This window comes from Mustela lutreola, chromosome 9 (genome assembly GCF_030435805.1).
Source record: "Mustela lutreola isolate mMusLut2 chromosome 9, mMusLut2.pri, whole genome shotgun sequence".
Lineage (NCBI taxonomy): Eukaryota > Metazoa > Chordata > Mammalia > Carnivora > Mustelidae > Mustela > Mustela lutreola.
In genome coordinates this window covers 21,513,205-21,582,612 of record NC_081298.1, presented here as the reverse complement: position 1 = coordinate 21,582,612, position 69,408 = coordinate 21,513,205, and the positions used below count along the sequence as shown (strand labels likewise).

The 69,408-nt window shown below is 54.2% G+C and overlaps 1 protein-coding gene across 5 annotated transcripts; it reads left to right on the top strand.

Moving 5' to 3' along the window:
* Positions 1 to 17,338: 17,338 nt before the first annotated feature.
* SRC (SRC proto-oncogene, non-receptor tyrosine kinase) lies at positions 17,339 to 67,933 on the top strand. 5 transcript variants are annotated; one of them, XM_059133266.1, is made up of 16 exons: positions 17,340 to 17,545; positions 34,717 to 34,785; positions 47,100 to 47,267; positions 48,126 to 48,383; positions 49,943 to 50,042; positions 51,021 to 51,038; positions 56,502 to 56,534; positions 57,387 to 57,485; positions 57,659 to 57,762; positions 59,597 to 59,746; positions 61,179 to 61,334; positions 63,127 to 63,306; positions 64,191 to 64,267; positions 64,987 to 65,140; positions 65,283 to 65,414; positions 65,705 to 67,933. In XM_059133266.1, the coding sequence occupies exons 4-16, from the start codon at positions 48,134 to 48,136 to the stop codon at positions 65,911 to 65,913; spliced, it is 1,662 nt and encodes a 553-aa protein (XP_058989249.1). In that variant the 5' UTR covers positions 17,340 to 17,545; positions 34,717 to 34,785; positions 47,100 to 47,267; positions 48,126 to 48,133; the 3' UTR covers positions 65,914 to 67,933. The 5 variants fall into 5 exon arrangements, with proteins under 5 accessions (XP_058989251.1, XP_058989249.1, XP_058989253.1 ...); XM_059133268.1 differs by lacking the exon at positions 47,100 to 47,267 and having other exon boundaries at positions 17,339 to 17,545; XM_059133270.1 differs by lacking the exon at positions 56,502 to 56,534.
* Positions 67,934 to 69,408: the final 1,475 nt, after the last annotated feature.

Below are 69,408 nucleotides of genomic sequence, written 5' to 3'. Positions count from 1 at the left end.
ATCAGAGAGTGTCTTTAAGAAGTTAGTGTCTTTAAGAAGTTCAACATACATCTACTCTATGACCCAGCACTCCATTCCTTGGTGTTTACCCAAGAGAAAAGAAAATATTTGTCCATGAAAGTCTTGCACTAAATCCTGGCAAAAATATTCATAGCTGCGTTATTCCTAAAAGGCAAACACTGGAAATAGCCCAGATGCTCATCTTCTGTAGAATGTATAAACCGTAGCATATTATACAGCAAAATACTACACCATAAATAAATGATCTACTATACAGGCAATAATATGAATGACTCTCAGAATTACATTGAATGAAAGAAGCCAAATATACCCAAAACCAAATACAATAAACACTGTCTAACTCTATTCATGTGGAATTCTAAAATAAACTAAATTGTGGTGATAGAAATCAGATCAGTGGTTGTTCCCAGGAGGACTGACTAGGAAGGGGCACAAGAAAAATGTTCTGGGGTGATGGAAATGTTCTGTATCTTGATACACGGTTGCCAAAATTGAATGCTTAAGATCAGAGCATTATCAATTAAACCTTAATAAAACACCTTCTTGGGGGCCAGGCACTAAGCTATGTGCTTTGTAAACATTACATAGTTTAACTTCTCAGCAAATCCCATGAGGTAGATATTATTATCTCTGCTTTACAAATGAGAAAAGCAAGGCTCAGAAAGGTTAAGCAACTTCCCTCAGGACACACAGCTAGAAAAATTAGAACTCAGGCAGTACGACTCCAAAACCCATGCCTCAAAGTTCCCTCTTCTTCCTCAACCCATTTTCTTCTCTAAGATTTTACAGATGGGGGAAACGTATCTCAAATAGCACCAGAGACATGACCAATGCCACCTACGCTCTTTGGAGTCAGAACTGAACACAACTTCACATGGGCAAAGAGGTCAAGCTCGCTCCTACTTCTACCCAGCTCAGGACTGGGAGCTAAAAGTACAATTTTTAAAGAGTTGAGTATGACATTCATATTATAGGAGACCCAAACCTAGAGCATAGATAATGAGACTTCAAAAAGAGACTGAATTTTCCATCTGTCTTTGTACTGCTACAGTAGTTCCAGAGGTTTTCTGTGAGTCGTGGAGGTTTGCCATTCACTCTGCTGGCAATTAAGTCATGCTACCCCCCAGCATCTTCCTCCCCTACCAGTCCCCCACCAGACTCACCTGTTACTTCCCTCCATGGCTTCCTGTTTGCAAGATGTCCAAAGCCTCCAACACATTCAGCAAGCTTCCCTCTACTTTTTTTTTTTTAATACTTTATTTATTTTAAGACTTTATTTATTTATTTGACAGAAAGAAATCACAAGTAGGCGGAGAGGCAGGCAGAGAGAGAGGGAGAAGCAGGCTCCCCGCTGAGCAGAGAGCCTGATTCGAGGCTTGATCCCAGGACCCTGAGATCATGACCTGGGCCGAAGGCAGAGGCTTAACCACTGAGCCACGCGGGTGCCCCAAGCTTCCCTCTACTTAAGAGGAACACACATGAATTTCTCACCCTCTCCTTGACAGAGTTCGAGAGGGATTAACATCAAGAACAACTAAAACAGCCCATCTAATCTGGTTTTAACTCACATCCAATCAGTTAACCTTAGGAGTGGTTGTCAGGTTGAGCCCATCAAGTTGTTCTCCCTTTTTTTTTTTTTTTTTTTTAAGAATTTACTTATTTATTTGTCAGAGAGAACAGCTCTCTGTTCTCAGAGAGAACGCACCGAGTGCACGTGCAGGGGGAAGGGCAGGCAGAGCGAGAAGCAGACTCCTGCTAGGCGAGGACGCAGGGCTCGATCCCAGGCTCCTGGGATCATGACTTGAGCTGAAGGCAGACGTGTAACAACTGAGCCACCCAGGCGTCTGTCGTCAAGTTGTTCTAAAAGCAGTGCAGTCTTTTCTTAGAGGCCACTACCTTGTGTTTTGGGGGGGAATTTGGCTGAAACCATGACAGCTTCTTTCCCCCAGAGCTCGGCTCTCTGAGAGAAAAACCATGTAATAGAAATATATAAATATTTATAATACATAAATATGTAAAATATATATGTTCCCCCAGCCTGTGTCCGCTAAAGAGAAACTTCGTCTGGAGATTTCTTTGTCTCCTCTTCAAAAGTTGCGGAATGTATTTCTGGTCTGCCTTTTCTCTGGAACTGGCAAAGGGTCCTGTGAATGAATCACCCTCTTTCTTGGGACTGTTTTGCTTCAAGAGCGCAGGGGGGTACAACACGATGATAAACAGCCTCTTGAATGATGTCTCCTCCCCTCACTGCAGGGCCTGAGGCCTATGAGCTCACAGGACCCAAGGAAGCTGAGCTTTTGGAGGCAAGGATCCCTGGGCTTCCGCATTGACGGAAGGGGAGCCTCGGAGCAGGGCCCCGGCCGTCTGTGTGATTCATCCCTGCTGATCGCGGGGCTGTGGACTTCATAGCTTTGAGTTTCAACTTCCTCCTCTGGAAAATGAGGCCAGGAAGCTGACAGCCCTTTTAGTTTTCTGTCATCCAGGGGCCCTCCGCGTCTGCACGGCCGCTTGACGGAAGCACTGAACCTGAAATATGGTGCCCGTCTCCTAAGCCAGAGAAAGATCAAGGCCTGTGGCCCCTCACAAGGCACAAAGGGGTTCAGTTCAGCGGAGCTTGGTTCAACAAACACACGCCAGCCCCAGGTCTCTCCAGACCCTGAGCTGGGCACCAGGGACACCAAAGTGGATCAGTCCTGCTCAGTGGCCCCTGCCTTCCATTTGTGAGGCCAGGTGACACACAGACAATTACAAGAGACTGTGACAAGCCTGCTGATGTTGTTCCTGAGGGGCTCTGGGAATGCAGAAGAAGGCCCTGACTCAGCCTGGAGGAGAGTCCGGGAAAGTTTCCAGGGGGAGGTGACAGTTGGAGGATTAAAGCATCGGGTGACACAGATGAAAGGAGGGGATGGAATGAGACCTTCGACAAGCCCCTTCCCCACTTGGGGCCTAAGTCTCCCTAGAATACACTCGTGGAAGATGGCCCCAGTGGCCAGTGGATGGCCGGTGTCTCCCCTCTCTGGATGGCTCGGGTGGGGAAAGTGTCGTTGTTCACTGTTGAGCTTGGAGGGCTCCTGGTCCAGCAGCCAGCAGATGCTGGCCTTATTCTGGCATTCAAGGCCTGGCCCTCCTCAGTTCCTAGGCCCACAGTCCTCAGAGAGCACAGGGACGCCTTCCACCCTCTCAGCTCTGACCAAGTCCCAGTTTGTGTGGGAATAGCCTGAGCTGAGAGAGGTAGGAATGAGTCACCCTTCCCTCCCCTGACCCGGCACCCTGCCCCTCAGGCCACTGGAGAATTGGCACAGGGCAGGAGGGGGAGAGATCTCAAGGCTGACGAAGGGATTAGGTGCACAGAGACCAGGATGATATCAAAAGGGAAATCATTACTCAGAAGTGTCTGTCCCTCTGGCAAACTGCTGAAGTCACTGGCCTTAGGTGGGCCGGGCAGCGTCCTGCGGTCCAGAGTCCCACCAGCGGCTCCATCTCACCCCTGCCAGGCTGAGCTTCCGGGAAGTGTGAGGCCCTCTTGCTCAACACCCCTCCTCCCTTTCCCCCTGGTCTCCCCACTCCCCTGTCCCTGCACACCGGGGGCTACAGCTGCCCTGTGCCTCGGTCCCCGGGGCACCCTGTGCTCCTGTCTTCATTCGTTTGGCCTCCCGGCAATGTCTGACCCAGGAGAAGCCCCTTCCGGGAAGCCAGAGCCCTTTCGGAGGCCTTCTAGATATGGGGGCTCCCTGGGATGCTGCCTGCCTTCTTCTCCTCCTCTGCACAGCAACCTACTCTGAGCCTCAGTTTCCCTGTCCAAGAAATGGGCAGAACAAAAGCACCCTTTCCAAGGGCTTGGTGAAGGGATTCGATGAGTTAACACGAAGAAGGCAGTTAGAGCCTGATGCAGTGTGTTTGGTAAGTGTTGGCTGAAGAATTACTGATTTTTCACCATCTCCATGGATACCTAGAGAGGGTTTCTCCAACATAATTCGGCCAAAACTGAACTCTTGACATTTTCCCCTCAGCGGGCTCCTACCCAGGCTTCCCCATCTCAGTAAAAGGCAACTCCATTCACCAAAAGCCTGAGGATCAGTCTCGATCTTGGCCTCTCTGTGGGCCCACACTCCCCATCCAAGTGAGGACCCTGACCGCTTCCCCCATGCCCTCGGGCCGGGCGCTTCTGGCTGCCTCCCTGCCAGGGCTGAGCCACCTCGCCCCTCCCAGAGAGCTGCCCGCCTCTCTCTGCCCCCCTCAACCTCCCTCCATACAGCTGCCAGCAGGATCTTTCAGAAACATACGCTGTTGTGATTCCCCTCCTGGGCCCTCGCAGGGCTCATGAGGCTCTGGGCTCCAGCTTCATCTCCCATTGCCCCCCTCCTGCCCCCCATGGCTCCACACAGACCGATTTGCCTCAATTCTCACCGCAGGACCTTTGCCTGAACACTCGCCGCCCCCCCCCCCCCCGCCCGCCAAATCTTTATATCGCCATTCCTTTCATCCTTCAAGCTTTAGTAAAATTCACCTCTTCTGAGAAGCCCTCCATGTCCCCCGTCCTCCTGCTCCCCGCCTGCTCCCCATCCTGCCCCCTGCCCCCCATTGACTCCCACTCTAGCACAGCCTGGATTTCTGTGTCAATAGGTTTGTTCTCTGGCTTTTGACCACCTCTCATTTCTCTCGAGATCTCGCCCTGGGATCTTGAAGGCTGGGGCTGTATGTGTTTCATCAACCAACGTGCAAACACCAGACAGGAAATGTTTCCTCAACTCTGTAGGCCTCTGCCAGATCTCCAGGCTTGGCCTCTGTGACCTTGGGCAAGTTACTCACCCCCTCTGGGCCCTGAGTTTCCAATGCCAGGCAGATAGAGAGGCTTGGCTGGTGATGGCGCAAGGTGCCGCAGGGAGGGGATGCCGCCCAGGTTGGCCCTTAGACCCGCTGTATATTTCCCGGGGCACGTTTCCTCCTGTTGACACAGAAAGCACTTCGTGTTTGCGGAGCTGAATCAGATTAAGTAGCCCCATCCCAAGGTCTTGGAAACACCTATACTGGCATCTCTAGGAATAGGAAGGCTTTAGGGGAGCTAGTTCAAGGCCCAGGAAGCTAATTTAACTATTAGATGATTAAATATATTTAATTATTGGGAGGTAGCTGCGGTGGGAAGTTGAGCACAGACCACAAGTGGCAAGAGGCCTGGCTCAAGTTCGTGTTGTGGGGAGAGACCTCCCTGCCAACTCTGGGCCTCCCCTATCCAACCATCAGCCAGGGACAGTGGCCCCAGTTTGCTAAGACCTGAGCCAAGGTGGGGGCTGGGATCCTTCCTGGCTCCTTGTGAGATCCCCACCCCCCGAGTTGGCACGGGCATGAGGAGAAGGTAAGGCCAGACTCAGGGTGTGACTTGGGGCAGGGCACCTGGCTCGGTTCCTGGTCTAGAAGCCTGAGCTAACTTGCTAGCCTCAGGCAGGGGCTGGACTAGGCCTGGCACTGCTCCAGTGGACCTGGGCAGCCCAGGCCTGAGGTTCCTGTGCCAACAAGCATGGGGCCTATTCAGGGTCAAGCGCTGGTCTGGGCATAACCCAGGTCCAACCTCTAACCCCTGGAGCTCTTTGGTCTGTGGGTGGGAGTAGAGGGTGGGGACTGGAAGGGTTCAAATGAGCCTTCCTTGTGGGAAGTACAGATGGGGTCTGTGAAGCTTTGGCCTAGGCTGGAGGGTCAGAAAAGGGACCAAAGAAGGAGCAGGATTAACCAGGGAGGAGAGGCAGGGAGAAGGACATCCCCGTCGGGAAAACAAGAGCAAAAGCCTGGAGGTGAGACAGTGTCGTGGGGGGGGGGGGTTGACCAAGATGAAGGTGGGGCTGGAAAGGCTGGCAGGGCCCCGTGTGACCTCCTAAGTGTGGGCTCTGGCTGGAGACCACAGGGAGTCAGTGAAGGACCAGAGCTCTGGTTTGGAATGAGGAACTCGAGGGCTGTTACAGAATGAGTCGGGGATGGGGGATCAGACGACAAGATGGTGTCTGGGTGAGCTAGGCCCCACCTAGGTCTTGGGGGTGGGTCGTGGGAGGCTGGAATGCCTGGTTTTTGGCTGAAGGGCCTGAGAGGAGGGGGCAACTATCCCTAAGTGGGGGACCCAGGAGGAGGCCAGTTTCAGGGAACGGAGAGGATGTGTTCTGCTTAGGAGAAGAGGGATATCCTGGAGCCGAGAGTGGGCACTGGGGGACTGTCCTGGGGAAGGGTCTGTGAGATGATGGATGGAGGTATGCAGAGCTCTGTGGGGAGCCGGGCAGGTGGAGATGCTAGGGCTGGGGAGGGGGAGGGGGTAAAGCTGGCTGGTAGTCCCTTCCTTCTCAGATCTTCTCCCTCTGGCTCCTTGGAGGCAGGGAGCAGGCTTGGTTAGGAAGAGTGGGGGGAAACGTTTCTTGGAGGACTGTGGGGACTGGGACTCCTGTTGCCTATGGCAGTGACCTGGATAACATTTCTTCTGTTGGCTTTGCTCCTTCCTCCTTCCCTGCCTCTGCAGCTTCTCGGATCCCTTCCCAAGTGAGCTCTTGTGTCAGGGTCAGCTTTGGAAGGGCCAAAGAGAAAGTCTGGTTGAAGCCATGAGACCATGGGCTCCTCTTAGGGGAGCACCGGCTGCGTGCGTCCTTGACCTTGAACCCAGGCCCAGGGCCCAAGAGCGCCCCCCACCCCATTTTCGCCTCTGCAGAGGGTTTGTGGAAGTAAACAGGGTGAGCCAAGGCTGAAGGGAAGGGAAGCAGGGTCCTGGGACGTCAGGAGAGAACTGGGCACTTCCCTCTGGGAGTTTCTGTCTTCCTCATCAGATGGGGCCAGAAGCAAAATGAGCACCAGGATCCCAGGCAGATGCACCTCCAGGGGTCAGCCCAGATCAGGTAGAGAGAGGTCAAGTGCATGACCAGCTCACCCTTAAAGACTTTGGCTCCCAGGAGCCCTGAGCTGTGGAGCTCTGGGACCAGGCCTTGTATTGGGTGTTCAGATCAGTTGGGGAGCAAAGACTGTGATCAGTCACCAGCAACCTATATTACCTCCTATTGCTCCAGTAACATGAGCTTATGATAGAAAACTACAAAAGAAAAGACAAGCACAGAGGAAAAAAAATAATTCAGCTCATCTCTGCTCCTCCATCCCTGGGACAGCTGCTAGAAACATGCTAGTGTTTATTTCTTTTTCTCATGCCCATTTTTTTTTTTTTAACAGAGATGAGATTATAGTATTTCTTCTTATTATTTTTAAAGGTTTTGGGGCGCCTGGGTGGCTCAGTGGGTTAAGCCGCTGCCTTCGGCTCAGGTCATGATCTCAGGGTCCTGGGATCGAGTCCCGCATCGGGCTCTCTGCTCAGCAGGGAGCCTGCTTCCCTCTCTCTCTCTCTGCCTGCCTCTCCATCTACTTGTGATTTCTCTCTGTCAAATAAAAAAAATAAGAAAAAAAATAATTTAAAGGTTTTATTTATTTATTTGAGAGAGAGTGTGACTGGGTGGGGGCAGAGGGAGAGGGAGAGAGAATCCCAAGTAGACTTCCCATGGGGCATGGAGACCAACCTGGGGCTTGATCTCATGACCCTGAGATCACAACCTGGCTGGGATCAAGAGTTGGACCCTTAACTGACTGAGCCACCCAGGTGCCCCAGAATTATATTAGTAATACTGTAACATTTTAATTTACTAATTAAGCGTGAATTCTATAGCAAAATATATAGATCTACATTGTTAATTTTTTAAACGATTTTATTTATTTATTTGACAGACAGGGATCACAAGTAGGCAGAGAGGCAGGCAGAGAGAGAGGAGGGAGCAGGCTCCCTGCTGAGCAGAGAGCCCGATGTGGGGCTCGATCCCAGGACCCTGAGATCATGACCTGAGCCGAAGGCAGAGGCTCAACCCACTGAGCCACACAGGTGCCCCACTGTGAATTTTTTAAGGCTGCCCTCATTGTCCACTCTATTCATGGAATCTTAGGGCAACTGCACCAGCAATAACAGTAACAACAGCAGTATATCCGCATGTGTCTTGCCAATCACTTAAGAGCCATGTGAAGTACATACTGTTATCTCCAGTTTCCAGATGAGAGAAGTGAGGGCGAGAGGGATCAAGTGACTGGTCCAAGGTCACAGGGTTATTGAGGCAGGATTGAAAGCGAGGTCTCTGTAGCTGCTCTTTTTTTTTCTTCAAGATTAACTTTTATTTATTTTAGAGAGAGAGAGAGTGGAGGGGAGGGGAAGAAGGAGAGACCTTCAAGCAGACTCCCCACTGAGCAAGGAGCCCCATGCGGAACTTGATCCCACAACCCATGAGATCATGACCTGAGCCAAACCCAAGAGCTGGAGGTTCAATGGACTGAGTTACCCAGGCGCCCTTCCATAGCTGCTCGTAGCAAGGACGTCTGGCTGGCTGATGGGTCCCCCTCCTTGGGTCCCCATATTTGTTTCCACCTAGAAATTTGGATGAATTGGAGTCCTGCTGTATGCATTTTACCAGTTCCCCTTGGAGGGAATCTCTACATTGGGTTTGGTAGGGTGGGGTCCAGCAGTCCTCACCGTCCCGTTCTCTTAAGGCCCCCAGAACATGTCACTGAATCTCTTCCTTCAGCAGCTATGGAAACAACGCTGACTGAGAGTGGAAGGGGCTTTCCTAAGACCACACCGTGCAGAGACTTCACTGGACTGGGGTGCTGGTTTCCAACACTCTCCCTGAGAGTGGATAAGGCATGTGGGGTGCACAGGGACATAGGAGTTAGAGACCCAAGCTGCAGGGGACCATCCCTGTGGCATCGGTCCCCAACCCTGGCACAAGACCTGCAATATAGGAGACCTGTGAACAGTTAACGAGGCCAGGACTGGGAGGGGTGTCTGCAGAAGGCTTCCAGGAGGGGTCTGGGGGCGAGCAGAGTTCGGACAAGCTGGGAGAGGGGAGACGGTGGACCACACTACACGGACAGATGTGTAGAGGCAGGGACGGGACATGAAGACTGACCTGATGAGGGGTCTGGGAGTCTTTCAGGGGCCAGAGAAGACCCAGAGGCCCCCAGCCCAGCCTTTGGGGCAATCCCCTCACCACCGCAGAGCCTGCCCCGGGTAATTCCTGAACGGGAACAGAAGGAGGAAGTTGTATAAGCGACACTCAGCTGGTGAGTGGGAGGTACGGCTTGGTTTCATTTCCAGACAGAGGCCTGGAGTCGTGTGGCTCTGGTGCCCACCCCCACCCTGGCCCAGCCCCTGCTGCCTCTGCCCTTGACTCAGGCGGTGGTGAACCCATGGCCCAGGGAGGCCAGGAAGGAGGCAGCAAGGCCAGGAAACGGGGAAGTCCTGTCACATGGAAGTGCCCCGAGAGAGTAGCCTGATGCCTTGTTCTCTGCCAGACCAGACAGTGAACTCTGGAGCCTTACACTTCCTCCTTGCCTGGCAAACCCTTTCCTGTCCTTCCAGACCCAACCTAAATGTTCCTCACTGGGGCAGCTCCTGGAGAAACTGAGGCAAACTGAGAAGTGGCTACCTCTTCTGGCTCTTCCAGCCCTCAGATTGCCCTAAGAAATCGATGGAAAGAATCACTGTTCATGGAACGTGTGCAGAGTGCCCAGGGCCCCACGCTAGCTCCCTCTTGGCCTTGACACCTGATTGGATCCTCTCTCAGCATCACTGGTACTTTGTACAATCACCAAGTGCTTGATGTCACTGGCAGAGTGAGGCTCGGTGAGGTCACACGGGCTGCACGTGCGGGGTGGGATTTTTTTTAAAGATTTTATTTATTTATTTGACAGAGATCACAAGTAGGCAGAGAGGCAGGCAGGCGGGGGTGGGGGCGGGGAAGCAGGCTCCCCGCTGAGCAGAGACCCCCCCCGACGAGGGTTTCGATTCCAGGACCCTGAGATCATGACCTGAGCAGAGGCTTAACCCACTGAGCCACCTAGGCGCTCCGGGGCGGTACCTTTTGGTCGGGGGAGTTCATGGCTCCTGGCCCTCCAACTTGGGATGCGTCAGCATCTGTTTCCCCTTCTGGCTTGAGAGCCCCCAAGGGTCAGGTTCTGTGTCCTGGGATACCTGGCCCAAAGGAGGTGCTGAGCCATGGACAAATCTTTGAACTTCTTAACCTGACTTCAACATGACGAGGACATAGGCTGTTGCCTTGTATACGACAGGCATTTAACACATTCTTGTGACATTAAGAAGCTTTGATTCTAGTCTAGGCTGTCCTCAACTGGTGGTATGACCTTGGGTAATCACTTCAATTCCTCTGTCCTCAGTTTCTCCAGGGTTAGAAGGAAATGTTTAGAGACAGCTCTCTTGGCTTCCTGCCAGTCCTAAAATCCTTCCCTTTGCTCTAGAACCTAATGTGGCATATATATTTCCTCTGTTAGTAACATCTTGCTTTAGCATGATACATTCATGACAACTAATGAGACAATATTGATATATATTATTAGCTAATGTCCACGCTTTACTCAGAGATCCTTGGTTTTCCCCTAATGTCCCTTTTTTGGTCCAGGATGCCATCCAGGATGCCACATTACATTTCATCATCATCGTGTCTCCTTAGGCTCTTCTTGGCTGTGACAATTTCTCAGACTTCCCTTGGTTTTGATGACCTTGACATTTTTTTTTTTTTTAGATTTTATTTATTTATTTGGCAGAGAGAGCGAGCACAAGAGGTGGGGAGGGGCAAAGGGAGAGGGAGAAGCAGACTCCCCACTGAGCAGGGATACCAACATGGGGCTGGATCCCAGGACCCAGAGATCATGGCCCAAGCCAAAGGCAGACGCTTAACCGACTGAGCCACGCAGCTGCCTTGACCTTTAAGGAGAACTGGTCAACTAATATTTGTAGCATATCTCTTTATTGGAACTTGTCTGACGTTTTCCTCATGATTACATGGGGATTACGGGTTCTGGAGAGGAAGACCACAGAGGTGAGTCTTGCTCTCATCACATCGTATCAAGTACACATATCATTACCATGACTTATCCCTGTTGATGTTGACCTTGACTACCTGGCTGAGGCAGAGTTTGTCAGGTTTCTCCATTTCAACAGACCTTCCTGCCCCTGCTTCTGCGCTATTCTCCTTGGAAGGAAGGAGGTCACTAAGGAATGCAGAGTTATGCTCCTTCCGCGAAGGCAGAGTCGAGTACTAGCATTTTTTCTTCTTGAGTATCTGCTTTTAGAGGCACTCCCACAAAACATTGCTACAGTCCATCTTTCCAACAAGCCTGGGAACCGGTGGAGATGGCAACATTCCATAAGGGGGAAGTGGAGGCTCCGGGAGGGGCTGGGGTGGGGTCAACTGTTGGGTCAGGCTCTGTGGGCCCCGCCTCTCCTCCTTGGACGTGAAATAGGTGAAGGCCCTGGAGGCCGAGGCTCACAGAAGTTCTGGGCTGGGTAGAAACACTTGGAGCATCATTCTCAGGGGGACTTGAATTCTGCCTGGGTTTGGATTCGAGGTCCTGCACTCCGCCGCTGTGGCATGTGGCCTCCCTGAGCCTCAGTCTCCTCCTCTGTCCCATGGGGATAACGGTAGCTCCTACCTCACAGAGCTGGAAGGAACACACGAGATGCTACACACAGAGCCCCAGGACAGGGCACTGGCCAGGAAGCAGTGTGCACAGCGACGGGGAGCTGGTGCTCTGATGATTATTTTTACAAGTATTCTTTGAAGCCCTCCTGTTGCAGGCTGTCTCCTGTCTGCGCAGCAGGGGTTTCTACCCCCTCTGATCTTGGGGTCACCACTCTGGCTGCAGATTTCCGCCCTGCCCTCTGCCCTCCCGCCAGGCCAGGCGGATCAAGGGCCCTGGCTCCTTTCATCTTTCCTCACAAACATTCAGAGACATGGTGGAAGGAGGCCGGGCCTGGAGGGGGGCTGGTTCTGCCTTCCAGAGGACTCCCCCCTTCCCCATGACCTTGGGATATTGTCTGTCCTTCTCTGGGCCTCTACTGTGGCCTGAGGGGAGTGGGGGGATGATGAATGCCCGAGTTTCTTGGCTCCTGCCCTTCACAGGAACCTGGGTGGGGGGCAGTGTCTCCCTTCTCTTCACACGGGGAGGTCTTTTCTGCCTATGACATTCCCCGTTTTGTCACCAGACTCTGGGCTGGACAGAGAAGCATTTGAACCTCAGGCTTCCCATCTGCGAATTGGCCATGCATACCCTGAAGGTGGGGCTGTGAGGATTTTGATGGTTAATGTCATGATTTGCTCAAGGTGTCCGCTGTCTCTGTCCCTTCCCTGGAAGGCGGGTGGCTACTGGAAGAACCTGCTGGAGGCTGGCCACCCTGCTGGCAGCTGGCCTCTGAGGGAGAACATGCCGCTCACCTGACCCAAGTGCCTTCTGACTCTCATGGGGCTTGGGATGATCTCTACTGTCCTCGGGCTGGTTTGGACTCACTCCCTGGAACTCCTGTGTTCATACACACTAGGTAGGCCCAGGGCTTAGCTTCAGCTGGTCCTCAGCTGTGGCCGCCATCAGAGGCCTCCAGACTGTTCTTTCTTCCCTGCCCCCCAGCTTGTCTTCCATTCAGCGAAAACACGTCTCCCCAGGCCCTCTTCTGCTCACAACTCTCCATGGCTCCCCAAGGCTTCCGGGACAGAAGCCAAGCAGCCTGGCATTCAGGGATCCTCAGAGCTCACCCCAGCTGCCCATCTCCCCTCCCCTCCCCCACTCCAGCCTGCCCATCATGCTGTGCTCCATCCGACCTGCCCTGATCATGGTTGAAACACAGCAGTGGTTTGGGCCTCTGTGTCTTTGCTCATGCTGTTCCCCTTGCCTGGAACATTATCTCCATCTGATTTTCTTTTCTTTTTTTTTCTTAAGATTTTATTTATTTATTTGACAGAGAGAGATCACAGGTAGGTAGAGAGGCTGGCAGAGAGAGAGAGAGAGAGAGAGAGAGAGAAGCAGGCTCCCCGCTGAGCAGAGAGCCCGATGTGGGACTCGATCCCAGGACCCTGAGATCATGACATGAGCCGAAGGCAGCGGCTTAATCCACTGAGCCACCCATCTGATTTTCATCAGCAGTGCTCTCCTTAGGCTTCTACACTCTCCGTAGTGGACCTTCATTCTTCACCAGCCTCCTACTCCACTACACACTCTGGACGGGGGTTGGGGAGGTTCCTCTGAGCACTGCTACCCATGCCCCCCCACCCCCCCATCTCCCAATGCTTGCCCCATCACCGTGCCTGGTGCACTGGTCGAACTTCTCTTTCCTTGAGGATATGAGCAACTCTAAGGCAGAGGTCCAACTTTGTTTCTTTTCTTTTCTTTCCTTTCTTTTTTCTTTCTTTCTTTTTTTTTTTTTTAAGATTTTATTTATTTATTTGAGAGAGAGGGACAGTGAGAGAGAGCATGAGAGAGGAGAAGGTCAGAGGGAGAAGCAGACTCCCCGTGGAGCTGGTGCCTGATGTGGAACTCGATCCCGGAACTCCGGGATCCTGACCTGAGCCGAAGGCAGTGACTTAACCAACGGAGCCACCCAGGTGCCCCCGACTTGGTTTCTTCACTGCTGCATTCCTAGCCCCTAGCACGGACCCTAGCACCTAGTAGATGCTCAGTAAATATGGACTGACCAGAGGAGGAAAGAGTAGAGCTTAGCCTTGCCGGCAGAGGGACCAGCAGCTGCAAATCCTCCAGGTGGAATGATCTGCTGTGATGGGTAACTGCAGGGAGGCCGGCTGGACAAGGAGGGAAGGTGAGCAGGGCTCGTGTGGGAGGCCTAAGCAGTTTGAAAGGGACAGATCCAGCTGAGGCGCTGAAGAACTGGGCATCTCTGTGTCACCTGTCAAGTGCAGTGCCACGGAAGGGGCCACGCCCCTTCCACAGCCTCAAGCCAGAGCCTGCCCTCGCTTTCACCCTGTTCTTTCACCGCGAGCCCTGTGGCTTTGAACAGACAACTTGCCCTCCACCTTCTGGAGAATGACAGGGCTGGTCTGGAATTTCCCGCTGAGAGTCTGTGATGGGTTGGCTTCCAAGTTGCTGCTTCAAGGGTGACCTGGGCCTGGGGTGGGTGTGGCCACTAGGCAACCATTGAACCAGAGCCACCAGGGCCTTGGGTAAAGTACAGAGGGGGCCTCATATCCCATGTCACAGGAAAGCTGTCACCCAGGGAACTGCTGCCAGTTGTATGTGTCCAGGCCTCCCTGACCCCTTCTACCTTGTCCTCCAGGTAGCTTTGACCCAGGCTGGATATTAGAGGGAAGAGGAGGTTTCCGGAGATATAATGTGTTGACATCACTAATATCTCTCATTTGCTGGGTGCTTTGGTTTGGGAGATTGTCCTGTGGCATTCCAGGCCAGGCCCAAGGCTTTGTTTACCATTGGTGGTCCATAACTGTTTGCTGCCCATTAATGATGATGAATAGCTTGCAGATATTAAGCAATGAGTCGCTGTTTTACTAACAAGGGTTTAAACAGAATAATGCATGAAGAGTTACTTATCCACAAAACCAGAGACTCTTGTATCTGTATAATCAGAGAAGCTGGTACAGTTGTTGCCCCCACTATACTGATGAGTAAATTGAGGCTCAAGAGAGGACAGGACCATACAGTCAAGAATAGAAGAGTTGGAATTTGAACTTTTGTATGTGGACGTCCCTAGTCTGATCTCTCCAGACAGCTGGGCGGTATCTGCTCTGTGCTGGGCATGGGTCAGACCATAGTCCCTGCCCTCAGGGTGGGGACAGATCTGCAGTGTGCCTCCATCAGGGCTCTGTCAGGAAGCACGTCATGGAAGAGGTGACATTTATTCAGGACCTTAATGAGCAGGGGGCGTTGGGAAGCTAGAATGGGGTAAGCATTCCTGGTTGGCTTACAGCCTGAGCAAAGGCCCAGGGGTAGGGGGTATGAAAATTACAAACAATTCCACCCCTCAATACTGAAACCATCGTATTGACCATATCCTCCTGAAGGGCCTCCTAAGAACCTCTGCCTCTGAGCCCACCCTCAAAGCCAGTGGTGGCTCCAGGCAAAAGGCCGCCCCTGTGCTTACAGACCCAAAACGTGTCCCAGTAGCCCCTGCCTCCTTCAAGAGAGTGTGTAGGGGTATGAATCCTGAGGGCTCACACATACTAAGTGTAGATCATGTTTCATCTTCAGGAGAGCCTTCTGAGAGAAGCATGATCTTTAGCCCACATTGCAGATTGGCACACTGAGGCTTAGAAAAACAGTACGCTAACCATTCCGCATACAAGAAGTGGCAGAGTTGGGACTCAAACCCAAGTCTGTGGATCCAAAGTCTGTGCTTTTAAAGCTCTCTGTCCTCCCAGGTCCAGAAGAAGCCCAGAACTTTCGGTTGAACCCCTTGGGATGAGTGTTCTGTGATTGTAAATATTTAACATTTAGCTCACTGGAAGGAAAAAAAGCCTCCCCCCTCCCCTTGTTTCCAAGGCGGAACTATTCCCATCAATGGTGGGTAATACCGAGCTACCCATGAGACGTCATGGACCTTGGAATTGGAGAGATGAGCACAATTAGCTGATTCAAGTGCTAAGAGTCAGTTGCAACACCCACCTGGTGACTATCCATCCCCATCTGGCCTGTGTGGCCAGTGAAGCCCTTCAGGAGTGAATAAGAGGAACCAAGAAACTGGCTCCTCCAGCCCTGGGGCCCGCGGTTTATCTTTAAGTCAGCCTTGCAAACAGGAATACCTGTTCTCCCAGGCCAGGCTGGCTTCAGGTGCTGGCTCTGACTGGCTGTGGGACTTCCAGCAGCTGCTTCCACCTCTGGCCTCAGTTTACCAACCATAAGAACTATCATAGCTGATACCATTAGCTGAGTGCAAGCTTGGCCACCCTCACCCCTGTCCATTCTGACCTTCAGAGGAGTCCTCTGTGGCCACGTTTACTTCTGTTTTGCAGGCAAGGGGATGGGGCTGGGGAAGTCAGTGGGCTTGTACAACATGCCCCAGGTGGGCAACTAGTCTAGATTTGAACCCAGATCAGGCTGGCTCTAGGCCTTGCTCGTTCCTGGTCTCTTGGAGGCCCTATTGTGCTCTGAGGCCTTTGCCTCTTATATTCTAGGGTTCACCTCCCAGCCTTTCTCAGGAGGAGAAGCCTAGGCCTGGTGCTGTTGGACCTGGCTGGGCCTTAGTTTCCTATCTGTGAAATGGGAGGACTTTCAGGGAACGAGAGAGGAAGCAGGTGGAGGTGCTTAAAGCTGGATTCAGACCCACCCTCCCTGTGCCATGATTCCCAGGGGACAAGTGAAGAGCCAAATGTGGGGTGCCGTTCTGGAGCACGGGCTGGGAGGTGGTGGGGGAAACGTTGTTGGCATAGCATTTGGGGGAGTCTTTGTGGCATAAAGCAGCACTTCCTTATGTCCCCTTTCTCTGCTGAACTCTTGGCCCCCTGCATCCAGATGTAATGTGCCTCCTTATTTCCTTGGAAGTGCGATTGTCACTACGTACTGGCTTCAGCCCCCTCATAAGCAGGAATATCTAGAACTCAATGACTTCTGATGAGCCGCCTTAGTTACTGTTTCGTTTTATAAATACACATTAAAACGAACACATGTCGGGGCACCTGGGTGGTTCAGCTGGCTAAGCATCTGACTCCAGTCATGACCTCAGGGTCCTGGGATTGAGCCCCGACTCTGGCTTCCCACTCAATGGTGAGTCTGCTTGTCCCTCTCCCTCTGCTCCTCCCCCTCTCTCTGCTCATGCTCTCTCCCTCTCTCTCAAATAATAAAATCTAAAAAAAAAAAAAAAAAAAAAAAGAAAAAGAAAAAGAAAATAAACACATATCTGTTAAAATAAATGTTCCTCCTCCCCACTCTGTTCTTCCTTCCCCAATCCTCAATCCTTACTTTGGGAAACAGGTCAAGGCCAGGGTCCAATGCTTGATTCTCAACTTACTTTTCTGTGCCTCAGTTTCTTCATCTGTAAAATGGGGATAATCATCAGTCTGCCCAGCCTAGGTGTTGTTAGGAATAGATCCTAGAGTCGACCTGAGCCATTAGCCTGGTGCCTGGGAAGGAGTGAGGGCTTCATTAGCGCTGACATTATTATTATTATTATTATTATTATTATTATTATCGGTAATTGCGAAAAGTGGATTTGGGGTAAACAGGGTGGGTGGGTTGGGGGCTGTTAGGGAGGGCATTTTGGCTTGAGGGTCTTTTGGGGTCCCACAGGGTGGGGCGCTCTCACGGGGCAGGGTGGGGGCAGGGTTTCTGTGCCTCCGCCCCCGGCCCTGCCCCTCCCGGACCCCCCCCCCCCCCGGCTCCGGTGGGGTAGGGGGTCCCCATGTGGGTCTTTCCTAGGTCACCGGCGGGGAATACGTCCCCGCACGCTTCCTCGTTCCTCCTCCTCCCGGCGGCCTGCCGGGCCCCTCCTCCCTGCTCGCGCGCTCCCTCCCTCCTCTTCCCCTCCCCGGGCCGCCTCCTCCTCCTCCTCCTCCTCCCTTTCTCTCTCGATCTGTCTCTCCCGGCCCGGAATCCATTCCGGCCTGGGAGCCGGAGCGGCCAGGCCGCCGTCTGCCCGACCCCTGGCTGTCCGGCTGTCTGCCCCCGCCACCCCGTGCGTCTGTCTGCCGGTGAGCCCGCCTACCGACCGGCCCAGGTGAGCCCCCCCACCCCCCGCCCCTCCGCGGACCCCCGGTCCCGGCCGGCATGAGGGAGCCCCCGCCAGGGACCACCGTGGTGGCGGATCGCCGGGCCGCGGGGGGCTCCTGTCCACCCCTCCAACCTCCACCCCCGGGTCCGAGCCGCGATCCCGGAGCGCTGGGCTGGCGCACGGGGACCTGCCCGGCGCGGCCTTTTGTTATGATGCCGCGGGGGGAGGGGGCTGGGGCGGGGGGCTCGGGGGTCCTGTCGGCGCGGGGACCACCTCCAGCTCACCCTGCTCCTGCGAGCCCCCTGAGAGCAGGAGCCAGGCCGAGCCCCCGGGCCAGGTCTAGGCCAAATCTGAAATCTGAGCCTGTCGGCGCCGCCTCTGGCCGCGGCTCCCGGGCCTGGCGCCCCCGGCCGGGGATGGGAGGTGGAGAGGGGGCGGGTAGGGTGGGCCTGGGGGCGCCGAGCCAGGGGCGCGGGGCCGGGGCACCAGGACCTCCCTATCCTACTGGGGCTTAGGGTAAGGCCTGGTGCCGCCGGTCTGCAAGGGACTGGGCCACACTGTTGGTCCCTGCTGCCCCCAGCCCCCCAGCCTCGCCCCTGGCAGGCCCAGCCTCTTGCCTGATCAGAAGTTGGCAAAAGTTTTGGGTTTTCTCCACCAGGCGGGGTCCATCTCTCTGCCTGGGCTTTGGCTGGGGGTGAGTTTGAGTGCCAACGGGGCCAACCACTTGCCCAGCTCTGTGTGGTCAGAGGACTGCCTACCCTCTCTGATCTTGGGGTCTGGATCAGTGGCAGGTCTGGATCAGTCCCCAGGGCTGCGACTCCTGGGGAAGGATGGGTGTGGACAGAAGAGGCTCACCTGTGGGGTATTAGGTCTGCCTCTGGGGCCTTCAGGCTGAGCGGACAGTGGGCAGAACAAGTGAGGCTTGGCCAGGTGGGGTCCCCAAGCTTCGGGACCTTCACAGTGGGGGCAGTGGTCCCTGGGTTACCTGCGGGGAGTCCAGGCCCAGCCACAGTGCCGCTGACATCAGACTTGGTTTCAAGAAGAGGCCAGGCTGGTCCTGTTCCTGACCCTCTTCTCAGCCCCCTGGCCAGGCAGACAAGACACCGAGACTTCTTGTCTCACTGGGTGACCTGGGCCAAGGGATGACCCCTCTGAGCCCCACATGTGGAATGGAGGAATCTACACGTGGGAACCTGGTATGTAGTAGATGCTCAATAAATGAGCACTTCACTGGATGAATTGCTTAAAGTGGGTGAGGCCGAGGGTGCAGGTCCTGTGGGACTCGTGTCCAGTAGAGGATGCATTGGTGTCCGGGAAGCCATCTCATCACCCCTTGAGAAGGAGACAGTTCCAGCACAGTCCTGCCAGCCAGCAGCTGTGTAGCCTCAAGCCGCTCACTGCTTCCTCAGGCCTCAGTCTTATTAAGTATAAAATAGGCCGAATGGAGAAACTGAGGCTCAGAGAGGAGAGGTGAGTTGACCAAGCTCATGCAATTTGACCCCAGAGCTTCAGAGACCCCAGTCTGGCTGCCCTTGTATCCCTCTCCAGTGTCCGGTGAGCAGGGCTTTCCCAGTCTGGGGCTGGGCCCTCAATAGTATTGGAAAAGACTGTCCTGATGGATGAGTGATTGCATGGAAGCCGTGAGGCCCTTTTGGTGGAGTGGTGATATGGTGTGCCTTGGTGATGTGGTCTTTCCACACAGGGAAGTGATTTACAATGTGTCACCTCTCTCAGCTGACTGCCTGCTTAGACCCTCCTGGGTGGCCCCTGGGCTTTTATCCTGAAGGTGTCCCTGCCAGCGTTGCCCTCTCCTCTCTGAGCTGCTTATCTGTTCTTGCTCTTGAAAGCTAAATTTCAGGCCCTCCTCTTCCAGGAAGGCTCCCTGGCTTTGCCTCCTCTCCCCAGCCTCTTCCTGGAGCACGAACTCTCTCTAGCTCACAGCACTGTGCCTGCTTTGGCTTCTTCCCTGATTGTGACCTGGTGGGTAGGTGGGGGGATGTCTGGCTCCCCTAAGCCCCAGGAGCCAGGGAGTAGATGGTTCAGTGACCTTCTGACAACTACCCACTACCCCCCCCACCCCAAACCCCTAGTCCTCAGTTGACCCCATTTTCCCAAACGTGCTTATATGCAAATATCCATGACCCTGTATGAGCTTCTGCTGTATACTAGGAGCTTCTAACTCAGGCTGAGCAGTGTGGTGATGGGGTTAGTAGTGGGAGTTGTAGGAGGCATCAGTCAGGAGGCTTCCAGGAGGTGGTGCTCAGGGAGAGCAAGAAGTTTGCTCCACAAAGTGAGCAAAGTGTCTCTTCAGACACTTCCCAGGGCCTCTGGGGTTGTGGAGTGTGGTCAGTCTGGGTAGGTCCTTGCTGCGGAGTTGTGAACAGGTCCCTGGCCTCTCAGATATTTGAGTCTAGTGCGTGAGCCAAGTAGCAAACAAGTTGCCAAATAAATTAATATATAATCACAGATGCGATAAGGGCATAGAGAGAGAGGCGTGGGGTGCAGGGAATCTAGAAGGAAGTATGTACGAGCTGGCCAGGCATGGAGCTAGGGGGAAGGGCTTGCTAACCAGAGGGAACTGCATGTGCAAAGGCCCTGAGGTGGGGGAGTGTGTCTTGTTATTGAGAAACAATGGGAAGGCCTCTGAATCTAAGAGTGTGGAGAATTAAGGAAAGTGGGTGAAAGGTGAAGTGGGGGGTGTTATGGGGGTTGTTATCAGCAGGCCTGGACGATATGGGGCTGTGTGGGCCTTGGGGAGGAGTTTGACCTTCATCTTCACACAAGGGGCTAATTGGTGTCCCCTGTGTGAACAGAGCCATGCTGGAAGCAGTGGGAACGGAGCTGTTCAAGGCACCTGGTAGGAATAGATCTGTGGGCTGGACTCCAAGCATTCTGTGGGGGCCTAGATCAGGAGTCAAGAGGAGGAGGCATTTGAGGCTGGGCTTTGAAAGTGGAGTAGGAGTTTACTGGCAGGAAGGCAGGAGAGGGGGGCACCCAGCTGTTGGGGCGGTGCATGCAGGGCGGCCGGAGGCTAGCAGTGAGGTGGGAAGCAGGCAGCTGGAGACCAGAGGTATTATAAGGGCTCAGGAGTCAAACGGGTCTGTGTTTGAATTCTGACTGTCTGTGCTTGTCATATATCTTTGGGTCATTTGCTGTAACTTTCTGAGACTTAACTTTCTTCATCTTGAAAATGGAGACAATAAATATCTCCCTATCAGCTGACAGTTAAACGAGGGCTGTACGGCCCCAGTGCATGGGGCCAGCAGGTGCTTAGGGAGGGGGACCTGCCTTGAATGGTATTCTACTGGGTGGCTCAGTGGGCCCAGTGGCTCTGGCCTCGTGGTCTCTGTGGTGAAGGCTTTAAGCAGATGAGCTCGTGGAGTCTGAGGGTGCTGGTCTGGGCGGGAATGGCCTGGGAAAGCCTCCCGTGTGTGGGAGATTTGAGTCCTGCTCACTCCTTTCTGTGCAAGGAGGCTCAGCTGGGGAGAGCACTACTGGTCTACCTCTGCCCAGCTTCTTGAAAAGCCTGCCTTAGGTGAGATCGATCCATTTTCTAGATATAAATACTAAGACCCAGAGTGGAGAAGCCACTTTCTGCCTGGGTCGTGTGGCTCCCACACCTCTCTCTCCCCTTGGATCCCTACAGCCCTTTGCTCCTGCACCCCCTACCGCTCTTACCCTCTTATCTCCACAGCCGACCACCCTGGTTTCCACTCAAGCCACTGGGCAGGGCAGGGGTAGGGGTGCAGGTGCGGGTACTTCCTCTGGGGCGCCTCAGTTTCCTCATCTGTGAAGTGGGATAATATGAGTCATGGCTCCTAGGATGCCCCAAGGGGACTGAAATAAGGCATTTAGCCCACATTGACTAGATGAATAGGGGTGGGGAAGACCCAGACCTGACTCAAGTCCTTCCTCCTCTGGCCGTGGACAACGCCTTCCTGTGACTCAGTTTCTGAAGCTACAAAGTGGGCCTGGGGCTTACCTTTGATAAGGCCAAAGGGAGAGTGGGATGAGATCATATCTGCCTTTACCGGGGGGCTGGCCCTGTTTTACAATTCAGTGAAAAGCAGGCCCAGTGCATGCTTCCTTCCCTGGTGGTCAAGGCCCGGTTCCCACTGTATGTCCAGAGGAGCCTCGGCCTTGGCACACCTCCCCTGTGAAGATGGAATCTGCTCATTTCTCCCGGTGCCTCAAATCTACTGGATGCTCTGTAAATGGGACATCTTTCTCCCTCTCCTCCTTCGTGGGGGCTCAGCTAGTATTCAGTCTTAGGATGGCCCACGCCTGCGCTGCTGTGTTGAGAAGGCTTCTGAGGCCCAGTCTTGGCTTCCCGGGAAGGAGTGCTGTAAGGGATTTGTAATGTTTGCTATTGGCAGATGATTTGAGCATGTTGTACACACGCCATGGGTTTGTCATGCCTGGTCTGTTCTGACCTTCTCTTTTCACAGATGGGGGAATCGAGGCCAGAAAGACCCAGGACATATTATCCAAGCTGGGAGAAAAAGGCCCGTCTCCTATCTTTTGATCCAGGCCTCTCCGGACTCAGCCCCTTCCCACGGGACAGCCTGGGTGGGGCCGAGTCAAGGGGTAGATGAATGGGAAGGATTCCAGAGACCACGGCCAGAAGCCAAACCTCCCTGCTATAGGACCTTGAGCAAGTGACATCCTTCTAACCTGGGCCTCAGTCCCTCTCCTCCCAGCAGAACCACACAGGGGTTTCCAAAATAAAATGAGGAGTGTCTCCTACCCTGGTCCTCAGTTTCCTGCTCTGTGTCGGGAGGACTTTTCCCTCACTGAGGCTCTGCGGTGGGGATCCTTGGTGGCGGGGGGTGGGGGTCCTCCAGGGCAAGCCTGATGGAGTCCTCTTTGAGCCCATGTGGGGCTGTTAGAGACTGTGTGAATGAGTCCTCTGGGTTCCCAGACCTGCTGGGCTGCGAGGCCGGCACAGGCTGACTCCTGGTGCTGGGGGTGGAGGTCGGGGTGGTGATGGTGTCTGGATACTCAGCCCGCCTGTTCAGGCCTGATTACCTTCCCTTGGACTGCCTTTTACTCCATCTGATGTGGGTGTCCTCATGTCATGCCCTGTCCAGCCAGGTCACAGCAGGGTGGCCCATTCCAGGGTGGGCACAATTTTTGTTCCCATTACACAGGAAAGGAAACTGAGGCTCAGAGGGGACAAGGGCTGGGGCCACCATCTCCCAGCACAGCCCAGACTTCTGGCTTCTGGGTGATTTGTAACATCTGATTCCCACTGAGTGGGCACCCAGCTTGCCTGAAGTCTTTCCCACATATAGGGTTGGTGTGTTGCTGGGAGCAGGTGGTCCTGACTTTCTGGGCTTCTGGTTCTGGCTGATGGATCTCCATTCAGATCTGGAGTACTGGATCTTGCAGGAGCTCCCAGGTCCATGGATTGATCTCATGGGTACTCATTAGGTACTCATGGCATAAAGGGAGTAGACGTAGCAAAAGGCTTTTGGAGCCCATTGGTTCTGGGTTCAAATATTGACTCTGCGTTTGCTGGGTAGGATTGTTGGAAAACAACTGCTTGGGGCTTTAGTGTCCCTGTCTGTGACACGGGGATGACAGTGCCAGGGCCAGCTTCAACAAGGTGGTGTGAGGGTCAGCTGGGCTAATGTATGGCTGCTGTGGCTGAGTCTGCACACAGCGAGTGCTTCACGGTTCTGAACGTCTGTCAGGCAATTTCCTGACAAGGTGGGAATTCTGGATGGGAATTGTGGGCCAATTGATTGGGGGAATCCCCGGGGCTCCCACTGGTTGCTTGTGCCTGTGGCAGGCTTGTCCCATGGGACGTGGCCGAGGGGAAGGTTAACGAGAAACAGACTTTTTTTTGTGACTGGGTGGATTGGAAGTGACCAGCATCACCCAGCCTCCCGAGCCTAGCTCCTGCCTCTGCCCACCTGTGACTCACCCACCTGCGGCTGCACCCCCTTTTCCCTTGTACTCAGGTGGCACTTTAGCCTTTCAGAGTGCTTGGCTCTCTCCCTGTGTGTCTGTCCAGCCTCTGTGCCTGGCCTCTGTGGGCCCACTGCCCAGTGGCCGTCCCTCTCAATACTTGTCTAAGTGGCTAAGATACCTCTGCTTCCGGAAAGTTCTTAGTGACCACCCTCTGTGCCCCAACCTGAGTCCATTCGTTCCTGCTCTGTGCTCTGCTGTCTCTTCTCTGCCTTCCCTCACGGCGCTGACACATTCTGCCCTAGATGGCAAGTCATGGGGTTCTTTTGCCTCAGCAGGAACCATCGCTCTGGTACCGCCCTTGACAGTTTACTAAGCGCTTGCCACAGCCCCCTTTGAGCATCCCCGGCAGGGCCAGGAGGGAGGCAGAACCATCGTAATCCTCTTCATTTGGCAGATGAGGAAACTGAGGCCCCAAGTCAGGGTCACCCCGGCTGGTCTCTCTGTTTGCATAGATGGGACTAACCCCTCGCCCACCCCATGAACCCACTATCTGCTAAGGTGGGAGCCCCTCTCTCAGAGCCCCATGAAAGGATTTGGAGGTGCAGAGAGGTTAAGTGACTTGTCCGAGGTCACATGGCCTGCAGGGATGCAGAGCGGGGAGGGTTCCTTCTAGGACTCAGGGACAGGTTGTGCCCACGGTCCCACCCCTTCTGAGTGGAGAACAAGATGCAGCTGTGATCCTGAGAGAATGGTGACCGGCCCCTGGGGTTCCTTCAGAAGTCACTGGCGCCCTCAGCGCATGGTTGGGCCCTGGGTCTGTTCCTGAGAGTGCCTGCATTTGGTCCTCCCAGCATCCCGCAGGGCCGCCGTTCTGGACCCCTCTCACCTGACTGAGGCTCGGACAAGCAAAGAGACTTGCTCAGGGTCACGCAGTTCACAAATTTGCACCCAGGACCCTGTGAACTCTACAGGCCAGCCCCGCCTCATCCAGGCCAAGCCCTCCTCTGCCTCCTGTCTGACCCCTGACTCTCCTACAGCCCCGCCCTGGCATTCCTCTCAGGGTGGCGAGGCCAGGAGACTGCTCTGGGAAGCTACCAGCCCCGAACCCCAGGGCTTCTCCTCTACCTCTGACTGCTGTCACCCACAAGCTGTGTGACTGTAGTGAGTCAGTTTACCTTTCTGCGTGTCAGCTTCCCTACCTGAAAAATGAGCCTAAGGATGTACGTCGTGGGCTTGTTCCAGGGATCAAGTGAGGTGTGCATGCTGTTAGCAAAGCCAGGGCGTCGTACGCCCTCAACAAAGTTTAGCTGCTGTTTTCTTATCATTTGTATCAACTTGAAGAGGAAAGGGTTGACAGTCAGATGCTCCAGATAGGAAAACTGAGATTCAGAGAAAGGAAATAGCATCCACCAGGCCACAGAGAGATGTCAGGTTCCTGGGGGCAGATTCCACTTTCCAGATGGGGAAACTCTTCCCTCCCAGGGCTCAGTTTTCTCATCTGTACAGTGGGTTTGTGCCTATCGTGGGGGGGAGATAGTTTTGTCACGTCAAACCAGTGTGGTTTCTTAGTCAGTAGCCACCCTAGGGTGGGGGTTGGGGGACGTGAGGGCTCTGGTCTAGTCTGGTGGGGGCTGTTCCCTGTGCACTCTGTCCCTGAATTATGCAGAATTCTCAAGGCTGGGCCTGCCTAGGAGGCTGAACCAGGCTCGGCCAGGCCTTTCGGGGGCCCTGTGGCTACCGGCACCCGGGTCCTACCATGTCAGCTGGTCCACCTGCCGCCTCTGTTGTGTGCCCTGGACAAGTGGCTTCTCTTACTGAGCCTCAGTTTTTCATTGGTGACATGGGGGCAGACGTCTTTCTTCACTGGGCTCCTGGGAAGACTGGATAAGCTCATTTTATTCCAGATTTCTGCCCACGCCAGGCTTAGAGAAAGGCCTCAGCTAGTGGTTATGGTTATGGCCATGGGCAGGACTCTGGTAAGAAGGGGGAACAGCATTCCAGGCAGAGGACCCAAGTGAGCAAAGGCTCAGAGTTAGGACAGTTTAGAGAACACCCTGCAGTTAGGGGAGGGTAAGTGGGACTGGACTGCCATCTTCCAGGAACTGGACTGACTCCGAGGGGAGGGGGCAGGGTGTCAGCAATGACTGTAGTGACCTTGACCTTCCTGCCCTCCAAACTTCAGATTTCCTTTCAGAGCCTTGGGAGCAGCCACCTGTTCTCCCCACCCCCCTCCCTGCCAGGTGTTCCCGAAGGCCCTGGAACCAGATGAGCCACAGTTCTATTTGGGGACAATTCTGCTGTTCCCGTTTCTCTCCTGTGCCCTAGTTTTAGAAACGACGTGGGCTTGGTTACCAGTTGGCCATTTGCAGAAGGCACCCCCCACCACCACTCCGCCCATACCTTAGATCTGTGGAAAGCATGGCAAAATAGGCCTCATTATCGCCTCTGGGAGTTGTTCCTGGCCTCTGTCCCTGGGTTCTCTGGGTAGGGATTGGCAGCTGGACTCTTGATGACCCACTGCTGGTGTCTGGGCCTTGTGCTGGGGTCTGGAGACCCCAAGGGTTGCACCCTGGGACCAGCCCGTACAATGATCAGGGTCATTGCCGTACCACAGGGTGGGCACTGTAGGAACTGTGGCAGCCCATTACAAGGCCAGGAGGGCTTCCTAGAGGAGGTGCCACCTTTAGTCTTAAAGGATGAGCAGGAGCTCACAAGGGAAAAAGTGGTGAGGGCATGCCAGAAAGAAGGGAGAGCCTGGGTGAAGATCTGGAGGTAGGAACTCCTCTGGTGGGTGCAGGCATAGCTTGGGAAGGTGGGGAGTGTCAGCTCATGTACAAGGTAGTTAGAGGGTGACTAGACTAACCAGGCAAGACCTCAATACCTTGCCAGGCTTTGCTGAGGCCTCCTGCTGAAGGTGTGAAGGGAAGACATAGAGAGGGTCAGATCCGGCTCTTCAGTGCTCAGTTACTGTTGCCAAGTGAAGGTAGTCCAGGGAGGCTGGGGTTCCAGATAGGGATCAAGAACCCTGATCTGGGGCAGAAGGTAGAGGCTGGTTTGGGGCCTTGGAGGGAGCAGACCAGGGAGGACTTCCTGGAGGAAGCAGTGTATAACATACCTGAAAGGATGGGACAGTTCTCTGTGGGGAGATGGACCTTGAACCAAGGCCTGAAGGTGTGGGATGAGCAGCTCCTCTTGTTGGACCCCACAAAGTGGTGGGGTTTTGACTTGAGAGGTGTTGGTGCCCGTCCATGGAGAGCCCTGAGCACCTGCTTGGGGAGTCTCCGTGCTGTCCCTGGGCCTGAGGAGAGGCTGCTGGGCACAACTGATTCATTTGGCGTTGTGGCTTTGGTGAGGTGGCCCTGGAGAGAAGGTGAGCACCAGCCAGACAAATGGCAGGTCTGGGATTGATGGGGGAGCAGCAAGGTGAGGGGTGGGGTCCTCAGCCCCTGCTCTGCCTGCCTGGACATCCTTTCCCTGCAGAAGCCCGCCTGGCAGGAAGTGGTGGAGACGTGTTGGGGCCTGGCTGGCCGATTCTGAAGGTGCCTGAGACATGGGTGGGGCGTGGGGCAAGGGCTCTGGGTTCAGGGCCCAGCCTCCCTGCCTTGTTGGTAAACCTTGCCAGGGCAAAGGTCTCCCCACTTGGGTGCAGGGCTAGGCATCGTGTCCATTTCTGCCTCCAGAAAGGCCCCTCCCCCCTCTTGAACCCAGAGTGTCTGTACTCTAGATGAGGTGGGTTGAGAACCGTGGTTGAAGATTCTGGTGCCAGATGGGCATGGGTTTGAAACCCAGCTTTATTCTCTGTGGGCCAGGAGACCTTGGCAAAGTATCTCTGCCATTCTGAGCCTCAGTTTCCCCATCCGCAAAATGGGGGTCACCCTAGAGTCTCCTAGGGCTGAATGAGATTTCAGAGGGCTGCGCCCAGCACCGTGCCTGCCCCTGGGGTCTGGCTTTCGCCCCTGGTCTGGCTGACCAGGGTGGTGGGACCTGCTGGGCGGCTGAGGGGTGGTTTCTGGTCTGCCTGGGCTCAGCAGAGGCACTGAAGACAAAGACCCTTTGTGGTGGGACAGATGGAGCCTGGGAGCCCCCCATCTTGGGGCCACCCGCCCCTCCTCCTCATCCATTTCCCCCGGGGGAAGGAGCTTCCTCAGACAGAGAAGATGGGAAATGAAAGTCGCGCTGTGCAGGAGGAAAGGCTGGGCTGGCTGCAGCTGCAGAGGCCAGAGCCTGGCTGGTGAGCTCGGGCGGATCTGTCCCTTCTCTGGGCCACCTTCTCAGGGGCCTGGGCATCCTTGGCAAGTCCCAAGCCCCCTGTGTGTGCCCTGTTCACTTATCCATCCATCCACCTATCCATCTGTCTATCCATCCGTCCATCCATCCATCCATCTGTCCGTCCAGCCATCTCTCTGTCCATCCATCCATCCATCCATCCATCCATCCATCCATCCATCCATTTGTCCATCCATCCACCCGTTCAGTAATTACCAGATATCCACCCCATGCTAGGTCCTGTGCTTTCGGCTAGTGTCCACTCTGGCCAGGTGGTAGCCACGCGTCCCAGCTGGTGACTGTTTCGCCCGTTCCACGTGCTGTAGACATTCAGCTGTGAGACAGGAGTGGTCCCTGTTCCCCTCAGCTGGGCGTTCTGGCCGTGAGCTGTGTCATCAGAGCTGTGGGCTGTGCTAGGAAGGAGAAGTTGAAGGTCTTCGCCTGGACTGGGGGAGGTCAAGAGAGGTCTTGTGTGAGGAGGTAGCTTTTGAAATGAGACTCAAAGAGAGGGCAGAGCTGGTTGGGTGTGTTGCCATTTAAGCAGGTGGCCAGGAAAGGCCCTGTGAGCCTGTGACGTCTGAGTAAAGCACCTGAAGCAAGTGAAGGAGGGAGGTATGGACGGGTCTGGAGACCGCGTGCTCTGGGCAGAGGGAGCAGCGGGGGCAAAGGCCCGAGTGAGCGTGTGCCCTGGGTTCTCAGGGAAAGGGGAAACAGTGGACAGTGTGAGCAGATCAGAAGGGGGTGGGCCTGGGAGAGTCCTCTGTAGGCCATGGGAGGTCCCTGGGAGGACTTTGTCCTTTGTGTTGTTGGGGCTGTGAAGCGGGAGCGGTGGTTAAGACTGACATTCCAGAAAGGCTCTCTGCCCCCAGTTGGCCAGCTTGGAGGAGGAGACTGGGCCGGGACTAGGGGGGTGGCCATGGTGAGAGGAAGTGGCTTCAGGATGTGTTTGGGGGTGGACCAACAGGACTCGGAACTGGGTTGCATGGGGGCAGGGGCCGTTGTCTCTCCTTTCTTGGGCTGCTGGTGATGAGGGCCTGAGTCCCTGTCACAGACAACTGTGGTTTCTGGTTTATGATCGTTTCCTCTCCCCAGCCCATCTGGAGGCACAAATTCCCAGTGCCTCCTTCACCGTGTCCTGAGGGCTGGACTGAGCCGTCCAGTTCCTACACATGAGGTGAAATGGTCAAGACCCTGCCCATTTTACAGATAAGAAAACTGAGGCTCAAAGTGGTATACCCACTGCCTGAGTTACACAGCCAGGCAGGGTTGGCGCTTGCCCTCTTGGGACTCCATGGATCTGTGGATCTGAGGACTATGGATCCTGCCTCCCCAGTTCCAGCTCCAGATTTCTGGGGGTACCGAGATTTCTTTCCTGCCCTGAACTACCTTGGGGAGAGGGAGGCTGCTCAGTGACCTCCGGCGTGGGGTCAGGAGCCTGGGCTCTCCCTGGCCATGTGACCTGGACCTCGGTTTCCTCTGCTGGGGGTCCCTAGCTCCTAGCGGTGCCGGGAGGACCAGATAAAGCGAGGCGTGTCAAGTACCAGGCCTGGTGGTAGGCATAGAGTAAACATGAAGTAATCAGCAGGTAGTTTTATTGTTGTTTCTGTGGGGAGTAAGGACGTGTGTACGTCTGGCCTCCGGCTACGTCCACCCACAGTGCAGGGCTTTGGGGCAGACCTGCAGTTGCCCGGTGGTGTCTTCTAGGTGACTCCACACCAGAGGATTGAGGGTTCCCCTGGTCCCTAGGGAAGCTGGCCACGAAGCAGCTGGGAACAGAGTGGGGTTTTATACCAGGTGGCCTGCTGCCTCGGCCCTCTCCTGCACCACTCATTTCCTGGTCTTGCCCTTCCCTGTAGGGCTTCTAGGCTGTGGGCAGGTGGAGGCAGGTCCTAGCGGGAAGGGATCCTGCCCTCTGCAGGGCGGGGCAGGGCCTGGAGTCGGGAAAGAGGGCCCCTTCCTGCCCAGGAAGAAACCCGAGAGCGGCAGGGGCTGGAATGGTTCTGTCTCTGTGGGGCTGGGTTTAGTGGGAGCTCCAGGATCCACTTAGCCTTTGCCTTCCCTGGGCTGCGGGTCCTGCCCCCAGCAGCATCCCTGCACCCCTCGGCTGGTGCCAGCCCGAGCCTGCAGCCCCCGCTCCGCCCCGGCTGCACTGGCGGAGCCGGTTTGAGGCTTGCCAGCCCCGAGCGTGTCTGTTCCACGAGCACGGGACCAGACATGTTGCGGCAGTCCTGGCCCATGGATGGCCTGGCTTCCCCTTCCTTCGCTCCTTGCTCACTCAGCAAACATCCCCTGGTCCCTGTTCTGTGCCTGGACCCCGTTCTATGCCTGGGCCCGTGCTGAGTGGGGCTGGGGGCCTGGAGTTGTCTCTGGCTTGCCCACTGCCCTGTGTAGGTCAGGGAGGTCAGAAGCCCAGCCACAGGGACCCCTCAGGTGGTGGCAGGAGATGGGGCTGGTTGGGGTGTAGGCTGTGGGGCAGGACAGACCCAGGACTGAGGCCTGTACCTCTCCATTGTCCCAGGCCCCGGGTGGGACCCATCCATCCTTCCCTCCCTCCCCCTGGCTCTTCCTCTCCCCTTCCCTTCATCCCTCCCTCCTTGTACTAGAGTTTGTGAAGGGTCAAGGGGGGCAGGTCGGGAAGCCCTGGGGGAGGGGTTACATGGTTGCGAGTTGAGGGTAGGGCCGAGGGGTAGGGAGGAGGGAGAAAGCAGTGGGCCTCCATCCTGCGAGCTGCAGGGAGAAGCTTTAAGGCCCATCTTGCCCATCATCAGCCTCAGGCTCCGAGGCTCCCCCGCTCAGGTCTGACAGAGGCATCATTTTATGGGTTAAGTAAAGGGAGAGCTGGACGTCCCAAAGCCACGCATCTGGTGGTGGGGGGGCACCTGTGTGTGGGCCTCGCGGTTGGGGGAGGGGATGGAGCTCAGAGCTGACTGTGTGGAGGGGACCAGGCCATCAGGTGCTCCTGCCTACTCGTGTCCCTCGCGGAGTTCTTGCCTGGGTGTGGGCAGCGAGGAGGGGGCACTCTGTGTTCCCAGAGCAGAGAAGCAGAGCTGCTGGCAGGGATTCATGAACACTGTGAGCCCCTGAGTGCAGTGGGCAGAGGCTGCCGGCTGGCAGTTGTCCCCCTAAGGCCCGTCCGCCAGTCGGGGTGGGGCAGTTGGCAGCCCGGAGGGGTTGACCTTGGAGAAGCCCGGAGAGAACAAAACTTGAAGTCTCAATGGCACGGGGTGACGGTGGGGTCGGGAGTGGTATCTGCTAAGGAAGCCTTGGCATGCCAGGGCGTCTGTCCAGGTCCAGACACCTGGCCTCAAGATGGGGTGTGACTTATCTGAGATCACACAGCGATTCTGACTGAAGACTTTCACCCTCCCCGTGCCCACACCCTCGGTCAGGGGCCACACTCGCTTGGCTCTGTGATGCCGGTCTGGGCGCCCCTTGCCCCAAGCCTAAGCTCTTGGTCTGTGAAGGGGGACGTCTCACAGAGGCTCCCTAGCATGGGGACTGTGGCCTCTGCTCACCCGCTGGCCTTGCTTCTACCCTCTAGGGTAGAAGCCAGAGTAGGGTTGAAGGGGAACCTTACCAGCCCCAAGATGCTCCCATGGGCAGGAGGACCCAGCAGCAGCTTTCCAGTGACTGATCTCTTAGGCCTTTGATATGGGGGATGGTGGGAAGTGGACATGGGAACACTGGAGCCACCCACTGTGTGCCTGTCTTTTTGCCCATTTTGCTGCTAGGGAGACTGAAGCTACGTACTGAACACTGACTGGCTCCCTTCCTTTCTTTTAATGACCCCACCTTTAGGCCTTTGCCCAAGCAGGCCCTTCTGCCTGGATCATACTTCCTCTGCCTCTTTTCACACACTGCCCAGCCTTTGGACCTCAGCTGTGATGTCCCTTCCTCAGGGAAGTCCACCATGGTTTAGGATCCTTCTTGTCCCTCCAGCCTGCTGGAACTGGAGGTTACTGTGGTCTGATAGGATCACTGTGTGATGAAAACTCACTAACCTTACCTGCCCCATCACATACCCTCAGGGGCCTGAGAAAACTTTAATGGTCTCCCCTCTCAGTTTTTCAGACCTTTCTGATCTAAATTGCCAGACTTCTCTCTCTCAGGGCCTGCTTCAGACCTCTTCAGGCCTGGCCCAGACACCAGCAGTGACCCAGTTAAGCCGGGACCCACGCAGTCCAGACGTCTCACGCAATGACCCCCTGTACATCTGGCCTTCCTGCCTCAGGATCCTGGCACATGTTGTGCCAACCCTCCTAGACTGCCCTTCCCATGCTTCCTTATAGGTTCTGTGGAGGCAGGATGGTCTTTGGTATCGCCTGGATCTGTGTTGGCATCTGGGTTTCTACTTCCTGGCTTGGCAGCTTCCTGGAGACTTGACGTCCTCACGTGTAACATGAGTGTGGTCGTGGCTCAGTTCAGGGCTTTTGGGAACATTTGAAGGGATAGTGTGAACCTTGGGTGGGAGGATGGGGGAGGGGAACGTGGCCATCAGCATGCCCCATTCCACCCCTCTAGCCTGCACTGGATCAGTTGATGGCACTGAGTTCTGCTGAGGGAGCCAAGGGGGCCCTAGATCCTACCAAGAAGAGCCCAGTCAAGGCTCCTTCCTCAGGGCCTTCCCTGTAGGCAGAAGCTCCGAGATGGAGGGACTTGTCAGTGAGCTGCTAAGAGATTTTCGTCCCATCGTTTAATTGGTGTGTGTCCGTTTTCTCATTTATAAATGGGATAATGAGAATGGTACCCAGTAGATCCTAAATAAGTACTAGCTTTTCCTACTGTCATTGTTCGTATCCCCCTAGTCTGCAGCCAGAACCCTTTCCATATTCCAAACCACCTGTGGGAACACACCCGTGTTTGATAGGTGATTCTTTCGCGAGTATGAAAGGAAAGAAGGACTCAGGTGAAGACCCCTGCCCGCGGGGAGCTTCCATTCAGGTGTGGGAGGACGGAGGGGAGCCTGGAATGGGAGGCAGCCCCCATTCGTGAAATGCGAGCGTTGGACTGACACCCTCGCCACGTCCCTCCGGCCTCCTCTGTGGACAGGGCGGTGCTGGTGGCACCTTCCCCGCAGGGCTGTTGTGAGGAGGGACGGGGTGGGGGGTCAGGTGGGGACCCGGCCTCAGAAGTTCAGAAGGGTCCCGTGTTCATTCCATATGTGGCCACTCCATACATCAGCCACTCCCCCTGTCCTGGCCTCCCATTTCCCTGTATGGACAGTGGACTGGCCGTGGAGCCCTGCTTAGTCCCCAGTGCATGGACTCCCTGCCGGAGGCCAGCTGGGACCAGTGGCCTTGGACAGAAGGGCTGATGGCAGCCTAGGGCCCGGAGACCCAGGATCCCGAGGACCCACTTCTATCTCGGATGGTGGCCGGGGCACCTGACTTGGCTTCTCTGAGCCTCCATCTGTCCCCTCCCCTGCAAGACAGGGCTGATTGCCCCTGCGTAGCTGGGTCCTGATGAGACCCAGGGAACTAAGCAATAATGGAAGTGATCACGTTCTCAACAGTGACATCCCCTTTTATGAAGCGTGGCCTGTGTGCTCCGGGCTCTGCGTCGGTTAGCTCATTTGCCTTTGCAGCTGCCTGGGGATGACCATGGGCATCTCCGTGGTACCAAAGGAGGCTTTGGTTAATTTATCTAGGGTCCGCCTGTGGGCTGTGGTGGAGGGCCCCCTTTACCCTATGTGGTAGCCCGCCTGGCTCGGGTAGGTGCCTGATAGTGTCTTTCCAGTCCCTCTCTCTAGAGACAGGACTGATGGCTGCCGATGGGCTGTTCACTTCCCCACCACCTCCTCCCCCTCCACCCCAACACATTCCTGATACAACCTCCACCGCCCATTCTTCCCCACCCCTGCTTGGGTCGCTGCTATCAGGAGACATTCCTGGAGTAGGCTGAAGAGCTCCCAGCTTGGGTGCTTCTGAGAGGGGTTGTGACCACTGATACTGGTCCTGTTGTTGGCTCCCTTGGAGGTGGGTCCTTGAGACATGAGGTCACAGAACTCAGACGGTTCAAGTCCACTTGTGGCTGCTGTGTCTTATGGGCTCTGTGACCTTCGGCAAGCACCATGACCTCCATATACTTCAGTTTTCTCATCTGCCAAACAGGTCTGGCCACACAGGGCTGCTGTGGGCTCATCAGGCTTCATGCTCGAAATGCCGTTCTTAGTATGATGTCTGACACACAGGAGTCTCTCTGCTCATCAACTGGCCGTTGTTGTCATCCGAGAACCAACTGTCTCTCCTTTCGTGGGCCCTCCAGTTTAGATGGTATCTGTCCACCTTCTGAGGGGTGCACATCAGGAGGACCCCCTGCGGGCATTTTCTTCTCCAGGCCTGCGGGGTGAGGGAGAGGGTGGAGGTCTTTTCAGAAGTTGAGATCCTGCTGTGTGATCTTAGGCTACCCCTGTCCCTCTCTGAGCCTCCTTTTCCTGGTCTGCTCTTTGAGCAGTAGGATGTGCGGTTCTGCCCCAGTCCCTCCATGTCCCCATCACTATAACTCCTCCCTTGGAAGGTTTAGCCCCTTCGCTTTTGTCTTGTCTTTCTCACCACAGTGGTCGGCGTCTAGCAGATGCTCAGCTAAGCTTAGTGGAAGGAACCAACGAAAGTGCAATTGAGTGAATACCCAGGGCTTTCCTATCTCCAGGTCTTCGAGTGCACGTCTCCCTTGGCCCAGGAGCATTGTTCCCAGTCATCTCTGCTTCTGGAACTCCTTCTCATTCTTGAAGTCCTTCTCAAATGCTGCCTCTCCCAGCAAGCCTTACCCGGCTTCTCCCAGTCAAGAGGATGGCCAGTGCTCTGCACGTGTGGTCCGAGGCCCCCTGCTGCCACCTGGTACCGTCCACCTTGGTGTAGAGGGTGACCTATTAATAAACAATAAGGACCGTGCCCCGAATGGGCACCAGGCACAGCAGAGAGCCCTGTGCATGGGCTGTCTTATTTGCTCCTCCGCAACAACCTTGAAGGCTGATACGATTATCTCTCTCTTTGCAGAACATAAGCTCAGAGAAGCGAGGGGACTTTGCCAGCTATGAGAGAGAGAGCACCAGGATTCAAGACCAGGTAAGCCTGTGGTTTTTCCTGAAAGGAAAAGAAAAAGCACACACACACACACACACACACACACACAGACACACACACACACACACAGAGTAAAAAAAAAAAAAATTCAAAGTATAAAGGAAGACAGGTAAAAACCTTTCTTGGACCCAGGTCTCCTTGCCAGAGACAACCATTGGGAGGGGTTCTGGTGTGTCCTTTCAGGGAGATGGAGAGGCGTGAATAAACGTGTAACACACACATACACACACGTAGCCTGTGGTATAACTTTTTTCTTGACGGCGTACGTTGGGGATTGTTGGGTGCTGCTTTCTTTTTTATGGTTGCTTAGTCTTCGTTGTGTGGTTGGAGACCATGCTTTATTTAATTCGTGAAGAATACTTTGGTTGTTTCCAGTCTCTTCTTACAGACAGTTCAGTGATGGAGACCCTCAGTCATACACTTAGTATCCATGTGGGACGATACCTTGAGGATTGATCCCAAAATGTGGGGTGAGAGGGTGTATGCAGTCATAATTTTGATGGCGATTGTTAGATGGTCCTTCCGGTGGGTTGTGTTGATGCTCACCCCCATCCCCTGGTCTTTCTTCCCTCTCACCAGGTGGGTTGCTGTAGAATTTTGGGGTCTTTGGCAATCTAATAGTTGAACAGTGGCCCTCTGCTGTAGTGTTTTGTCTTTAAATATCACAGCTTTACTGAGATATAATTCACATATCAAACAATTCAACCATTTAAAATGTACTGTTTAATGGTTTTTGGTATACTCACAGAGTTGTGTAACTATCACCACAATCAATTTTAGAACATTTTCATCACCCCAGAAAGAAGCTGTGTTTCCATTAGTCACTCCCCACTCCCCCTCAGATGTTCCTCCTCTAGCTCCAGGCAACAACCAATCTTTCTGTTTCTATAGATTTGCCGATTCTGGACCTTTTCTATAAATGTGGTCTTTTGTGTCTAGCTTCTTTCACTTAGCATCATGTTTTTAAGGTTCATCATGTCATCATCGTGTCATAGCATGTTATCAGTACCTCATTCCTTTTTCTTGCCAAATAATATTCCATTGTCTGGATATAGTGGCCACATTTTATTTGTCCATTCGTCAGCTGCGGCACATATGGTGGTTTCCATTTTTTGACTATTACGAATCATGATGTTATAAATATTTGCGTACAGGTTTTTACGTGAAGGTTTTCTTTTCTCTTGGGTGCATACCTAGAGCAGAGCTTCTGAATCATAATGGTAACTCTATGTTTAATCTTTTGAGGAAATACCAAGCTGTTTTCCAAAGTAGCAACACCACTGTACATTCCCATCAGCCACGTTTCCAACAACTTCCAGTTATCTTTTTAATTATAGCCTTCCTACTGGGTGTGAAGGGGTAGCTCATTGTGGTTTTGATTTGCATCTCTTTTATGACTAATAACGTTGAACATCTTTTATATAGTTATTGCCCATTTGTAGTTCCCCTTTGGAGAATCAGATCCTTTGCCCATTTTTTAAAATTATGTCATGTGTCTTTTTGTTGTTGAGTTGTAAGTGTTCTTTATATATCCTAGGTATAGGTCCCTTATCACAGATAAGATTTGCAAGTATTTTCTCCCATTCTGTGAATTCTTTTTACCTCCTTGATGGTGTCCTTTGGACACAAAGGATTTTAATTTTGGTGGCATCCAGTTTATCCATTTTTTCTTTTGTTGCTAATGCTCGGGGTATCATATCTAGGAAATACAAGGCCATGAAACGTATACATAGATTTTCTTATAAGTTTTTTTTTTCAGCTTTACTTTGCGTATTTAGGTTCATGATCCATTTTGAGTTAATTTTTGGTGTAAGGCTTCCACATTTTGCTTGTGCATATCCTGTGTTTCCTGCACCATTTGTTGAAAAAGACTGTATTTTCTCTGTTGTGTGGTGTCGGCACTCTTGCCAAAACTCAATTCCCTATAAATGTGAGGGTTTATTTCTGTCCCTCAATTCTCTCCCATGGATTTATACATCTGTCTTCATGCTAGTACCATGGTGTTATTGACTGATTGATTTGACTGATTGATTGTAATCTCTACCCCCAACGTGGGGCCCTAACACACCATGAGAGATCAAGAGTTGTGTGCTCTGCCATCTGAGTCAGCCTGGTGTCCCCATGGTGTCTTGATTACTGGAGCTTCACCTCAACTTTTGAAATTGAGAGGAATGAGCCCTTAAGCTTTGTTTCTCTTTTTCAAGATTGTTTTTGCTATTCTGGGTCCCTTGACCTTCCATATGAATTTTAGGATCAGTTTGTCAATTTTTGCCAAGAAGATAGCTGGGATTTCGATAGGGATTATGTTGAGTCTGTAGATGAATTTGGGGAATATTGCCACTGTAACTGTGTTTAGACTTCTAGTCCATGAACGTGGGATGTCTTTCCACTTATTTAGATTTTCTTTAATTTCTTTCAACAGTTTTTGAAGTTTTTTAGAGTGTAAATTTTGTACTTCTTTGGTTACTCTTATTCCTAAGTGTTCCTTTGATATTGTAGATTGTTCTCTTAATTTTATTTTTGGATTATTCATTGCTAGTGTTTAGAAATATAATTTATTTGTTATATATTGATCTTATACCTTGCAGCCTTGCTGAACTTGTTTATTCTGATAATTTTTTATAGGAATCCTTAGGAATTTCTGTATACAAGATCATGTCTTCTGCAAACAGAGATAGCTTTACCTCTTCCTTTCTAATCTGGTTGCCTTTTATTTCATCTTCTTCTCTATTGCCCTGCCTGGGCAGTGTTAGTACAGTGTTAAAGAGAAGTTGTAGGAGTGGACATCCTTATGTTATTCCTGATCTTAGGGGGAAGGCATTCAGCAATTCACCTTTAAGTATGATATTAGAGAGAGTTTTTTGCAGAAGCCCTTAATCAGATTCAGGATATTCCAGGGAATTTGTTGAGTGTTTTTATCATGAAAGAGTGTTGGATTTTATTAAATACCTTTTCTGCATCTATTGAGATTATTGTGTTTTTTGTCCTTTATTCTATTTGGTTGGCATATTACATTAATTAGTTTTTAGGCATTTAAACCAACGTTGTATTCTGGTCATGATGTATAATTCTTTTTATGTGTTGATGAATCCAGTTTTTTAGTATTTTGTTAAAAGACTTTTATATCTTATATTCATAAGAGATAGCAGTCTGTAGTTGTCTCTCCCCCCCCTTTTTTTTTTAATATGATGTCTTTGTCTGGTTTTGGTAATAGGGTGCTGTTCCTAGTAAAGACTTGGTATATTAATTCTTCTTTAACTGTTTGGTAGAATTCACCAGTGAAGCCATCTGGTCTTTATTTGTAAGATGTTTTAAGATTATTCATTCAATCTCTTTACTTGTTTTAGCTTTATTCAGATTTCCTATTTCTTCTTAATTTTGGTAGTTTGGTAGTTTGTGTTTTTTTAGGAGTTTGTCCCTTTCATCTGAATTATCTTATTTGTTGGAGTAGTTATAGCATGCCCTTATAACTTTCTTTATTTCCATAAGGTTTATAGTTTTGTTCTCTCTTTTGTTTCTGATTTTAGTAATTTGAATCTTCTCTCTGATTTTCTTGTTCAGTGAAGCTAAAGATTTGTCAATTTTGTCAATTTTTTTTTTTTAAAGGATTTTATTTATTTATTTGACAGACAGAGATCACAAGTAGGCAGAGAGGCAGGCAGAAAGGGCGGGGGGCGGGCGGGGAAGCAGGCTCCCTGCTGAGCAGAGAGCCTGATGCGGGGCTCAATCTCATAACCCTGGGATCATGACCTGAGCCGAAGGCAGAGACTTTAACCTACTGAGCCACCCAGGCGCCCCATTTTTGTCGATCTTTTTAAAGAACCAACCTTTAGTTTTGTTGATTTTCTCTGTTGTTTTTTTATTTTCTATGCCCTTAATTTCTTTTTTGTTTGTTTTCTTTTTTTTTAAATAATTTTTTTTTGTTTTTTAATAAATATATAATGTATTATTAGCCCCAGGGGTACAGGTCTGTGAATCACCAGGTTTACATACTTCACAACACTCACCATAGCACATACCCTCCCCAATGTCCATAACCCCACCACCCTCTCCCCTCCCCCAGACCCCCGGCAACCCTCAGTTTATTTTGTGAGATTAAGAGTCTCTTACAGTTTGTCTCCCTCCCTATCCCATCTTGTTTTGTTTATTCTTTTCCTATGCCCCAAACCCCCAATGTTGCATCACCACTTCCTCATATCAGGGAGATCATATGATAGTTGTCTTTCTCCAATTGACTTATTTCGCTAAGCATAACATCCTCAGTTCTATACTCTCGTCGTCACAAATTATGCCCTTAATTTCTGCCCTAATCTTTATTTCCCTCCTTTTACTTGCTTTAGGGTTAATTTGCTTTTCTTTTGCTATTGTGTGAAGGTGGAAGGTTAGGTTATTGGTTTGCAATCTTTCCTCTTTTTCATTTATTTTTTCTTTCTTCTTCTTTAAGATAGGCAATTATAGCTATAAGTTAAGCTTTAAGTTCTACTTTTACTACATCCCATACATTTTGATATGTTGTGTCTTCATCTTCATTCACCTCAAAGCATTTTCTATTGTTTTGATGATTTTGATTCATTGGTTATTGAGGAGTGTGTTAATTTTTACATATTTGTAATTCCTGTTATTGATTTCTTAATTCATCATATTTTGGTTGGAAACATACTTTTTATGATTTCACCCCTTTTGAATTTATTAAGGCTTAATGACTTAGAATATGGTCTGTCCCAGGGAATGTTCCGTGTGCCATTTGCCCTTGAGAAGAATGTGTATTCTGCTGTGGTTGGGGAAATTGTGTACTTTTAATTTGCATAATCTTATAAGTGAGGTGAGTGTCTTGTCATATGTTGAAGAGCCATTTCATTTGCTATAGACTATTATTATTTTTTCTTATTTTGTGGAGTTTATTATATATAAAGGGGATAACCCTTGTCTCTCATATGGGTGACAAATATTTTTCTTAGTTTGTTTCTTGCCTTTTGCATTTGTTTATATTTATTGAGCCCTGCAGACATTTTAGATTTTTATGTAGATAGATATATCATTTTAAGAATGATTTTTAGGTTTTGTCCGGTATTAAGAAATGTGTTCCTGATTTTGAGATTAGAAAATTTATTCTCTGTCCCCCTTTCTAAGCTTTTTGGTTTTATTTTTGTGTGTTTTAAATCTGATTGATCTGGAATTTATAGGCATATGGAATAAGTTTAAAACCCAACTTTGTTTCCCAATGGCAGGTCATTGATCTAAGCTCGATCTTAAAAATAATCTACCTTTTTTTGCACCAGCATGAAATGCCACTTTCGTTATGTGTTAAATCCCTGTAGGTTTTGGGAAATTTTTGGACCCCCCCCCATTCTGTTGCATTGGTTTTCCTGTTTTTGTGCTGATAGGACAGAGCTTTCTTTTTCTTTTTTTAAAAATTTTATTTATTTGACAGACAGAGAGAGATGGCAAGAGAGGGAACACAAGCAGAGGAGTGGGAGAGGGAGAAGCAGGCTTCCCATAGAGCAGGGAGCCCAATGTGGGGCTCTATCCCAGGACCCTGGGATCATGACCTGAGCTGAAGGCAGATACTTAACGACTGAGCCACCCAGATGCCCCGACGCAGTTTTAATTACAGTAATTTTCACTACCTGGTCGGGCTGTTTCCCGCCATTACTGTTTTTAGGATTTTTCTGGCTACATTTACTTTTAGTTGTAACTTTAAAATTGATATACCTAGATTAAAAAAAAACCCTGCTGGGGTTTTTATTGGGATCACATTCAACTGTGAGATGAATTTAGGACGAATCGATATTTTCATAATGCTAAGCTTTCTTTGATTTTCTTTTCCTTTTTTTTTTAAAGATTTTATTTATTTATTTGAGAGAGAGACAGTGAGAGAGAGAGCATGAGCGAGGAGAAGGTCAGAGGGAGAAGCAGACTCCCCATGCAGCTGGGGGCCCGATGTGGGACTCGATCCTGGGACTCCGGGATCATGACCTGAGCCGAAGGCAGTCGTCCAACCAACTGAGCCACCCAGGCGACCCTTTCTTTTCTTTTTTAAAATAGATTTTATTTGTTAATTTATTTGAGAGAGAGTGAGCCTACGAGTGTGAGGTGGGAGAGGGGCCATGGGAGACGGTGGGGGGCGGTGTGGAGAATCCTCTAGCAGAGCAGACTCCGAGCTGAGCGCAGAGCCTAATGCTCTGATGCGGCCTTGATTTCATGATCCTGAGATCATGACCTGAGCTAAAATCAAGACTACCTTGCTTTTATTTTCTGATTGCTGCTGGTGTATAGATACATTGTTGATTTGGGGGTGTTAACTTTTAATTTCCTTCAACTTTACTTAATTTGCTCTTTGCTTCATAGTTGTGCAGCGGATTCTCTTAGATTTCCCAGGCCTGTGCTGATAACATCTGCAAATGATGATCCTTGTCTTCTCTTTTCTAATTTCATTTTATTACTTCCATTTCTTATTCTTAGCTCACTGGATTGGCAAGGATCTCAGAGCAAGGTTAACTAGTGGGCATGCTCATCTTTCTTGGACTTTTTCCCCGTGAAGTGGCTTTTCTAGGCCTGGGCTCCTAATGAACCCCAACAGATAGTCCCTCCACGGCTGTGCACTGAGCTTGGCACGTAGTAGGAGTCTGGGAAGCCTTTGCCTCATTGTAAGAGTGATTACAAAAGATCAAGGATCTGGGGTGCCTGGGTGGCTCAGTCAGTTGAGCCTGACTCTTAATTTTGGTTTAGGTCCTGATCTCAGGTTTGTAAGATTGAGCTGCATCTGGGGCTCTGTGCTCAGGGTGGAGTCTGCTTGTCCCTCTCCCTCTGCTCCTCCCCTCGTTCAAGTGCACGTTCTCTCTCTAAAATAAATATGTAAATAAAACCTTAAAAAAAAAAAAAGCAAGGATCTAAAAAAGGTCATGCACAGTAATGATGATGGTAGCTAATATTTATGGAGCACTTCCTATCTGCTAGGCCCTCTATAAGTATTATCTCTATGTTTTCTTTCTTTTTTTTTTTTTAAAGATTTTTAAAATTTACTTGACAGAGAAAGAGATCACAAGTAGGCAGAGAGGCAGGCAGAGAGAGTGGGGGAAGCAGGCTCCCTGCTGGGCAGAGAGCCTGTTGCGGGGCTTGATCCCAGGACCCTAGGATCATGACCTGAGCTGAAGGCAGAGGCTTTAACCCACTGAGCCACCCAGGTGCCCCACCTCTATGTTTTTCTTACAATAAGACTAGTTATGTGGGAACAATTACACTGATTCCCATTTTTGAGAAGGGGTAGACTGAGGCCCCTTGGGGCTGCCTGGCTAGAAATTGGCAAGCTGGACTTGAACCTGGCATTCTAGCTCTAAGCCTGGAGTTTTGTGATGCTTCTGTTTTCCTGGAAGGTCCAGAGTTATGGTCAGTGATGTCAGAGGTTGGCCTCTGAGCCCTGTGTTGCTTCTGTGTGGGGGAGGCGGAGCTGGTGGAGTGGTGGGTGCACCTGGCAATGGGGGCTGTCTGCATGGTGGGGGGTGTCCCCCAGAGGTGCCTTCTGATGTCACTCTCCTAGACCTCGAGCGTCCCAGCCCTGGTACACTCACTTGCTGTGTGGCCTCAGGTAAGGTTTGGCTTCTCTGAACCGTGGTTCCATCTGTTAAGTGGGCACAGTTACAGTCCCTACTTCCTTGTGCTGTCAGAACACTCACGTAAAGTTCTCAGCTCTATGCTTGGCATTCAAGGCCTTGAAACCTAACACCTATCTCCTCTTATTCCCTGCCAGGTTACTAATGACAGAAAACACTGCTGTGAGCTGTTTCTTAAGCACTTGTTCTGTGCCTGGCACATGGCCTCTCTCGTTTGAGTCTCTGATGTTAGGTGTACTATCATCCCCATTGTAAAGATAAGGAAGCTGAGGCGCAAAGTGACTTGCCCAAGATTTTGCTAGTAAGCAGTGGAGGCAGGATTTGAACCCAGGCCTGACTGGATTCCTCACTCTCAAGTCCTAATCCCCCGGCCTCCCTCTGCCCTTAGAAGAAGTGGAGGTGATGCTCTTCAGAGTAGGGGAGGAAGGGGCGGGTATACTGGGAGCGAACAGCAGTTTATTGCCCACACTCTTCTGGATGTTGTAAGGGTCTGTTTGCCTGGGGAGGGTGCACGGGCAGGTCAGGAGGGAAGGGAGAGTGTGGTGCCCCCCAGCGGAGGGGTCATGGGAGAGCACAACAGCACCAATTGCAGGGCCTGGTGGACCCCGGAGAGCAGTTTGGGCCTCGTCCAGAGGGGAGTCATGGGAAGCTCTTCAGTGTGTGTGTGTGTGTGTGTGTGTCTGATTAAAAAACAATTCTTGACAATGTCAATTCTAAATGTCACATGATATGATATAAAGTAAAAAAGGCATTTTCCTCTCCCTGTCCCATACCTTTTGGATGAAATACTGTGAAGCATTTGGAATCCTTCCAGAATTTTCTCTGCACCTTGGACAGTAGACACACATGCTCTCGCAACCACACATACACACGCACATGCCAGCTTCCTTTCTAGAACCACAGTAACTCATGCCTACTCCACGCCAGCACAGCACCAAGCCCACGGTAAGCGCCAGCTCGTTTAGTCCTCTGACCGACGCCGGGACGTAGGGATTGTTGTTGTCCCCCCTTTTCCAGTTGAGGAAACAAGTCCTGAGAGGCCCAGAGGACATTCAGCACTGGCCGATTTCTCCCTCTGGCGACGCTGTGCTCCGGCTCCGGCTGGTTAGCTGTGTGACTGTCCCCGCGGTGCACAGGCGTCATTTGCTCACCCGGCCCCCCTCTCACGAGCACATAGACCATTTCCGGTTTTCCGTGGAGCGCGCCAAACAGAGGAGGCCCCCGTTGTCCACGTGGTTTACAGAGATGCCCCTGGCTGCAGGAAGCTGGGTGCACCTGCTGGCCGGACTCCAGTGTCCAGGCCCTGGAAGACACGTGCCCTGCCCAGGGGACCAGTGTGGGACTGGGGGAGGGAGATGTTTGAGGAAGACTTGGGGACTTGGGAGAACCAGCACAGAGATGGTGACACGGGCCGTGGGGCTAGAGCTACAGCCTTATGGGGAGACACCAAGTCAGTTGGGGACCCCTGGAGCGTGAAGGGCTGGGGTGGTGCGAGGGAAGTGCTGCTGGCCGGCTGGGGACTGCGGTCGGGAGCCTGAGGTTAGGAGTGGCTCCCTGGAGGAAAGGGACCTCCTTCCTCTGGGAACCTCAGGCACCCCAGCGTGGAGGCCTCACCACTTCCCCTGGACCTGCCAAGGGTCTATCTGTACCTCAGAGTGTGCAAGTGGCGGAAGAGATGTGGGGATTGGTTCTTCTCCAATAGGCAAGTCATGGTGACTTGGAGTTTGGGCCCCAGAACCAAAAGGCCAGGAGACAGAGTCCTGCCTTAAGAAAGGAGCCTGGGGGCGTCTGGGTGGCTCAGTGGGTTAAAGCTTTTGCCTTTGGCTTGGGTCGTGATCCCAGGGTCCTGGGATCGAGCCCCGTATCGGGCTCTCTGCTCAGCAGGGAGCCTGCTTCCCTTCCTCTCTCTCTGCCTGCCTCTCTGCCTGCTTGTGGTCTCTGTCTGTCAAATAAATAAATAAAATATTTAAAAAAAAAAAAGGAGCCTGGGGTCTGGGAGGGTGGTCTCTCCCGAGGTCACACAGCACAGCAGCAGCCCTGCAGGGACTAGATGCCACCTGAAATATGCCTGTCCTTCCTTGAGGACACTCTGCTTTGTCAAAGCTGGAACTTCTGGCTTTTTCCAGGAGAACAGGCTGGGCTGTTCTCCCATGCTTCATCCACCAAGGGCATCTGGCTAGTTTCACGGGAGAGATTTCCTGAGGGCGAGGTAGGCCCACAAGTCCCCTCAGCAGACCCCATGAGCAGCCCCTGATTCCTGCCTGCCCAGTGTGTTTCCCTGTCCCCTCTCAGCCTCGAGGGATGACCTCGCACAAGTTCTTCAACCTCCCTGTGCCTTATCTGCACATGGGTAAAACAAGAACACGGCTAGTATCTACCTTCTAGGTTATCATGAGAATCGGACGAATGAGGATTTGTAGACTGCTTGGAGCAAGGCCTCGCCCAGGTCCAGGCCCTGGGAGTGTTTGAATATCCAGGAGTGATACTTGGTGTCCACAGTGTGGCGTCGTAGGAACAAAGCAGGAGGCAAATCGTATCTGTGCTCATTTCATCTTTTGTCTGGTCTGCAGATATTTCCAGAACAATTAGTAGATGCCAGGACCGTCCTGGACCCTGGGGAGGTGGAGGTGGGTATGACCCAGGCCTGCCTCTAGGGAGCATGGGCAAGGGCACTAGATGGAGCCCTGTTTTGTTTACCATCATACAATCCCATGATGCCCAGCTGCTTGTCTTCCGGAGCAGGGCCAGCAACATGCCGCTCTGTCCTGAGTGTGTTCCGTATGCCTTCCTTGCTGGTTCTCCCAGCAGCCCTGTGGCATGGGCACTGCTGTTCTCCCCAACTGACAGAGGAGGAAACTGATGCACAGGGTCCCATGCTGGGGTGGCAGGGCCAGGATTCAAACACTCTGGTACTGTAGCTCTTAACCACCACATGCCTGCCTCTCCACAAACACGTGTTACTTAGATAATCAGATTTAACCACAAAGACCAAAAACAAACAGAACAGAAACCCCACAAACTGAAAAGTGTTGCAACCGGAGACCAGGCCACCTTTCCTGGGTCTTAAAAGCTCTCTCATACTTTTTCTGAGTGCCCTACTGGGAGTGGTATTGGTCAGTGTAAGAGTTTAGGACCAAGAGCTGTCTTTTTTCCCTCAACCCCTCCCAAGAGGGAACATGCATTTTCTAGGTGCTGGGTGGGGGCAGTCCTCAAGGTCCAGGCCTGGCTCTCCCTCTTTTGCCATAGCACACCAACCAATGACTCTGTCTCCTTTCCTTGATTACCTCCAGTGACAGGGGGCTTACCCTTCATCATTTAGTTCATTCTAAAGAAAGTTCAGGCTCCTAGAGAGTTCTATCACTTAAAAACTTTTGAAAATTATAACTAAAAAATATACTCTTTATTTGCTCTGAGAGTCCCACAAACAAGTGTTCTGCTAGCGCATGTGTCCTTGGACACAAGGCCTGGCCAGTTCACCTTTGTGTCCCTCTGTTAACTGGCATATCACCTGCTGCATGGTCAGGGCTGTGAATGCTGTACCAGGGAGCCATTGGGTAGGGGATGCCGTGGTTGGGGCCCAGCTTTCATCAAGCCTGGGGCTGCGGGAAACTGGGTCAGTAGGACCCATGGGACATGGGCTATATGAGTGCTCATATGACCCCTGTGGATTGGGTTGCCATAGAAATTGGTCTTTGTCCCCAGGCCTGTTTGCCAGTCCCTCAGGAGGCCCTGGTGATCCCTGGGGCTGTTGAGCAGGTCTCCTCCTGGCCTCTCCAGCCCCACATTCTCAGAGTTGGATGGTCCCCGGGGAGCAGGCTGGCTGTGCCCACATTGTGCAGCCTGGAAGCCTGAGGCCTGGGGGGTACAGGAACTGGCTAAGGTTTCCGTAGGGGGGAGATCTTGCAGACCTGGGCTCGGTGCTCAGGGCCAGTGATCTTGCCTAAGGCCTCAACCAGTCAAGAGCCCTTGCCTGGGGTATCTGGGTGGCTCAGTGGGTTAAATCCTATGCCGTCGACTCAGGTCCTGATCCCAGGGTCCTGGGATTGAGCTCTGCTCAGCAGGGAGCCTGCTTCCCTTCCTCTGTCTCTGCCTGCCTTTCTGCCTAACTCTCTGCCTACTTGTGGTCTCTGTCTGTCAAATAAATAAATAAAATCTTAAAAAAAAAAAAAAAAAAAGAGTACTTTTCCCCACCCACGGTTTCCCAGAGGAAATTCTGGACTCATTCCAGGGCCTCCAACATTTCTTGGAGAATATTCTAAACCCACCTTGCCGGTATGTCCGGAACTACACAGTAGCAGTCATAGCTGATGTGGTAGGGTGACTTGCCTCAATCACTTATGAGGCACCCAGATGACCCTATCATTTCCAGATGAAGAAATAGGGCACAGAGAGGTTAAGTCATTTGCCTGAGGTCACACAGCCAATTAGGGGTAAAGGTGGGATCTGAGTTTGGGGAGTCTGGCCCCAGAGCCCACCCTTAACCACGTGTCATACCCTGCCTTCTCATGTTCATAACAGGCTTTGGGAGGGTTGAAGGAAGAGAAGGTCTGAGAAGTTCTTAGCATTGGAACTTTTGGAGTCAGAGCCTGATAAAGTGTGATCCAAGAGTCAGAGCCATGGAGATTTCTCTTTCTAATCATATCCGCACAACAGCCCTGAGAAGTCTGCTTTATCCTTGTTTTGCAGATGAAGACGTTGAGGCCCAAAGAGGGGAAGTGAGTTGCTTAGGGTCACATAACGGGGAGAAGTGGAGCAGGGCCTCTAGTCCAAGACCTCTGACTCCACACCTGGTGTTCTTGCTGAGCCCTCAGGCTGCTTCCCAGATCCTCTGGGACAGCTGCTGCCGTCCACCAGGTGAGGCGATGATGCATCAGAGCTGCAAGATGAGGGAGGAGGGAGGGGTGGTCTTGATGGTTGGGAAGACCCTGGCCAGGCCCACTGGGAATTGGGGCCAACCAGGATCTATGGATTGGGAAGTAGGAGGCAAAAGGGGGTGGCACGGCGGTGGGCACCACTGAAGAGTTTTCAGTTTGCTTTTTTCTGAGCCACGTGTTACCAAGGAGAGGTACAAAAGTCAGGGGGACTTAGGCCAGAAAGGATTTGGGGAACACTTCCCAAGGAGGTGACTTTTGAGCTGAGAACTGAAGGAGGCATGAGTTATTCTAGTGAAGTGGTCACGGAACAGCATTCAGGCAGAGGGAACAGCATGTGCAAAGGCCCCATGGCTGGGGTGAGCCCCCAGACATCTCTCCTTCTTCCAGCTTCCGGCTGTATCCCTGCCTTGGTTGCAGCTTTTAGCACCTTTCACCCTGGCGTGAAACCATTTCAGTCAGTCGTGTGTTTGCTCGGCAAACTCTCAGTGAACCCTCTCCCATGTGTTGTGTGCATGGGAGATAGACATGACTCAGATACTATCCTGGCCCATGATGGACAGAAACTGACTCGGGGGGAGGTGGGGGAGGTTAGGGCTTCTGATTATGAGTCATTTCTGCTGTGCTTGGCCATGTACCAAGGAAGCCATTTATGGGTTCCATCTCTATCCCCACTTTACAGATTAAGAAACTGAGGCTCTGAAAGTCTAACTTACCCAAAGAAGCCAGTACCCTTCTTTGGGCCTCAGTGTCCTCATCTGTAGAATGGGTAGGGGAGTGGAGACTGTCTAAAGGGCCCAGGCCCAGCGTTCTTCACCCCAACATGCTTTCTCCTCTCCAGCCAGGATCATGGGCAGCAACAAGAGCAAGCCCAAGGATGCCAGCCAACGGCGCCGCAGCCTGGAGCCAGCTGAGAATACCCACGGTGGCGGCGGGGGCGCCTTCCCCACCTCACAGACACCCAGCAAGCCAGCCTCCGCTGATGGACACCGAGGCCCCAGTACGGCCTTCCCCTCCGCAGCTGCTGAGCCCAAGCTGTTTGGGGGCTTCAACTCCTCAGACACAGTCACCTCCCCGCAGAGGGCGGGGCCGCTGGCTGGTCAGTGGGCCTTGGGAGTGTGGGCGCCTGTGGGCGGGGCCTTTCCGGGCTGCTGCTTCTCTCCATGAAGGGGAAGAGTCTGTGGGTTTCTTGGGTTTGGGGACTGTTGGGGGTTTCCTGGAGGTTGTGGGTGGGGAAGGGCTTTAGAAACTGGAAAGTGTGGTGCACATCCATTGTCTTTGAGGTCGAATCTGGAGTAGAATATAAAGGGGTCTAGAGATATGGGACTTTAGTGGGGGAACTGAGGCCCAGAGGTTCAGGGGGCTGTTTGCCCAGGGCAGCGTGGGGACTGGGTCTGAGGCTTTGCTTTTTGCTTTTGTCAGCCCAGAGATGGGTCAGGTGAGAAGGCCTTGGGTGGCAGAGGGGGCAGGGAAGACTAGTTAGGAGTTCTTGGTCCCTGGTGGGGGTGGCGGGGGCGGCCCAACTCAGTGATGCGCCTCTGCGCCCTCTGCTGGCGCTTCAGGGGTATGGCAGCCCCAGGCAAGGGATGCTTAAAGATGACGATGCGGTCCCAGAGATGGACAAAGAGTCAGCAACTCCTGAGTTTCCTATGCAGACACTTAAACAAGCTGGGCTGGAGACACCATCAGAGATACTCACAGACACACCGTGTATCTAGAGACCCACTTCGGGACACTTGGCGGGGCGCAGACACACAACTATGCAGACATAAGCAAATAGAAACACCCATGCACAATAACCCCATACTCCCAGATCAAGACACACACAGGGTGCAGACACAGGCTCAGCTAGCCACACCGTCCCTGACACCTAGAAGTTCCCAATGAATACACTTGCAGTGAGAACACACACGTGCACAGACACAGGGTCACTCACGGATGCCTTAGACACAGACACATCCCTGAGTGAGACAGACAGACCCACAAGCACACCCATTCCTTCGTGGTGCCCCTTCTGCATGCTGGGGACATGGCAGTATGCAGATCATGGGGGAGAAAAACAGAGCAAGGCTTGGAAAATGAGTAGGGTGTTCGAAGGTGGGGCTGCTGGGAAGGAGCCAAAAGGGCAGGGAGGGGTTTGGGGGGAGGTGTGTGGGGTGAAGGTTGTGGCTAAAATGGGGGACAGAGACGGGCTCTTGGAGGGGATAGTACCTGGAGCCAAGATCCCCCCAGATACATTGAGACACCCAGTCACATGGAGAAACAGAATAACCCAGCCAGGGGCAGACTCCTTTATTCACTGGTTCATTCATTCACCCATGGTTGCTTCTTGAGCACCTACTGTGTGCCAGGCTCTGGGAACAACACAAAGGGGCCTGTGATTGGGGGCTGCAGAGACTGCAAGGAAGCTGGGCACTCCCCTGAAGCCGACACTTAGGATCAACCTAGAGCCCACTGGGGACATTCACGTGTGAAGAGATGCACACACATTCTGTGTGCCCCCACGGGGGTTCCCAGACACATGCGCATAGGCGGACACGCTGCAGGCCCAACCCCTGGAAGGGTGACTGCGCCTCTGGGCTGGGCTGTGGTGGTTGTGGGAGACCCTCCTGTCCAGCCCTCTCAGGCCGTTCTGACACATCCCACCCGTCTCTGCAGGTGGAGTGACCACCTTTGTGGCCCTCTATGACTATGAGTCTCGGACAGAGACCGACTTGTCCTTCAAGAAAGGGGAGCGGCTCCAGATTGTCAACAACACGTAAGTGACCCCCTTCCCCGCCTCCCCTTGGGACTCTATCCCCTGAACCTAGTCTTGGGCCGGAGCCACTTCTGAGCATCCCAGAGCCAGGGGCAGCGCGATGGGCAGTGGGCCTGGCTAGTGTCAGGGCTGGCCGAGGTCCAGGGAACCATCCTGGGCTGATGGGAGATGAGACAGGTAGTTGTGGTCAGAGCTCCCAGGGCAAGGGATCCAGGCTCAGTAACTTAATACAGCATAGCGTCCCAGACTCAAAGAGGGGCATACAGTCAGGGCAGGACGGGGCCCAGGACCCAGGACTGCAGAAAACAGAGCCTCAAGCTGGAGGCTGTGCCCTCAGTGGTGCCCTCTTTAGGGACCTGGGGTTGAAGGGCCTGGACAGGCTGGTTGAGCAGGAGTCTCTAGCTGTAGGGGGTGAGGCCCAGATTGGGAGGGGGCAGGGACTGCATACTGGGCGCTCAGCGTGAAGGGGTTATAACGGGGCATCGGGATGAGACGGTGGGATGGAGTGTGGACGTCCGGTTCACCTCCAGAGACTCCACCCTTGGGGTGGGACATCCTAGGTCCAGGCCGGCTCTGGGGCCCCTGTGGGCAGGGGAGCAGAGGCAGTGGTGAAGGAACTTGTGAGGTGTGGGTAGGGCTCTAGCCACAGGGTGGGGTCAGTCCTCTCCCTTTTCCCCTCTCCTTTCCCTGTCAGGAGCATACGGGGGTTGGAGTGCAATGCCTGTCTTGCGGGGGTACAGGCTCTGGGCCATGTGTCCAGTGGGGAGGGGTGGGGAGCAGCACAGTGAGGCAGGGTCGCTCCTGCAGGCACTGCCAGTTTAGGGGGCAGAGCTCAGCACCTGCTGCATTCCTGCCCTTGGCAGGGCCTTGTGTACCCCCACATCCCATTGGACCCCCCCCAATTCCTGGCTCCTGCTTGCTCCCTCCAGCCCCCTCTCAGCTTCTCCCTCTCTCTGCTTCTCTCTCGCTGGCCCTTAGGAGGAAGGTGGATGTCAGGTGTGTACACATTTCATAGGCGGCGGGCTGGGGTCGGGAGGCTTCGCTGGTCGGGGGGTGGTGGTGCTGCTGTCTGCATGTGTCTCCACTGCATGTCCCTGCCTGCGGATCCTGGCTGCCCGGGCTGGCCCCCTCCAGCTTCCCCAGCTGAGGCCCTCCTTCCAGCCAGTGTGACCAGATCCTGACCTTGACCCTGGGCTGAGGCTGGGGAGGGTCTTGCCATCCTCCTGTCACTCACTGCATCATGCCTCCTCCCCATCCACCTTCCTGCTAGCCTGCCCACTCTCCATCCTGCCGAGTCGGCCTACGCTGAGGGCAGCTGCATGCAGGGTCCGGTGCTGGCCCGGTGAGGTCTGCGGGGAGAAGGGACCTTCCCAGAGCCCGCCTGGCTCGGGGAGGTTGGTGCCCAGCTCCAGTCCAGACCCAGTGACAGGCGGAGGGCAGGGCCAGGGTCTGCTCGGGCATATGGTCCCTGCTATGTACCCCCCACTGTAGCGGGGACTGCAGGGACTAGAAGGTTCAAGCAAGTCCTCGAAGGAAAGACAGTGATGGTCTGTGGCTGGTAGAAGTGGTGGAATGCAGTCCCTCTCAGAAAGGCAGCTTGTGGGAAGGTGTGGGGCTGGGAGGGGTGGGATACCCTTAGGCGTGTGGAAAGGCCAGAAGGTGCTAGGGATAGCGTAGACTTGGTCCTTTAGCATCCTCAAAGGCCTGGCTAACAAGGCTGGACATCAGCAGCTCTGAGTGTGTCTTGCTCATTCATGCCTCCCGACTCTTGTGCATGCTGTTCCCTCTGCCTGAAACACCTTTCTCCCGTCTCTGCCTGGCAAACTCCTATTCATCCTTCAAGATCCAGCTCCGGATGGCCTTCTCTGTGAGGCAAAAGGGAAAAGAGGTGCCAGGTGCTGTGCCAGGCGTTTCTACCCATGTCGTTGTATTTACTCCTCGATGCAATCCTGCCAGGGCTCTGGTGACGGGGGAGGGGCTGTCTCCATTTTGCAAGTGAGGAAACTGAGGCTCAGAGATGTGAAGGCCCTTGACCAAGGTCACACAGCTAGCAGGTGGCAAAGCCGGGATGGGAACTTGGGTAGCAGCTCTCTCCCCATCTTTCCACCCCTTGTGTGTCAGAGTCCTGGTGCTCCTTGGTGCCCGGGCAGTTCCAGCAGTTTGCATCGGCCTCCCCAAGACTGGGAGCTCCTGGGGGGCTGTTCTCAGGTCTGTCACCTTCGTGGGTTCCCAGATCACCTGTTGCTCAGCACCGTGGGGGCTGCCTCCCTGGACTTGTCGAGCAAGATGATGACTAGGATTCATCCCCCGTTTCCTGTGCCCCGTGTGCCAGCCTGGTGTCGTGGGTTCCCCACAGCCCCAGGAGCTGGAAACTCTGATTTGCTTTCTTTTGTGCAGGAGGAAACTGAGGCCCCGGGAGGTGAGGGGACTTGTTCGAGGTCGCACAGTTGGTGGTGGCAGAGCTGGGAGGGGCGGGCAGGTCCTCCTACCCACGGCCCTTGAAGGAGGGGCTCCTTAGCAGCCCAAGGACCCTGGGGGGGGGGGGAGAAAAGGGCCCTGCAGGGGTGTCTGCTTCCGGGGAATCTCTCCCCGCAGTGATGGGAAGGGCACTTCAGGCTGGGGCCACAGCTTGAGCAACCAGGGTATGGTGGGGGGAAGGCTCTGGAAGCTTTGGTTCTGCCTCTTTCACCTAGAGCCAGAGGGCTGTCCTCTCCTGCCCTCTGGTGCTTTCCCTCCCTTCTTCCTGCTTTCCAAGTAGGGCTGAGGGTGTTGGGCCAGGCCTGGGGCCACAAGTGGTTGAGTCCTGTCCATGGGAAGTCCTTGCATGGTAGTGAGGCGCCGTGACAGGAGAGGGGGACCGGTGCTCAGCCACCCCTTTGCCTGAGAAGTGGGGTTGGGACAACAGAGGAAGGGGAGGGATGGGGAGCCTTTAGGGACAGATGAGTCACCCAGATTTGAGGTGTTCAGGCCTCACAGCCACCCAGGCACTATGCTGCATGTCCTTCCCCCATTGCTGCCCAGCGCCCATGGGAACAACCATGGTTTATTCCCACTCCCGCCACCAGCGCCGCCCGGCCCGGTCTGAGTGAGGGACTTCCTGAGGCTGGCCAGTGGCTAGACTGGCTGTTGGGGACAGGAGAGCTTAAGGACTAGTCTGCCTGTCATTAGGGTTTGGCCAAGGCTTACTGGGCCTGGGTCCTCACAGTAGCCAGCCTAGGGACCCTGCTCCCTGGATCTTAACGCCTAATGGCCCTGGGTCGCAGATTCCCACGTGCTATGTGGCCTGGATCAGAGGAAGCCCACGGGGGTCTGACGTCTGACTGTACTGGACCCCCAGCACTGGTGTCTGAGTCTCTAGGAGTTGGGGCCCTTCAGGTTCCGACTCTGGGTTGTTCCCTAAACTGCTGTTTCCTCCGACCCAGACTCCAGCGGCTTCTTTGGGGGAGTCATCCAGCAGGCTCCGATGTCTCCCCCCTTCTTCTGGGCACTCCAGTTCCACTTCCCACCCTGGGGCAGGGGATAGGTTTTCATCCTCCCCACACAGCCTCCCCTGGCCTCAGCCTGCCGCCGCCCTGCTGACCGTGGGCCTGGGCCTCAGGGAACCCTGGCTTGCCCACAGTCCCCAAAGTGCTTGTCTGACCAGTCCCAACAACCCAAGGGAGTTAAATGTAAGTGTCCAAACCAGAGTAACTTCCCAGGTTCTGAAGCTGCCATACCCCCAATCCACACGCCAGCCTGGCTGGCTGAAGGATTAGGGTCTGAAAAGAAGATCCTGAGGCTCAGAGAGGTGAGGTCGGTTGTCTGAGGTCACACAGCTAGTGAACAGCAGCTGGGAGCTAAAACTGTAGCTGGAGGACCCCGATCCAGTACTTTTCTGCCGGCCACCTGTGGCAGGAAATGTGTTTTATTTCCTTCCTTCCCTTCTTCCAGTCCGTCTGATAAGGACCAGGACCCCGGGGAAGGCACTGCCTGTAGTAAGTCTGCTCAGCCTGATAGATTACTTCCAATTGTGGGCTCAGGTTGGTGTCCCTGCGGGACTGGCCCCATTTGGGAAGCTGTGGGGCCCTTCATGTGGGACCCAAGGCGGGCTTGAGCCTCCCAGACCACTGACATAGGAAGATGTGTCTGCACAGGCTCCATTTCACAGGGAAGCCTAGATGACGGCCACACTAATGATCCTCGTTGACCCGAAGCCCAGCTCGAGGCTGACGTATTTATACGCTTTGTCTGCAAGGGAGATTCTGCGGCTATTATTCTCTCTTTGTAGACGAGGACATTAAGACCCAGAGAAGGTAGGGTCCTTGCCCAAAGTCACACAGCAAATCCTTAGTGGAGATGGGGACTGAGCGGGTTTGGTTTTTATTTATTTATTTAATTAGTTAAATTTGCTGCTTCGGTTTTTAAAAACATTTCGGAGAGTGGGGAGGGGTGCCACAGAGACACGGATTTCACTGTTTTTCTTTTTAAAGCCAAATCAAGATACTATTGGCTCATGTACGTTGAGCCCTTACTGTGTGCCAGACCCTGTGCTGATATTTTATATCCTTGGAGGGAGGCGTTGAGTGTCTCCATCCTATAGGTGAGGAAATGGAGGCACGGCCAAGGTCACATAGCTTGTAGGGGGTGAACAGGATGGTGCCCAGCATGGTCTGACTCTTGGAGCTCAAGCTCTTAGACGCCTCTCACGCTGGGGCCAGGTCAGAGTTGGACCTTGGGTCCATGGTGAGATCGTGCTGCACCTCACCCTGCCTTGTGAGCTAAATAAAACCCCAAGCCTGGACTTGAAACCCCAAACTCATATGGGCTGATGTCAGCTGGAGGATCTGCTGGCTGGGATTGAAGTCTGGGTAATGCCAGCAAGATGGACCCTGCCTGCCTCGCCTCTTGATTGTGCTTGGCTGGCCTCGGTGCCCCTTGTTCCTTGTCGGCCTGCCAGTCCGAGGGCATGGATGGAGGCTCCCTAGAGGCTGGCCAGTTTGCAGACTCTGGCTTAGTCAATCTGTCTCGTTTGGTAGCCTCTGACCTAGACCTTGGCCCAGTTTCCTGCCCCAGCCTTGCTGCTTCCTCCTCTTCTAGCTTCCCCTGGCTCTCCTGAGGGTCTCTGAGCTTCTGAGTGGCCTGGGGAAGCTGCAGGTGTCCTGGGAGGCCTGCTGTGTGCCTGGCTGTGGGCACTCGGGGACCTGGTTCTCACCCTTGCCCTGCCACTGATTTGCTGTGTGGCTTCCGGCAAATCCCTGCCCCTCTCTATGCTTTATTTTCTCATTGGTGAAATGAAGGCTTCGACTGGAAGATCTCAGCTATTCCCTGCGACTTGAGTTCTTGCTTTGTAGCTTTGGGCAAGTCTTTGCCCAACTCTGTGCCCCAGTTTCCCCACAAAGAAAGTATTAGGTTACTCCAGCCTGGGTGCTGGGTGGCTTTGGGCTGGTCCCTTGACATCTCTGAGACACAGTTACCTCATCTGGGGGCTGAAGCCTGCCTTCCTCACAGGGTGGCCTTGAGAATCACATGGGGCAGACAGATGTGGACACCCCTGGGTGTTTGTACAACAGGGGGATGGCTGGTTGTCCTGGGCTTCCAATGCCACCTCTCTCCAGAGCCTCCCCTCCAGCAGAGACCACCATGTGAGCTCGTGCCCCTGTCTGAGTGTGCGTGCAGCAATTACACGGCTGAGTGTTCCTCATGGCCCTGGTCACACTCCCTTTGCTGTCCGGAAGGCACCCTCAACCCTCTGCTTCAGCCTCGAGCCATCCCCACTGAGCCCCCAGGTCTCGGTGCTCACCTGTACTCTGACAGGTCTTTGGAGAGCTCTCCTAGCCTGCTTTCTCCTTGCCTCGACTTCTCAATCTTCATAATGGGCTGAAGACTATGACAGAGGCAGCTCAGAAGAACCAGGAGCCAGGGATCCGGGTTCAAGTCCAGACTATGCAACTGTGGGCAAGGACCTCTTCCTCTGGGCCTTGGCAGTGAGGAAGGGGGAGCATATCCCATTGGCTATGTGTCTTCTCAGGGTCATGGTCATGGTGAGGTCCAACGGCAGCCTTGGAGCGAGAAGCTCCGCAGGTTCTCAGGTCCTGCCGTACCCTGTAGGGGAAGTTTCCTTCTGACCTGGGAGTCAGGATCCTGGGCCTGGCTGTGTGACCTTGAGCAGAGGCCTTTGCTTCTCTGGCCTGTCTTCCCATCTGCACGGTGGGAATGGAAGGGGGCTGAGCCCTATTCCCCACTGGCAGCCTTTCCCGTTGGCCTCCCCTCACTCACTCCCTCTGGACCCGTCCCTGTCCCCTTTGGTTGCTTTTGGATGTGAGGCCTCTGTGGCTGCCCCGCCTTGTCCCCGGTCTGCTCTCCTGCTCTCTTCCTTACTCTTTCTGCCTCTCTCTCTCACCACCCCCATCTCTGCCTCTTCTTTCCTATTGGGCTCTCGCTTTCTCCTCTCTCCTCTGTGTCTCTGGACCCCCGCTCCAGCCAGACCTGGTTCACATTCAGATGGCTGCAAAGGTACTTTGCCCCCTCCCCACTCCCACCCAGGCCCAGGGGACCCGACCCTGTGGGGAGCTCCTCTGCCCCTGTCCACATCTCCTCCTCATGGGACAATTAGTGTAGAAGTGCCCTGGGCATTGGGGCTCTGCCACCTCAGCCCCTCTGACATGACTCTGTGTGACTCTGGGCAAGCCCCAGCCCCCTTTGGCCTCAGTTTCCCCTGTAGACAGGTAGGCTGCAGGGGGAGGCCTGTAGCTTTCAGCCGAGGAGCCCCTTAGGGATGGCCAGCGGTTTGTGACAAAAGGCAAGCATTGTTGTAGTTGATGGGGTTAGCGCCTGGATTGTCACCAGTCCCCCAAAGGGCCATCCCCTACCTCCACCCAGGTCTCATCTGCTTCCAAATCTCAGGGCTTGGGGAGGCTTTGAAGATCTGACTTGATATCTGTCTTAGGCAGGAACCATCTCTCCTGTTACAACTTGCTTGCTTCCCAGAGACAGGGAGCTTCCTCCCTCATTCCCAAGACAGCTCCTGGCATCTGGAGACGGCTTGTTCTAGCTGAAGGGAAGCAAATTACTTCCCATCCCAGGACTCTGCCCCTGTGAATTTAGGTCTCAGGCTGACCTTGGTCAGTCCTGCTATAGTCCTGGACGAAGTCCGTCTGAGTCAGCTTGGGCCAAGAGGCATCTGGGCTGGGGAGAGAAAGAATCCCAGGCTTGGCCTGGCAGCACGAGAGCTCAAGCTGGCCCTGCAGCTCCCAGTGCCTCACTTGGCCTTGGGGACCCCCAGCACAGCACCTGTGAAGACTGTAGCATTGCGGCCCCCCACTGATGGCTCCTTCTCCTCTGCTCCTTCCCTTTCCCCCTCCTTAGAGAGGGAGACTGGTGGCTGGCCCACTCGCTGAGCACGGGACAGACGGGTTACATCCCCAGCAACTATGTGGCGCCCTCCGACTCTATCCAGGCTGAAGAGTGAGTATGCAACCTGGACTCCTGCCCGCCCCCCACCTGCTGGTTGGGAGCTTCTCTCCCGGGCTGCAGTGGGTGGTCTGGTTGCCTTGGGCCCCAGTCACATCCTATAGAAAGGCGCAGTTGGGCTATGGAAGCCAAAGTCACCAACGCCGCCTTCCTTCCCCCTGCCCCAGGTGGTACTTTGGCAAGATCACCAGACGGGAGTCAGAGCGGTTACTGCTCAATGCGGAGAACCCAAGAGGGACCTTCCTGGTGCGAGAAAGTGAGACCACGAAAGGTAGGAACGCTCCTGCTGGCCACTGGGAATGGAGTCTTTTGTGGGTTTTTTGAGCTGGGTATTGTGGAGTGAATAGGAGGTTGGTACCTGGAGTGGAGTAGGAAGAGCCCTCCAGGAGGAGAAAGTGGCAGGAGAGGCAGGGAGCTACAGCTGAGGAACACTAAGCTAGCTGGGGGTGGCCAGAGATGCGGCAAACGATGATACTTAGCCTCTGTGGCCTCAGTTTCCTCAGATGACGTATGGGTGCAGGTTGTCGGGGGGCCTGAGGGTCCTGCAGCAAAAGACTTGTTCCCTGGGTGGGTGCTGATGAAGTAGGCCCCTCTTGGTCTCCTTCTCCAGAGGCTTCTAGAGCTGGACTAGGTTCTAGGAGCCGGCTTTGCCCTCCCGCGGCAGTCCGGGTACTGTTCCCCTTCTGTCCCTCCCCCAGCCAGAGAACACGGGTCACCCTCTTTCTCTTTAGCCCCTTGGCCAATGGGTTGCTGGTGACCCAGCTGCGTGGAAACAAAGCTGGGCCACGTCGTATGGGCTTAGGGTTCCGTGGGAGACGGGAAGCAGGGCCTCCTGCTATGTGTGTGCACATGTGAGCAGCTGTGTGGCGGTGCAGGCCATGTGTGAGTCCAGGTGTGTGTGTGCATGTGGAGGGGGATTTGTCTGGGTGTTGTTGTGTGGGAATGGATTGTTGTGGGTTTGCCTTTGTGCCTGGGGGCCTGGGGAGTGTGTCCCTGCATGAGCGTGGGGCCGCTGGGTGTGGGCATGCCTGTGTGTGTGCACAGACACACGTGGGCAGGACCTGCCTTTCAGCTCAGGCCACGGGCATCCATGTGTACATGGCCTGGGCCATCTGTTGCCTGATGCAGGCTCTAGAGACCTGGTTGCTGTCCTGTGTGCCTGACTTGCTGGGTGACCTGAAGCAAGCTGCTTTCCCTCTCTGGTCTCATTTTCCCCTTCTTTATACTGGAGATGGTAAGCTGCACCTGTGCATTACCCAGAGCGCCATGGGCTGTGGGGAGCTGTACCCCACCTTCTGGAATGGGCTTTCTCTGGCTGTTGAAGCCTCAATCCCAGGGCTCTCTTGGACTCTGGTTAACAGAGGCTCCTAGCCAGGCCTGCTAGGCAGGAGGAAAATTTCCCAGCCAAAAGCTTTTCCAGGCTCAAGAGAGGCAGGGAGGGGGTCACCAGGGATGGCCCCTCAGCCTTGGTGGCATGTAGGTTACACCTAGTGTGTGGCTTCCTGCCCGTGCCACAGCCTCAGCCAACCACCTGCTCCTGCCTGAGCCTGGGGTCCAGGAAGGTGTGGGGCCCAGAGTTCTCCCATGGGAGGGGAAGCAGGTAAGCCAGGGACACACAGCCACTAGGGCCTACTGGCACATAGTAGGTGCTCAATAAATGTAGGCTCCTGGCAAACATTTATTGAGTACCTACTATGTGCCTGGCCCTCTCACATGTGGTCTCAGATCTTCCTGGCATCCGAGGGAGTCGCCGTGTTGTGCAGAGGAGGAAACTGAGCCCCAGAGTGGGCAGGTGACTTGTACGGGTCACACAGTTGGGATATACATTCAGTCTTGGAGGTCTTGCCAGGGTCAGGAATGCCTGGGGAGGGTCTCTGATCAGGGCCCCTTGGCTCACTGGGTCTCGCCTTGATGGTTGCCCCAGGGCTGGGTGCTCAGAGAGAGGGCAGGCCAGACCTGGCTTGGCCCGGGGCTGGGGCTGCCGCTCTGGCCTCCCAGTCCTCCAGTGCTGGGCAGGCCCAGAAGGGCACTTGGTCCTGTGGCCTGGAGGGGTGGGGGGGTGCTGGGCGTGGGGGTCACTGCTCCTCTCTGTCACCGCCCCACAGGAGCCTACTGCCTCTCCGTGTCTGATTTCGACAACGCCAAGGGCCTCAACGTGAAGCACTACAAGATCCGCAAGCTGGACAGCGGCGGCTTCTACATCACCTCCCGCACCCAGTTCAACAGTCTGCAGCAGCTGGTGGCCTACTACTCCAGTGAGGGGCTCCACCTTCCACGCAGGGTCTGGGGGTGGGGGTGGTGCTTTGGGGCCAAGAAGGCCGCGGGGCTTCTATAATCCTGAGAGTGTGGGGCTCCTTCTCCCCACCCCGCCCCTCCTTTTTCTTTCTTCCTCTCCCTCCCCGTCCCCTCCCCCCACCATGCCCACCCTCCTCTTTTCTCCTCCTTTGCAGCTGGCTGGGGAGGGGGGCGCTGCCTAGAGGGGAGCAGGGCAGGGAGGGGGCTTAGGCTGGTGTTGGTTCTCTCTGCAGCCCTAAGACCGGTCTGAACCGGTTACTGGGAGAGGAGGTGGTGGCTAGACAGGGCTGCCGCTGAGGGAGGGAGCGCAGGAGGCAGGTGAGGGAGCCAGGGCAAGGGAGCCAGGGTGAGGGATCCCAGTATGTGTACACACACACACACACACACACGCACACGCACACACAGGTGCAGGTCATGGGGGCGGGCATACGTGCTGTATCTAGACCCTCAGGACTTCCCTGGGGGCCCTGAAGGTCAAGGGTCAGTGTGTCCTCATATGGGCGGGTCTCTGTGAGTCCCCACGTGGCTGTGGCCGTGGCCTCCATGTGCAGGTATGGCCTATCTCGAGAACACCAGTGACTCCCCATCCTGGGCTACCTCCTTCTCTGTCCACTGGGCCTCCTGACACCCTCCGCCACCTGGCACCCCTCTGCCTCCTTGGCTGTCATTGCACGGTTCATTCTGAACACTGGTCCTGACAGCAAAACCTTCCCGAGGTTACCTGGGAATCTCAGGATAAAGACCCCCATGTGGCCTCTGAGGCTGTGGGTGCTCTAGGCCTGGCCGGCCTCCCTGCCTTCCCCAGGGCCCCTTGCTCCCATTCACTCCTTTGCAGCCCCTCCGGCCTCCTTCCTGTTTGTGCAACCTAGAGGCTTGTTCCTCTCTCGGGGCCTTGGCATGTGCACGAGGGGGTGTGCCCTCTGCTTGGAGTGGACCCTAGTCAACCACTCACTTGCCTGCAGCTCCAAGCTCAGGTGCCACTTCCTCCGGGAAGCCTTCCAAGACTCCACCCAGCCCACCTGGTGTTGCACACACGGCTTTCCTCCATTGCACTTGTGGCCCTGGGAGATGATGAAGGGAAGCTGGGCTCCTCCTTCACTGGGAGCTCCCTGAGGGCAGGATTCCCCTGGACTTGTCCCCCACTGTGTCCTTGGTGCTCACTGAGGTGACCGCCCCTTAAAGTCTGATTAATGAATAAGTGAATAACTCTGGGAGCAGAAGCACGAGGCAGTGTGAGGGGGTGGTGACACCCAGGTGTGGATGCTTGGCTTCAAGGGCAGACCATGTGTCCCCAGAGCCTGCGTGCATCCCATGTGTATGTCACACCGTGGGACAGAGAGGCCCCAGAGCAGATGCCTGGCCTGAACTCTACCTCCCTTCCTCTGTCTTCAGAACATGCTGACGGCCTGTGCCACCGCCTCACCACCGTGTGCCCCACGTCCAAGCCCCAGACTCAGGGCCTGGCCAAGGATGCCTGGGAGATCCCTCGGGAGTCCCTACGGCTGGAGGTTAAGCTGGGCCAGGGATGTTTTGGAGAGGTGTGGATGGGTAAGACCTTGCCCCTGCCCCCCAGAAGAAGCCATGGTCCTCTTGGGAGGGGGGGCTTTGGTGTCCCCAGCAGAGAACCAGGTGGATGTCCATCCCACGGAACAGCTCGAGGCCCCCCTGCTTTACCACCATGAGTCTCTGTTGTCCCTACTGAACACTGGGCTCTCTTTTACATGTGGAGCTCCCCCATACCTCTGCAGACTGTGGCACCTGTTTGCCAAGAGCTGCTTGGGGCTGGACATCACGATTCCCCGATTCCCCTGTGTGGTCTGGGCCAGCTGGCTCCACTCTGTGTCTGTCTTCCTCAGTGTGAAATGGGGGTGGGGATAAGAGGATCCACCGTGGGGTGTGAGTGAACGCTGCCCCCTGCCCCATGCATCCACACGTTAGCACTTAGCACATGGGAAGAGATGCCTCTGCTCACAGAGGGAGGGCTTGGAAGCCCAGGGTCTGGCATGTTCTGGGCCTGTTAACGCTCTCCTGTCTAACCCTGGAGAAATGGCAAACTGTCTTTTGAAGCCCTGACAAAACCCAGGCCGCCTTCTGCTGCCTGGTTCCTGCTGACGCGGAGGGATCGGGAGGCTGGTGTGAGGTAGGCCTGATGCGTAGGAGCCTGTGGCTTCTGCCGTGGAATCACCGTGTGCCAGTCTCGTAAGCCACTGCATGCACTTGGCGTGCACTTGGCATCAATGTTCCTCCCTTTGGGGAAGAGCAGAGAGAGCTGCTGGGTGGAAGGCCCTACAGGGACCAAGGCCTGCAGGCTGGAGGTCAGGCCAAGTCAGGAAAGGGGAGGTGCTGGCTTTGAGCTGGGGAGAGGGGAGAGGGATGTTCCAGGGGCTGGAAAGAATGCATTCCTGGCCTGTGTGTGTGGTAGCAGCAGGCCAACTCAGGGAGAGCCAGATACAGATCCCTAGACTTCCTGTGCTGCAAGGACCCTAGAGCTAGGCCAGGGCCCCAGCCCTCGGGTGGAGGCCCAGAGCCTGGGAGGAGTGGGTCTCGGGCCACTCATCAAAGCACCTTGGGTCCAGTTGGCACAAGAACTCGGATTCAACATGCTGGGCTAGCACACGGCTTCCCCTCAAGCCTCACAGTTTGAAAACCGTGATAATAATCAAATGACAAGTGTAGCTCTTATTTACGGAGCCCTCATGGCGGGCTGGGCCCAGTGCCTAGAATCTCACTTAATTCTCAAACAGCCCCCCAGGGAGACACTCTAACATCCAAATTTCCCAGGCAAGAAAACAGGCCCGGAGGAGGGAAAGGACCGCTCCATGGTCTCATGGCTATCGGGAGGCAGAGCTCGGAGTCAGACCCTGGCTGGTCTGACCTCTGAGCCCTTGTGGGCCTGGTGCAGGCCAGGCCTTACTTTTTGAGAGTGTGGCTCAAGACAAGTTCTCCTTGTAGTGGCTTTGTTCTGAGGCCGGCTCTGCCTCCCCTCCCCAGCCCCATTCATGTGCTCCACTCCCGACTCACCTTCCGCACGCTGCCTGGAAGGAACGTGGTCTCTCAGGAGACAGTGGTTGAATTAGAGCCATGATCTTCCATCTGTCAGGCACGTGTGTGGCTTTTGGGGACACTCCCACTGACAGCAGCCCCAACAACAGCTCAGCAACTGCTGTTTCTTGACCGTGTACCAGAGACTCCTCTCATCCTTGTAATAGCTTCCTGTGGAGTGTCCCGTGGGCCTCGGCTGGACTGGTCACATGGCTAGGCAGGCCCATCTGGGGCCCCGTGGGATGGAATTAGGGATACCTTCACTGAGGCAGCCTGCTGCACCCCTTGCCCCCCATAGGGACCTGGAACGGAACTACCAGAGTGGCCATCAAAACCCTGAAGCCAGGCACGATGTCTCCAGAGGCCTTCCTGCAGGAGGCCCAGGTCATGAAGAAACTGAGGCACGAGAAGCTCGTGCAGCTGTATGCTGTGGTGTCCGAGGAGCCCATCTACATCGTCACGGAGTACATGAGCAAGGGTAAGGCCCGGGCGACCGGCACAAAGATGCATGGGGCAGCCCCTTGCCAGACGGAGGGGGGGGGACACGCGCTTCCCATCCCCCCAGATCTAGGGTGTACGTTTTAAAAGGTGGAATGCAGTAGAACCAATTTCTCACGCCAGTGGTTGCCTTTCTCATTTCATTTTGTTTATGATTTCCCACAATGTACTTCGTCTCCTCCCCTTGGCTGGTTTTCCAACGCCACCTGCCGCTCTGCGGCTGAAAGAGAAGTCCTCCAGCCAACCAAGCTGGGCCACATCTAGGTCAAGGTCCTGGCTTGACCTGTACTTAATTTTTAAACTAATTCAATTGTTCAAAATTTGCCTTTTGGAGGCATAATTTACAAATGATAAAATACACCATGTTAAGGGTCCAGTTCCATGAGTTTTAACAAATGGACCCTCCAGGGATCCCTTACCATACTCGAGCTCCAGGAGCTCTCTGTTGCCGCGTGCAGACAGTGGCCTCCAGCCCTAGAGCCAGGCAATAACTCGTGCCCTCTGCCATCATAGGTTTGTTTATTCTAGAACTTCACGTTGCTATCTTTTATATCCGAGGTTTGTCCTTGTACCATGTATCCGTAGTCTGTCCCTTTTTTAATTGCTGGGTAGTAATATCCGTGGTGGGGACGGACCACAGTTTCTGTTCTCCCGGAGACATTTGGTTGTTTCCTATCCCGCTTTGCCTGCTGAGTGACAGATGCTGAGGGAAACTTTATTCAGAGGTGGGTTTGCCTGAAATGAGCGCTGCTTACACGGAGGCTGGCCTGCCCCTGGAGGACAGGATCCGGGAGTCAATGCTTCCTGGCTCTGGGAGGGCAGCGCAGGGCAGGGGCTAGTTAGTGCTGCTTCCTCTCTGTCCAGGGAGCCTGCTGGACTTTCTCAAGGGGGAGACAGGCAAGTACCTGCGGCTGCCGCAGCTGGTGGACATGGCTGCTCAGGTGAGTCAGCCCCCCCCACCTCCCACAGCCTCAGTTCCGCTTACCTCTGCCGCTGCTGCCTCTTGAGCGCCCCCTCCAGGCGGCATGCTTTGACTGCCCGCCCAGCACACCCCCCCCAACTCCCTCCAACCCCCCCCCCCCCCCCCCCCGCCCCGACCCACCACATTTATCCCTGGGCAAGGAAAGAGCCCTTCGCTGGGTATCAGAGGTCAGCAACATGCTGTGGGACCTCAGGCCTCAGTTTTCTTCTCTGTAAAGGTTACTCAGTCACTCAACAAACATGCGTTAGTACTTGCTTGCTGTAGGTGGTGCTCAACAGTCATTCCTTCATTAATCCTTCTCCCAATCAGGGGAGGTGGGGATGGCTGTCTCTCCATTTAACATGTGAAAACAGGCTCAGAGAGGGGACTGGGGACAGCAGGCACGGCCTGGCACTCGTCTATATCTGTGGGGCCTCTGGGGCTTCTTTTTTACAGTTGCCCTGCTTCCAGGCTGGATCTTGTCCGTGTTTCCCCTTTGCCCTTGCCCTTTGTCCTGCATTTCCTCTTTCTGCCGAGCGCTGGTCCTGCCTCTTGTGCCAGCGGTGTTTATTGGAAGCTGACTTCCCTAGTCAGAAGACTGGGAAGGATAGGGTGACCCAGCGGGGTGGGGCGGGCAGGGGGGCGGGATGCAGGGGTGGGGATGGTCCCTGAGCTGGGCTTCTGGCGTTCTGCCTGCAGATCGCCTCAGGCATGGCCTATGTGGAACGGATGAACTATGTCCACCGGGACCTCCGTGCTGCCAACATCTTGGTTGGAGAGAACCTCGTGTGCAAAGTGGCTGACTTCGGGCTGGCTCGGCTCATTGAAGACAACGAATACACAGCCCGACAAGGTGCGCAGGGTCCGGGTCGGGGCCATCTGGCCTTCTCTGAGCCTGTTTCTGCATCTGTCCAGCAGGGGATGGAAGTGGTATCTCCTGGCAGCGCTGTCCCGAGGTTCTCCTGAGCCTCCCCTGACCTTTCTCCCTCCCGCAGGTGCCAAATTCCCCATCAAGTGGACGGCTCCAGAAGCGGCCCTCTACGGCCGGTTCACCATCAAGTCAGATGTGTGGTCCTTTGGGATCCTGCTGACGGAACTCACGACAAAGGGTCGGGTGCCCTACCCTGGTAAGAGGGCTCCCCGTGCCCTATCTTTGATTCCTGAATCCCCTCTGCCCTGGTGACCTTGGGCAAGCCATACCCTTTCCCAGTCCTGTTTCCTCATCTGTATAACAAAGAGGTTGAGCATCTGATCTTAGGAGCTCTCTGGTCGGGGCTCTCAGCCTTGGGGAGGGGAGTTACCCATGGTCACCCTCCCCCATCCTGGGCGAGAGGCCCTCTCTGTTGTCCTCATCCTCCTGCCCCTACCCGACTTTCCTCACTGGAGCCCGTCCCCTCACGCCTCTCCCCTCCCACAGGGATGGTCAACCGAGAGGTGCTGGACCAGGTTGAGCGGGGCTACCGGATGCCCTGCCCACCTGAGTGTCCCGAATCCCTGCACGACCTCATGTGCCAGTGCTGGCGGAAGGAGCCGGAGGAACGGCCCACCTTCGAGTACCTGCAGGCCTTCCTGGAGGACTACTTCACGTCCACCGAGCCCCAGTACCAGCCCGGAGAGAACCTATAGGGGGGCAGGCTGCAGGGCCAGACGGGCTTTTCGGCTTGGATCCTGGGCTGGGGGGCCCCTGATGTCAGGTCTTGCCTCCCTCTGCCTGCCCACGTTGATCCCCTCTGTGGGGCTGCCACGCCAGTGATGAGGCCCCTCCCTCTTTTGTGGCACAGAAGGGTTTGGGACCCGGGGCAGCCCTGGGTACAGGGTCCAAGGCTGGCACGGTGACTGCGTCCAGGCTCCTGCGCCAGCCACCTGCATCCTTCCAGCCTTCCCTCGTGGGGCTCTGTGCAGCTCAGCGGGAGGAAGCGGGAGAAGGACAGGCTGAGGACACCTTTTCTCAGCCTCAGCCTGCTCCTCGCGTGGGCCCCTTCCCACTTCCATGTGCCCCCAGGTCTGCCTCCAGAGCTGGCCGAAGAGCCTTTCCAAAGAGGAGCGGCAGGCCCCGGCCCTCGGCCTGCCTGCCACCCTGCCCCTTGCCGTCCATTTCAGAAACACCTGTTGGTGGAAGCTGCTGGGTCCAGACTCCTCTGCCGTGGCTCCCAGGCTGGGCAGCTGAAGTGTAGCTTGGCTTCATGCTGGTGGGGAGCATAGGCACCCCCCTCGAGTCCTGTTCTTAGACCTGAGGGACCCTTAGAGATCACCAATTCCTTGTCCTCACAGTACCCATAGGGAGACAGTCCAGAGAGGGGATGTGATTTGCCCAAAACCACAGAGCAGTTCAGGGTTGAGGTGGGTTTGGAACCCGGTGCTCCCTCTGTCTTCCTCAGGAACCAACAAGATTGTTCTTGGACAGACTGGGGCAGCCCAGGGGACCAGGGGCCCAAGGCGGCTGCCACCACCCGCCTAGCAGGCCTGTCGTGCAGGGAGGGAGTGGAGGCAGACAGGGCGGAGCTAGGAAAGAGGGCTGTTGAGGCAGGAGTCAGGTAGCAGATGTCAATCAGAACGTGGGTGGATTTTCATCCTTGGAGCTAGCCAGCCATGAAAGAGAGTGAGCTCTCGGGCTCTGGAGGCAATCAAACAGAAATAGAAGATCCAAGTGGTTGGGAGGCCGTGGCCTCAGGAGAGAACCCCTCGTCTTCCTTCCCCTGGTGTGTCCTGTGTCATTTCAATGCCTGACGCCTGCTCTCCTCCCTAAGGGGGGGCACCCCATAACTCATGAGTAGCGAAAGGAGTACCTAACGAGAGGGGGAGCATCTGCTGCCAGACCTGGCTGTGGGACTGTGGGTGGCCCTTGCATCCTCTTTGGGCTGCAGTGTCTGTCTTCCTGGGAGGCTGTGGGCCCTGCACCTGCTCTGCTCCGGACCCCTGTGGCCTGGCATCAGCTGGTGAGCCCAGCCGGGGGCATCTAGAGGCGCACTGGCCCTCGCTTTGGTGTTTGGCCTTGGGGTATGTGGTGGCTTCTCCCTGGGCCTCAGTGTGCCCATCTTAAAAATGGGTGGCTGACGGTTTGTGGGCCTGCTGCCCAGGGCCCCTACGTACGTGTATGTGTGTTGTGTGTGTGCACGTGTGTGTTCCTCCATGTGTGTCCATATTTAACATGTAAAAACGCTCCCCTGCTCTGTTTCCCTGGACGTGTTGTGCCTCTCCCCCCACAGCCCCCCCACCATAGCAATAACACCCCTGCTGCCGGGGGTTCTCGAGCCAGGCGGGCCCCGCCAGCAGGGAAGGAGGCCATGTGGGGCCTGCCCATGAAATTTCAACTTTTCCTTTCATCCATGTTTATGACGCAAGTCTGCTGTCTGTCCCGGTCAAATCTGGGCTCGCTTACCCCGGTGCATTCTCAAGCCCCCTTCCAGCTGCCCGGGGCCCTTTGTATAAGGTGTCCTAATACTGTTCTTCTTCTTCTTCTTTTTTTAAAAATAAACAGTGTTTTGTAGATTTCAGATGACTATGCAGAGGCCTAGGGGACCCCCCCCAGCGCTGGGTGGGGCCTGGGGGTCCCACATTTCACGGCCCAGGCTTGGGGGGGAGGGGGGGATCCAGAATTGGTTGTAAATACTTTGCATATTGTCTGATTAAACACAAACAGACCTCAGAGTTTGACCAATGGTTTATTGAGCATCTACCGTGTGCTGCAGAGTGAGCGGGACGGGATGTGAGGCCTGACTGTGGTCAGAGGAGCCTTTGTTCAGGCCCCACTGGTGGCTAGAGGGCTCCAGGCCAGGGGGAGACACGATCAGGCTGGAGACAGCCACTTTGGAATGTGGCTGCTGTGTGTACGTATCTGCACCTGGCGGAAGGCTGGCTTTTGTGTGAGCCACGAAGCCAGGACTCCCAGAGCATGAGCAGTTCAGGTCGCAGATGCCCTGGGTGTGTGGTGGCAGTTAGCATCCTGGGGGCCTGGTGGGACGGTCGGGCCAGTGTGGGGTTGTGGGTGTGTTTAAGGGGTCATGTGTCTGGGTTTGCTGTGTGTTCCCCCAGAGTGCTGGGCTGGGGTGGGGCTGGAGCCACAAAATTCCTGGGCCCTCTAGAAAAATCCAAAGACCTTTCCTCTCCTCCCCTTTCCCCCCACCCAAAGGGACCCAACTGGGTAGTTCTGTGCAACAACCTACATGAAGAAATTTCTTTTACATCAGATCACACATGCATCTGTGTGTCACCTCTGGCCATAATAATGGTCTAATTAAAAGCAAATTTCAAAATTTGGACATGTCTCTCTGCAGTAGAATTTTCACAAGCCAAATCCTCTGGTACCCAGGTCAGCACGGACACCCAGAGACACCATGGGTGTGTGCGCTCTTGGAACATGAATGTTGGTGGCTTGTGTCTTCTGCTTGCTCCTGGGAGTGTGTGCCTAGGACGTGTATTCCTTCATGTTCATGAGGTTGTGTGCGTGGGTTCGTTTATTCATGCACGACTGTGTGGGTGTGTGTGGGCATGTGTGCAGGTCTTCTGTGAGTCCGGGCTCCCAGGACTGTGTGTCTCGTGGAGTCAACCTTTTATTCACATGGGTATGTGACTGGGAGATTGGGCATCTGTTTGCCCAGGGCTGTGTGTGTCTGTATGCACACCTGTCTGGGTGTCTGGTAGCCTGCAGGCTCCTGGGGTGAGCATGGACCTGGGTATCCACGGGGTACGAAGCCCATGTTTCTGTTTTCTCCAGCGGTGTGTGTATCACGTGAACACAATCCAGGAAATTGGTGCTTCAGCTCTGGGCTCCTGGGGCCTGGACCCCAAAGTGTACAGCTGGTTCTGTGAGCACGGAGGGCACACACAGCACTGGTCACTCCTGGGAGGGCCCATGTGGGCAGGGGCGGGCAGGGGCTGTGCTTAGGAAGGCGCCAGCAGGCCAGGGATGTGTCTCAGCCCCAGTAGGGACAGGGACAAAGCACTCACCCCATACAGTTGGTGGAGAGGGCACCTGCACAGTGCTGGGGGATGGTCAGGACCCCCCCAATTCCCAGGGTGTGGGGGAAGGTGGAGCCTCTTTTCTTTGCACCTCTCTCTCTCGCTCTGCGTTTCTCTGCATGTGTCTCCCTCTGTGTCTCTCTGTCTCTCTCCATCTCTTTC

Coding starts and splice junctions, on each gene's coding strand:
- SRC (XM_059133268.1), top strand. CDS start 48,134: ATGGGCAGCAACAAGAGCAAGCCCAAGGATGCCAGCCAACGGCGCCGC. Junction 61,335..63,126: donor TTTTGGAGAGGTGTGGATGG/GTAAGACCTTGC, acceptor TGCCCCCCATAG/GGACCTGGAACGGAACTACC. Junction 64,268..64,986: donor TGGTGGACATGGCTGCTCAG/GTGAGTCAGCCC, acceptor TTCTGCCTGCAG/ATCGCCTCAGGCATGGCCTA.